At 46.8% G+C, this 71,752-nt stretch overlaps 3 protein-coding genes and 1 long non-coding RNA gene across 7 annotated transcripts in view; 3 read left to right on the top strand and 1 right to left on the bottom strand.

Annotated features, from left to right (window-relative positions):
• LOC106750757 (glutamate receptor ionotropic, delta-2-like) overlaps window positions 1-213 on the top strand; it is a 7,402-nt gene extending 7,189 nt beyond the window's left edge. Inside the window, exons 13-14 of the mRNA XM_014631293.1 lie at window positions 1-31; window positions 119-213. The exon at window positions 1-31 is cut by the window's left edge and continues 127 nt beyond it. Coding sequence (XP_014486779.1) covers window positions 1-31; window positions 119-213 — 126 coding nt within the window. The remainder of the gene's footprint in view (window positions 32-118) is intronic.
• A 2,989-nt stretch (window positions 214-3,202) lies between these two features.
• On the top strand, window positions 3,203-10,699 carry LOC106750815 (serine/threonine-rich protein adg2). The gene is made up of 7 exons (XM_014631414.1): window positions 3,203-3,266; window positions 3,436-3,722; window positions 4,176-5,604; window positions 6,334-6,542; window positions 6,784-6,969; window positions 7,629-7,770; window positions 10,518-10,699. The coding sequence occupies exons 1-7, from the start codon at window positions 3,230-3,232 to the stop codon at window positions 10,655-10,657; spliced, it is 2,430 nt and encodes an 809-aa protein (XP_014486900.1). The 5' UTR covers window positions 3,203-3,229; the 3' UTR covers window positions 10,658-10,699.
• A 1,136-nt stretch (window positions 10,700-11,835) lies between these two features.
• On the bottom strand, window positions 11,836-50,533 carry LOC106750814 (serine proteinase stubble-like). Of its 4 annotated transcripts, none has more exons than XM_014631411.1 (9): window positions 50,450-50,533; window positions 20,881-20,970; window positions 16,522-17,456; window positions 14,910-15,175; window positions 14,216-14,588; window positions 13,230-13,753; window positions 12,518-12,815; window positions 12,309-12,434; window positions 11,836-12,013 (listed from the first exon to the last, which is right to left on the bottom strand). In XM_014631411.1, the coding sequence occupies exons 2-9, from the start codon at window positions 20,960-20,962 to the stop codon at window positions 11,855-11,857; spliced, it is 2,763 nt and encodes a 920-aa protein (XP_014486897.1). In that variant the 5' UTR covers window positions 20,963-20,970; window positions 50,450-50,533; the 3' UTR covers window positions 11,836-11,854. The 4 variants fall into 4 exon arrangements, with proteins under 4 accessions (XP_014486897.1, XP_014486896.1, XP_014486899.1 ...); XM_014631410.1 differs by lacking the exon at window positions 50,450-50,533 and adding an exon at window positions 30,357-30,578; XM_014631413.1 differs by lacking the exon at window positions 50,450-50,533 and adding an exon at window positions 26,677-26,748.
• A 20,047-nt stretch (window positions 50,534-70,580) lies between these two features.
• On the top strand, window positions 70,581-71,741 carry LOC106750750. The gene is made up of 3 exons (XR_001374979.1): window positions 70,581-70,851; window positions 70,937-71,244; window positions 71,439-71,741. It is a non-coding gene; the product is annotated as an uncharacterized LOC106750750 (long non-coding RNA).
• Window positions 71,742-71,752: the final 11 nt, after the last annotated feature.

Below are 71,752 nucleotides of genomic sequence, written 5' to 3'. Positions count from 1 at the left end.
ATGCAGGGCATATTTTTCGTGCTTTTCATGGGTAACGTTTTTGCGAGGAGTGGAAATCGCTCGGGAAATAATGATACCTCGCGAGTAAGGCGATTCCCCTCACTTTGCTCCCTTTCAGGCGTGGCTGGATCCATATTTCTCCTATGCTGCGAGTTCCTCTGGCACGGACAACAAGTGAAGAAGCGACGCAAGCTTCAGCCTTTCCTCTCTTGAGATTCCGATTCAGGAAGACAGGAGATCGGACCTTCCCGTTTCGACGGACGACCAACGTGTCGTTAGTAAAAGTTCCGCGTATGCAATTAGATTTTATTATATCACTTATATTCCCTGCTGATTGAAGGGGACTGCTCTCTATTATAAGCGCAACGTTCCTCCGGCTTAACGACGGTTTAATTAAAGGACGTACCTGTGCTATGTATTTTCTCCTTCTTCTCACTACCGCCTATTCTTTCGCAATGGATCACTCGCTCATTCGGCTCCACCGCCGACAACAATTGACCTGAAAATCTCGGACTGCTCTCTTATTTCCTGATAAAAGTATACACGCGAGTTTAAGTCCCCCCTCCCGAGGGGTCAGAAAGACCGGCTAATTCGCTACGTAATTACGCAACGTGGAATCAACGGTGAAAATTACACACATTTCCGGCGATAATTTTTTCCCCCGAGATATGTTACAAATAAAATTCTACTCTCTCATTTACATCGAGAGTGCGATCCCATCGGAGCACGAAGTCGATTAATCCCCAAGCACCGGCCGCCAGCACCGTCGGCTCTAATACCGCGCGGCGCAAATTGCACGCTCACCGGTCCTGATTTTGCCACGCGAAGCTAAAAGCTTCCAAAAAATGGGCAGCTGGCTCATTATATCATAACAACGTCCAATTGATAGGTTCAACTTCGTATCGCTCGCGAACGGATGCCGATAGTTCCGAGCTCGTTCGAGCAAATCGGACATCAATCATCATCAACCTGTCACGAAATCGTTCCGCGCGCGTTTCAGACGCTCGGTGAACGACACGGTGTGTGTGTGTGTGTGTGTGTATCGAGAGGCTGAGGATGGTACGCGCGGTATATACGTGCCGATTGAACGGCTGCTCGGTATCGATAATAATCGGTCTTCCACGGGGAAGAAGAGAGCGCAATGGCACGGAACAGGACAAGACGAGGAGGCACGCACGGAGAGCCCCGCTGGCGTGCGCGTAATAATGAGATCCGCGTTGCTTATTGTTGCAGCGATCGCTTGATCCTGAGCTCTGCATTTAGCGATCGTCCGTGACGACGACGTCGTTAGAGGCGGAGGTGGCGACGGCGCACAGTTAGGTCGAAATTTCGTGTTTCATAAAAAGGTTACATTCGACGAAATTCGAACCGATTTCGGTGCTTTTTTTTTCTTTTCTAATGAAAGCCGATCAAATTTAGAACGACTTTGTCGAAACAGAATTTTTGTTTTTCGCTTCGCTTCTTTATTAAATCAGACATGTAAAGAAGCTGGATTTAGAGAGATTTCGATTAAACGGTAGATAACTCGTTCGATATCTTATCTAGTTTAACGTCAAGTAGATATTAATACTGATTTTTTCTCATTCGATTTCGTACCCGATTTTCGGAGTGTCAGATTAAGATACTCACCAAGCTGATTACAAATATATATGTAATATATATGTAAATACACGTGTCTTAAGGTGTAGTGATTTACCGTTTCAAAGGAAATGAGACCCATAGATTTCAATCCTGAACAGATGGCGATTATTTCATCAGTCGGGATTGAAACTTTTGGAGTCCATTTAAGATAAAAGTACCAATACCTGGGACACATACCCAACTGTGGACATTCTTGTTGTCTTGGTCTTTAAATACGAATGTTTAATCTTTAAACATGAAATATTCGTATATATTCAATATATGTACATACGCTATCTATGTTGAAAGTTTCAATATTCTTCTTATTTATCTTATTAGACCAAAACAACAAGAATGCTCCAAATTAGGCATTGTACTTTTACTTTAAAACATGTATATTTGTAATCAGATTGTGCTGAGTGATTTTAATCCGCTACTGGGCGCAAAATCGAGTGGGGGAAAAATGGGGAAGCAGCATCTCGGCAAAATTCTTTCGTGAGCTGCCATTAAAAAAAAAAAAAAACATCATCGAAAATCGGTTCAAATTTCGAGACTGTAGCCTTCTTTGAAACACGAAATCTCGCTCGACCCCGTCGTGCGGCGGTGGTGGCGGTGGCGGTAAAAGTCGACGCGGAATTACGCAACGTCTTATTCGCGGGGATCCTCCCACTCGGATCAGTCGAAAGCAAGATCTCCTCGCTCGGTGCGGCTCCGTTTGCCGACCGCTACTACCGTTATCGAGCGCGATATCCGCATATCTTCGGATAACATTTGTGTTTCTGTGAGGATAAACGCGCGCGCGCGCATCGATCGCGCATCGATCGGCGGAGGAATGCCGTCTCGCGTCGAGAAAAGGTACGCGCTCCGCATTTGCAGATCGTAAATTGGACGCATCCGAGGACCGTGTCCCTTTGCACCTTCGCGATCGCACGAAGTCACGATATTACAATATTCTTCCTTTCAAAACTCCGAGGGGGTTGCACGATGCCACGCTAATTATATAATTACCGCACAGTCATAAATCAAAGATCGATCACTACGTCCGCTGGAATTCATCCTTCCACTCAGTACCCGCCGTTCTCTTTCATCACCTTTAACGTTAAGTGGTACAAGGTGCAAGGTGTAACGGCGTTTGGAAATCGGAGCCTCGCGGGAATGCCGAAAACGTAATTACGAGCGAGACACGACGAGATAACGTCGCTCGCTCGCTCGCTCGGCGCGGGAATTAAATTATGTAAAAATCCCGAGAGGAAGAGAGGAATCGAGTGGCGGCCGGCGGCAGCGGCAGGGAGGGAAGCTATGTGCGCGATTTAACGGGGATTACGACCTTAGCACTTAAGAAGTTGCGGTAGTAATCGGCGGGCTTCGAGCGGGCCTCGTGCGGGCCTCCAGCGCTCCTCGGACGGGCCTCGAGCGGGTCTTAATCAAACCTCGGCGGCGGAGCTGGCCGGCCTGGCCGTATCTGACCCGCGCGCGTTCCGACGCGAGCCAGTTTCGACGTAGAACGCGAACGACTAAGGCCAATCCTAATAGAACCGGCTAGATCGCGTCCCGGACTCCGGCTCGGCGCAACGATCACGGAGCAGCGAGGAAGCAGCGACCGGAAACGATGGACAAGCCGTTGCACTGGATCGTGATATTGCAGCGTACGTAAGGCCGTTTCGATTACTTTGCGACACAGCCGTGGTTTAGCCGTAGTAGATCGGTCCAATCAGGATGGCCGGCCGGCCGGCACATTTTACGCGCATCCGTGTCTGTGAAGAGAAAAATAAGCCGAAGCGATCTTGAATTTTTATCGATGCTATGTTGCAGCAGTGTCGTCCGCGTTCGCTTATACGCAGGATCCTTGGTATCGCGGGGATACGAAGCGTCCGGTGGACGTGATCACCGACGTCGTCAACGATCTCGGGGTGAAGATCCTTCAGCAGTATTCGAATCATGGGAACGTGGCGTTCTCGCCCACGGGGGTTGCCTTCGTGTTGGCTGCGCTCTACGAAGGATCCGCTGGTAGAGGAAGCCAGCAGATCCTCGACGCCATGGGGTTACCAGCCAACCGGGACGTCACCAGGATCGGCTTCAGGGATATTCATCGACGATTGAGAGTAAGATCCGAGAATAATAACGAGAATGTTCAGGGCATGTCAGAGACATCCGGAGGATATCCCTGGTCCTCAGACATCTCCGCATTGAAAAATGAGTTTGATTGGATCTGCAAATTTGGTCCACGAGACCAAAACTTTCATTTCCTTCAATCGAAACGTATTTGATTGTCCATTGTTAGGTAGATTCAACCAAACTATTTTTCTAAACTCATTTTTTAGCGTACGACGGTCTTTAGCCGCCTTTTTTTCCAACCAGAACGCGTTCGGTTGTCCATTACCAGGTAGATCCAACCAAACCCATTTTCCAGTGCGACCAATTTTGTTCTCCAGCTGCGCGATCCAACGACCTGGCATCTGTCTAGAATATGTAACTGTAGATTTCGATCAGGGTGTAGAGAGTACGTTAGAAGTAATTAGTATTCGCATTCACATCTCGACGTTCGCTATTTGAAGAGCTACCTGAACGCCGATGGGTTCTTGGGCGGGCTGACGCTGAGCCGAGAGAACACCAGGCTCCGGCCCGAGTACGAGGACGTTCTCAGGTTTTACGGCTTCGACCTGTCGAGCATCGAGCAGGAGGCGAATGTTACCGTTAGCGTGGAGGACGCGTCGACCGAGCCGTCGACTTCCACGGTCGACTTAACTTCGCTCCCGGTCGAGACGACAACCGGGAGGAGTGCGACGGACACGACGACGGCCACGACGACGATGTTAACCACGGATGCCGCCGCGACGCCCGCCCTTGCCTCGGCTGCCGCGGAAACGACGACCGTCCCGTCGACCGCAACAGCGGCCGCCACTCAGCAAACTGTCACGATACCCTTGACTGCCGACGTGCCAACAACACCGGCCCCAATTCCCGGAGCAGTTTCTCAAAACACTCCGACGCAGCCCGCGAATTCGCTGACCACCGTTACTTCCGACGAAAGTGCCCAGCCGCCGCCCACCGGCGCGGAAAACGTCACGCCGAATACGACGCCGACGAACACCGGACAGGCCTCGACGCCCTCGACGGACAGCCAGGCTAGTTCGAGCACGGTGATTATGATTGTACTCGCCGGCAATCAGAGTACCCAAATGCCTACGGTCGCCGGTGATACTGCGACGAACGAGTCTGCCGGCTCGACAGAGTCGGACATAGGAAGTATGAATTCGAACGTGCCGACGACGACGATTCAGACGCCGAGCGGCGAATTCGGCACGACGATGCCGACGACGAGCCGCGACACCGAGGTTCCCTCCACAGAGATGCCGGTCGCGACGACGAGCACCGAGCAACCGATGGCCAGCACGACGAACGCGACCGTTACGACCGGCGAGATCTCGAATACCGCTACCTTGAATTCTCCGGCTCCCATGACACCGATTACTCCCGATACCGCGAACGTGACCATCCCGAATCCCGGCGCGATGACGGATAACAGCATCGTCCCGAGCACCGAGCCGTCCACGACGACGAGCACTCCGGCCGGAGATGATGCCTCAGGAACGACTGCCGCGATCGATCTTATGACGATGACCAGTGCCGATGGCGGTACCACACCACCGGTTAGTCCCGAGGGACCAGAAGCGACAACAATGGTATCACCACCTGTGCCGGTGAACGGGACCTCGGGAGACCCCGCCGTAAACTCGAACAGTTCCACCGTAGCGAGCACCGCCGCGTCGATTGATAATCAGACGGTCGCGTCTCCTCTCGTCGACGAGAATACCGTCGCGATCAGCCGGAAGAAGAAATCGATCGGGAGCGGAGTTACCGGATCGAAGATGAGGGACGCAACGGACGACAATACCGTTAAAGGCGAGTCGACGGACGATAAGCCGGCGGACCGACGCGTACGTAGAACGAGGAACCCGCGCGGATACTTTTCCAGTTATCCAGGTACGGTCAGTTGTCGTTATCACCTTTCTCCGACACGCGCGTCACAGATGCTGCGAGTCGAACTGCGACACGTGCGGATGAATATTGGCTTCCTTCCGCTCGTCCCGCGGAAAAATAGTGCCTCCCGACAGATTCGGTATTGTATCTCGCACGAACGAAATATTTGACACGATCGAAGTGATCCCTTCGACGTTAGGAAATTGGAGAGAATAATCAGGGTAAAGCGGGGTAATGGCGGTCAACTAAGGGGGAACTCTGACAGAACTGGTGAGAAATGTCGCGTTCAGGATCCGCTCAATGCAATGGATATCACCGTGGATTGCGCAAATAAATTAACCACGCTGCAAGGATCCATCAGTTCAGAAAACCAATATTCCTATCGTATATTAGAAGGTTTGGGGGACATTGCGGAAAATAATGCAATAATTTAGCATGAGTAAATGCACCGACTTGCCACGCTTCTTTAGCATCGATCTTTACATCAGAAAACGATGGAACGAACTTTTCGCAATAGCTTAACCGTGAACGATATTAAGATAGCGGTATTTTGTCTGATACTTCTTTCGGCCCTCCGCAGAGGACGGAAACTTGCAGAATTCAATTCGTATCGAGCACAGTCGAGATACAGAGATGACCGGTATTACCCCATTATCCCTTATTGTGCCTTAGAAAGAGAACTTTCTCATAAAACTACAGGATCGATGAGGCTTGGGCCGTGTTGTCTTTCAGACGAAGGCATCTGGATGCAAGATTTAGACATTTGGAAATCGTACAGCACGCTGAGCCCGAGAGAATCTGCCGAAGATTCTACGTCGGAAATAGCGTTTCTGGTGAACGGTTGCGACGTTTATTCAGTGTCAGGCTCCAGATACATCGCCGTGCTGCCTTTCGCGTACTTCCCGTCGTTGCACGCTGTCGCGCTCGAGTTTCCTCTGGACGTAAGTCTAAACGAATGATCCCCGATGCGCCGCGAAGCAATTTGTCTCAAATTAAACATCCAAATCTTTTCTATTAACTTTCGCAAATTGGAAGAAGAGATATTTAAGGAGGCTCTAACACCGAAGGCCGTATTTTCAGTGACGCATCAATGGCACCTTTCATACATTTATTATTTATGAATTATCAAGAAAGACGATTAAGCGACACGCGAAAATCATTGTTGTTCTCTTAATATTCGAGGATCCGCGATACAATATCATACTCCTGATGCCAACGGATAGAACGGACACGCATCGCCTGGCGAGGGATCTCAGCGGGAAGTCGTTGAGATCGTTGAGGAAGCGATTACAACCTACTTGGGTCAGGGCCACCATACCTTCGTTCATGTTGCGCGGTTTTGTCACACTGACGTCATTTTTACAGAGGGTAAGTGTGAGCCAACGTACTCTGTCAATGTCGCGTTACAGACACTCCGCGACCCGCACTACAGGCTAAGCGCGCCTGTAGTAGTCTGTAGCTTTTGTCATTTCTCATCTCCTTCTGATTCTACTCCAAAAATCTCAAAGCGAGTAACTTGCTGTTTCAGAAAAATTCGAGCGAATTTTGCTTATATTTTTATTTAAACCTCATCTAAACAAAATCCTAAGAAAGTGATAAAAAAAACAGAATGATCAAAAAGACTAGTCACATACTTTAATTTGTCGATTACTTTTAAAATATTTCCCCAAGAGAGATATTTACACGTAAAAAGACGTTTCTTAATGTCTCGTAAGTTAAGAAACTCAAAATTTTCGTTTATTTATTTAATTATTTCATCATTCTGGAGAAAAATAAATTCGAAATATGAAGAGATCCACCTTGGAAAGTAAATCCTCTTGGTACCTATGCTGAGTATTGATATAAGGGAAATTTACGCCCAAGAATTACGCGGCGAAAAGAGGCAAAATGTAAAGAGAAATGCAATACGAAGAATTGCGAGAAAAATATCAAGACAGATACGCGAGAGTTGTTTTCATATTTGCGTCAATATTTGTTAGGATTTAACCGCAACCGTCTCGCTTCTTTTTCACTCGTTTCTTCCGCAGTTGGGAATCTCGGACGTATTCGAGCCGAGGGTGGCCGATTTATCACCCATGACAGCCGATCTCGGCGTATACGCCAGGGACGTGCAACAGAGTATAGGGGTCAATATAAGGAATTATATGAAACCCGACCGAACCCATTCTCGTGAGTCGTCTAATGTCGCATCATTTCCCTCGATCGTTCCACCTCGAAGGGACTATTATCGATATCGATCTGCAGGTTCTTTTACTCTACTACGCTTTTAATGCACTATCGCACTCCACTTCTTTTCAATTACCCGTAACGGTAATCGTTTCCACTCATGCATTCATCGCTCCTTAATGTGTACATCCTCAACTTAAAAGCGCAATTAGTATAATTCCACGGCGCGCTACATATATAATTCTTCAGGTTCGCGTTTCACTCCTCCCGATCTAAATTATACATTTTTCTCGCTTTTTGACGCTTGTAAATTGTTTCCTTTCTCTCTCTCTCTCTCTCTCTCTCTCTCTATCTCTATTTCTCTCTCTAGCTTGTAAATAAAATAATAAATACGTCATTACTATCATTAGACGTGAACCGCGTGTGTCCAAGCACCCGTCTATCAATTGAGCTGACGAGTTTAGGTTAGCGTCTGAAATTACCCTCGACGATGGGGTACCCTGGATATGTTCCGGGTGTTCGAATAAACGACGGCGCTAACGATTAACTAAACACGCATGCGAGGCCGAGAATGCCAGGCGTTTCGCGGTAGGGGAAACAAGCGGAGCGACGTTTCGTCTGTCGAGTCGCGAGATAATGTCCGAAGAAATAATCACGTTGACGCAATATCCGGCATTGAACGAGTGAAATTGCGACGTCACGCGCGCGCGCGCGCGCGGCTCGAGTGCTCTCCAGAAATGTGCGCATTATTTGTAAACCATTTTCCTCCACGCGTGGTGAACACGCGTTCGACGCGGTGGGCTCCGACCATTATTACTCCGGCATCATACCTGGCTCGTTCCTGTTTACCTTTTCTCTCTTTTCCGCTATCGCCTGGTCCATCCACCGTTGCTCCTCCCCTTACGTTCCGCTAAATTGTTATTACTTAACGTCGCCGTAGTTAACGACGGCGCATGCAAGCGCTCGTTTCCGCGCTTTGAAGCGCGCCGTCGAAGCCGTCGTCTCCGCAATTACACGAAAACGTTTCCGATTCTTATTTGCAATTGAGAAACCGCCGAAGGCACGCGGCCGTTAAGCCGGCTACTCGTCTGTCACGATGCTCGCGCCGAGTGTCGAGTGCTGTCCCCTGAAAGAATCACTGAATTGGGGCTTCTCAGCACGTGTCTCCAAAAAAAATTGACAATTCAGTTAAGCGTCTTTTTGATTAAAAATTTTTATGAGAAAGATATAAATTTCATTTCGCAAAATTATCAATGGGTCCGAAATAAGGAGAGCGAAAAAGATATTTACTTGGTTTATGAGAGTTAAATCCGTCGTTGTTTAAGCGAAATTAATATCTTATTACAATAGTATATATATATATATATACAAAGAAATTTTGACCTTCCTTGTTTTGACATAAATTTCAATTTATAGAATAAGTCGTATTAGAGATTTCGATTACGCTCGATTACGCGTCGCGATATGCAAATTCTCCGCCCAACGCGTGCGAGTTCGTAGCCGGGCAAAATCTATTTTCTTGCCACTGAGCAAGACTATCGATTACCGTCGAGAATATTCTCAGTATTGTTGTTCAGTTCACTGAATTTAATTGCTGATATCCTGCTTGAGCCCGCAAAGGAAGTCAATAAAAAGACCTTGCGCCATCTCTTTTTACATTCACCGGAGGATTCCTGAATCGTTGTGGCGTTGCAAGCGTTTCTAAGAAATCCTTCTTTCGACCACTTCTTCGCTCCTGCATGCCCCTTCTCTCAAACAAAGAGGAATGACTCGATAAAATATTAAAAGAAAAAACTGCTACTTTAATTTATACGTATAGTTATTCATCTCTGTTGAATCATTGTAGCGTATCGGTAAATTAAAAAGTAAAGACAACATTGACAAACCTTAAAAAAAGAGTTAAGAAAATAGTGACGTTATATGTAAAATATCACTCAATTATATTTTCAAGTGACGATAAAATTATCCGTTCTGTATGTAACTAGAAAAGGCAATAGATTTCGTCAAGTCACTACTCAACGAGAAATGACTCACCAAATCGACGTCGATTTGATGTTGATTCAATGTGAAGTTCTCGCTGGGTAACGATAACCGTAACTTTCGAAAAATCGAATATCCTTTTTACCTTACCGGGTACTGTCGCTCCTTTCCTCTCGAGGACCCACCGTCTTCGTGGTATCGAATTTCATAGCATTTATCCTCGGACAAGAACTTTTGTCAACTCGGTGAAAGGAAGAGTGTGCTGATTAGTCTAAGAGTTAATGGACCGAAGGTCCAAGAGTCTAAAACTAAAGTGTAAACACTAACAAACACAGATCATACCGATCGATCGTTTCGAAATTTTCAATCTTCTTTCGCTAATTAAAATAACTGCATTAACTATAACTAGATAATGCTTTAATCTACTTCAAACATCTTCTCTCTCCCGATTCCTCCGCACTGTGTAGAACAGCACGGGAAATAGTTCTTGCGTTATGCACGGTCGAAAGGCTGCATCGGCAAACGTGCGGACAAAATAAAAGTTAAATTGTAATGAAACATTTTTCCTGCATTTAAAAGGAAATTCTCCGCAGAGAGGTTTCTTTATAGAAGCCAGGCTCCATTGAGCGCGTGCCGATGCGGCTCTAACGCATGTCCAATCAGTTATTGGAGAATAAGCAATATATCTTACTGAAAACGCAAATTCAGTAATAAAATCGTGACGAAGATAGCCCGGGCAATTTTCTAAGACCGGCCGTGAATCTTTTCAGGTAACGGTCTGTTCGAGAGAGCCGGTCCGGTGCCTTTCACGGTGATGCATCCCTTCCTCTACTTCATCGTCGATACCGAGACTTCGGTGAGTCTAATCGCCGGTCGAGTGGACGACCCGCTTAATTCGAGAATATTGTAGGAACGTATCTACGGTGCTTGAGATTTAAATAAACACTCGTTTATTCGGCGATACTTATAAATAGTTTTATACTTTATAATGTAGACTCCCCTCTCTCTCTCTCTCTCTCTCACTCTCTCTCTCTCTCTCTCTCTCTCCTCCTAGTTCGCACGCAATTATTATCGAACATTACGCAATTAACGTTGTGCTCTGTACAAAATTCCTATATTTGTAAATAAAGAAGTATAAAGATAAGAAAGAGAGGCAGTGTGTGTGTGTGTGTGTGTGTGTGTAACCTGAAGTGTGCAGGATTGAGCATTTGGAAGAACGTCGAACCGAGTTACGTCTCGCCGTAGAGAGCGAAGGGCGAGAACATTTTCACGCCATCTAGCTGATCGATGTGAATGAAGGCAGGTGCGTTCGTCGTGCGAAAATAACGAAAATCGTAAAATTACGGTAATTATAAAGGTCCCAATATATCATATCCTTGTGATTCCTCGGCTTCCCCGGCGATTCTTACCGGCATTCGTTAATATGACTCGAGTCGAAACTCCTCGAGCCCGACATCGTCTGACTCGAGGATCGGTTTTCCCCAGCCGAGAAAACCACCTGTTTTTACGGTTATTGCGATATATGGATTTAATAATCGGTGCCGCTCGAAAATGTCGCGCGCGTTTCGTCGAACGCTCGTGCGTTTCGGAGCAAAGTGACAGCAATGGTAACGACGTACCCTTTTAGTCTATCGGCCTACCTCCTCCGATCTCTTTTATTACAATTCAGACTTCCCTCGGTCACCTAACTAACCTTAACACCTAGCACAAATATATTATTTCCTTACTCAGAGATTTATATATAAATACAGTTCGGCGTGCTGTTACAATGCACGGGGGATTTCGCATAGGTCGCATAGAACATAATTGATAATTCGACGACGATGAACGACGAGGTTTCTCATCTCCTCCTCCGGAGTGCGGGATATATCTCTCTGTAAATCACCACTGTGTGGTTATTTCGCGAGCGGCAGTGTAAATGCAAATAAATAGATGCAAATGATACGGTAAGACGCGCTCGTTCGCGATCGAGGCGGTAGGATCGAGGCGCCTTCTGATGTGTCGCGCGGCTCGCGACGACGCATTGCGAGCCGCGCGCTTACTTGCACGTGAATGAACTTCGGGATCCCCTGCTGTTCCACGGTCCGCCGCTCCCTCGTTGAGCAGATCAGGTGACATTCTTCAAGATCCACGGCACGAACTTGGAGATCCGCGTGCAGACGCCCGGTAGGTTCGCCTCCGCGCACCCGATGCCCCAGGATATGATGCCAGCGAGGAAGTATCTGCCGTCCTTCCCGCGAACCTGAAGGGGACCTCCGGAGTCGCCCTGAAAAATATCAGGATACTCGAGACTGCCTTCCCTTCGCTTCACGAGGGTGTCACATACACGCCGAGGCGAAAAAAGAAGCGGTTGGATCGATAAAATCACCTTCGCCCTGATGGAAATATCCTGCTGAAATGCTCTCTCAATTGACCCCGTTTCGCTGACACATACGCGCAGTTTTCAGTTGAATTCGGTAAATTTCATGATATTCAATATTTCAAAAAAATTTGTCCCACTACTTATTTTTCTCAAGGCACGAAGTAACGAGCGCGATTAGTCATTCGCGCGTTGTTTCTACCTGGCACGAGTCTTGTCCACCGGTCTCGTAGCCGGCGCAAAGGAAGATGTCCGGTATGAACTCGTGTCTGCCGGCTCTCAAGAACATCGACTTGCACCTGTCGTTGCTCACTATCGGCACGGAGACCTGAAAAGTCCGGACAATGGTCGGTGTACAAGTGTCGAGCGTGGGCGGTCTCAGCAACGAGACCGGGTCCGGGCTGTAATTACCTCCTGCAACACCGAGGGCAGCGTGCCGCCCTCGCTCAACCTTCCCCAGCCGGTAACCGTCGCGTTCTCCCCGATCAGGAGATCGTCCGTCGCCGGCAGGCAGATAGGCGAGATGTGCGCGGCGAAGGTCAAGGAACTCTCGAGTCGCACCAGCGCCAAGTCGTACTCGTACGTGAAGAAGTTGTACTTCGGGTGCACGACCTTCTTGGCGATGCCGCGCTCCACGTAGGGCAGCCGCTCCTGCACCGACGAGAAGTCGTACTCGCCGACTCGTATCCGGATTTGCGACGTCAGCAAGCTGCACGAGAACGAGAGAGCGAAGCTGTGTTTGTATTTTCAATAAGTCATTGTAGCAATTATGAGATGATAACATTGATTTACTCGCGCATGAGTAGAGCAATGCTTTATATTATGCGAGCGTATGTGCGAAAAGGAGTGTAACAGGAGTTCCCTACTGTACAACATCTACAACGAATACGTCATGAAACTATTATCGGAGGTCTGAGAGAGGGAGGTGACTGTCGGAGGAAGAGATTTTCGAATTCTCGGTTTGCCGATGATAAGGTTCTCATTGCTGGCAACGTACAGGACTTCAAGGAGTCAACGGAAACGCCCGAGAAGAAAACGTCGGAGAAGACTAAAAATGAATGACGGCAAATTTTAAAGATAACGACGATGGAGGGAGAAGGACGTCGGAAATACAGTGACTCACTCGTCGACGCAATGACCCGCCGTGGCGATCCAATTCTCGTTGAGCACCGCGCCGCCGCATCGGTGGGTGCTGGAGAAGCCGAAGAAGGAGGTACGGCGCACCGACACCTGCCAAGGCCACCGACCGAACGGCGCGTCCTTACCGCCGACGATCCTCGTTTCCGGCCGAGGAAATAACGGCGGCACGCCGCATTGCATGCCCTTGCTCTCGTCGGCGGCAGCGACCGTCATCACCGAACCTGTTTTCTCGCTCGCCGCTACTTCGGCGCCGGTGGTCGACGGTGCCTGCGTCGTGACGGTGACGCTCGCGGTGCTCGCGCTGGTCGTGCTGCTCGTGGTCGTCATTGTCGCCATCGCGGTCACCGGGCTGGCTGTGCTGCTGCTGCTGGTGGCCGAGGACGTCACTGTGGACGACGTTGTGCTGAGAGTTGTGGTTTTCTTCGTTGGTCGCGGCCTAGTTGAAGTCTCCAAGTGGGACGTCGTTATGTAGTGCGCCGAGCCCAGAGGTTTCTGGTACTCGGTGCTCTGAAACGGGAGGGGAAACGTGTCAACGCGCGAGAAACCGGCTCGTCGGCATCGAGTGACGTTACTTTCACGTTAACAATATATAATTATTTATACATATCAATGTAAATATATAAATTATTCCAGAATTATTCTCATGAGTTGAAAGCAAAAAATATTCGACGGAAAGAACAATATCTTCAAACGAAGAATTGTATCAGTTTGAAGATGTTCTCTGATATTTTTTCCTGTCAATTCATAAAAGTTATTCTTGAATTACGAGAATATTTGTTGGGCCGAGCAAGATTTATCTTCATAGAAGATTACATATTCTTGCTTGTATGTGAGAATATGAGCCTCGAATTGATACTCATTTTTTAATCCGTGCAGAATCTAATTTCTCTGAGTCAAAGATACTTTTAGAAGACTTGTATATTACGAATGCTTATATTGTACATGTAAAGAGAAAGAGAATAAACATACTTGTAACGACTCGGTCGGCTTGAAGCTCGGTCGTGGCGGGAAGTTTTCGGGGCCATTCTGGAGAAGACCAGGATTATCCGTCCAATGCGGCTTCAAGGACGGTCTAGGTGGTGTCCAGCTGTTCGACCAGAAATGAGAGCTCGTACCTAAAGGTGGTACTCTCACGGTCTCTGATGCAGTAACCGTGGTAATCGGTTTGGACGACGATGACGAGGATGGCGAGGATGAGGACGAAGACGAAGAAAACGACGTCGAAGACGAAGACGGCAGTGTGAACGACGACGACGACAACGATGAAGGTTTCTGCTTCGTGACGAACGCCGGCTCTGTGGTCACTTGCCAATGAGAGGTTTGTGGTATGGATCCGGCTGCGCTAGAATGAAAGACAAATTTTAAGCTGAATCCGATGCGTAACGATACACGTCCGCCCGTTTGATCTGAGCGAAACGACGCTACAATCTCTTTCCCCGTGATGATATTAGGCGTGTAAATTAATTCGTTAATTTTTTTATCAAAAATTAAAATTTATTTATCAATGCAAAGGGCAAAAATACAATTTTAATTGTCGAGAGTAATTTACATTATTACCGATTAAATAACGTTTGCGTGGATTGTAAAATGAATTTTAAATATGCACACCCGGGCATATTTAAACGTGAGAGAACGAGAGACGATTCGAAAGCAAATCGCATACCTGGTGGAAGGGTGCCTCACATACGTCGGTCTAGCAGTCGTGGTCGACGTTTTTGTGGACAGTGACCAAGTATTCGGTTTCGAGATGAAATTCGGCCGGTGATCTGCTTGGCTGCTTATCGAGATTGGCCGGTAAGTGGTCGTTTTGATGGAGAAGTACGGCTTGGAGAAATCCGTTGTCGGTTTCGACTGCGCCGGTTTGGTCGCCCAGTGAGGTCGCTCGGTGTGTATGAAATTTAAACTCGGATGGGGCTCTTTCGCCGTGTCCTGGTGGAAAATCGATATTCCATTAAACTTACCGCTCGCAACGTGCGGAAAATAACGGCCGTGGTTATCCGCTATGCTTTACCGTACACGACACGGTCGTCGAAATAATCTCTCGTGGAATTTTGTTCTCAGCGTTTCTCGTGCTAACACGTTAGAATCGACGAATTGAAAAAATGTTCCCCCACGCGTTCTCTATTGTCACATGCACGTTATGTACGAATTTAGATATCGTTGTCATGGAAAAACCTTTCATGCGCAATTTTTTGTGAACTCAAGACACTCACATCATCGTATTCGGAATTCAATTCCGCATACGCGGTGATATAAATATCTTAAATTTACAAAAAAATGCATATAGAAGGTTCGTCCACGGCAACGCCGGTATGTAAATTAATGCGCGTAAAAATTTATCACACACTTGTAACGATGTTAATGCAATATATAAATGTCAAAGCAATGTTATTATATAGTATATGTTAGGTTAGGTACACTTAAAACAATGTTAATCTAACACGGGGCTCCCCAAACCTGTGTGAACCGCAACTCACTTTTTAAAACGGCAAATATCAGCAACCAACCTAGTTTTAGTAGATATGAAGAAACAGGAGACAGAAGATAAATTCATTATTTATTATACCGAGCAGACCTGTTGCGAATCTGCGTAATCAACTTTTGATACGCAACGTTTTTATACTCGGCTTAAATTTGTAAAACTAAGCGAAATAATAAAATATAAGCAGGAAAAAAATAGTCTTAAATTAAGGTAGATATATTTTCACATATGAGCAAGAATATTATAATATTCTTAGAAAAGTTTTATAAATAAATAAATAAATAAATAAATAAAAAAAATATATAATATTGTTATGCATTTAAAACTGCTTATCTCAAAACCTATGAGACGTAATAAAAATATTTTGGTCTCATTTCAAAGACAATTTAACTCTCTACAGCTTTGGTTTCGATACTTTTTGTAAAGAAAAGACATACTTTCCTAGATATTTGTAAAAATATATTGAAAAGAGATGATTTTAGAGGTTTCCGAATGCTAACTTCTCAAGGGAGTATTTTTCGACCCATATTTATCGGAAATTTTTTATTCAAAATTAAATTTCCTGCAAGATCTCAAAGTCTGGCTGGAACGTTCGGGGCCATCCTATATATGAGAATATTCCTGATTTACGGCTGATTTTCTTCTGTGCAATTTAACATTCTAAAATTTATCGCGAGCCATACTTTGTGAATTCCTGATCTAACATATAAATTGACATTATTAGGACCTGGGGAAAAGATGTCAAACCTCTCATCGCACGTGGCGATATAAAAAGATCAATCTTCATCCTTACACTTTCCATGACTGAGTTAACGTTCGGTCGATGTATCGTCTCTTGCACGGAGAGATCGGCATCCTCGGTCTTGCCGTCGTCCGGTCTCGATTCGAAGGGCCTCTGGTTGCTCGGTTTGCTCGGTTTGTTCGGCTTGGTCGGCTTGCTCGGCTTATTGCTGGAGGTCGATCCGCTGACTTTGTCCTCCGCCGACGCGTGCTCTTTCCCCGGCAGACGTATCGCTAAAGTATTGTGAGCGGTGTCTGGTTTATCCTTGAAGCCCGGTTGACTCGACGACCCGGACGAGGGCTTCTCGCCCGGCGTTCCCGCATCCGGCCTGGTCTTCTGATGCGGATGACTCCCGTGGTGACCGGGTCTCTTCGTAACCTGCGGTCTTCCGTCGGCCCACGACGACGGGGACGCGGAGGGTATCGCGGGAGTTTGCGACCTGTCGACGTCGTGCTCGGACGTTGGCTTGGCGTGCGGCCTCTTCTGCAAGGGTCGCGCGAGCCCGCTCGAGAATGGTTTCATCGGCCTGGTCGAGCCTCCGACGAAACTGTGATGAGATTCTGAGAAGTGATGGAAACTCGGTCTGGCCGTACTCGAGGCCATCCACGAGGTAGAGCTCGAGAAGGAAGTCGACGTCAGTCTGGTCGACTCGTTGCTGACTGGTTCCGCCGAGAGCAGGGTCGGCCTAAGCGTACTCGACAAACTGTCATGCGGTTGCTGCTGATGATGATGATGAGGGTGAGTATGGTGATGATGAGGATACTGCTGCGACGAGCTTATTGTGTTTACCGTCGTGTTGTGGACGCAGCAACTGCCGAACATGAAAGTGTCCACGCACACGCCCACGTGCGTGCCCTCGGACTTGATGCACTCCCACACGAACATGCACGTGCCTTCCTTAACCTCGGAACCGGGCACCTTGCAGGGCTTCGGACTGATTTTGTAACCTGCGTCAAACGCACAGCGGATCAATTATCCCGAGCTGTTTTTACGTTACGACGGCCGGCCGAAGAGGAATGTACAGTCTGTCTAATAAGAGTGTGACCAACTTTCAAACTATTTATTAGGAAAAATGGAAAAAATTACATACGTACTACACAATCAATACTATTACGCTTTTGTATTAATAAGCCGTCCAATCACCACCGTTGTCAATTATTGCCTGACATCTTCCAGGCATACTTCCCACTAACTTTACAGCATACTCTCGAGATAAAGATCGACGTAGTTTTGATTAGTTTCAGATTAAAGTAACTCACACACAGAAGCTGGTTAGAAATATATGTGTCTTAAGGCGCAGCGATTTACCGTTCTAGAGGAAATGGGCTCCATAGATTTCGATCGCCTGACAGATGGCGATTATTTCGTCGATCGAAACTTTCGGAGCCCATTTTCTCGGGAACGATAAATGGCTACATTTTAAGACATGTATATTTGTAATCGGGTTGTGGCAAGTACTTTAATCTAATATCAAATTTAAGTATAAAATAGAGTGGAGAAAAATGTAAGACATCTTAGCAAAACTCTTTGCCTTCATCAATGCCCAGATATTTTCTTATAATAGGACTTGCGTCTAATAATTGTGATGGCCAGGCTTAGTGTTTTGACGTTATTTTCTTCCTTCTGTTCCGAGAGCAAAGAAAACTCCAATATTTTTCGGTTGTTATATTGGATCGTTGACCTCTTGAAGAATCCAATCCTGACTTTTATTTTGAAACCACTTTTTTCGGCAGATAATATTAAGGCTCTCTGGTAAATTTCGACCATATTGGCATTCAAATTCCCCGTATGGCAGACCGAAACGAATTGGATTATATACAGTAAGAAATATAGTAAAAAATCTTGCTCATCATTAAATATGCCTTCTTCAGCAAAAGTCAGACAATAACTGGGACCCTTCGTGTGATGCGTCATAGGGAGGAAGCCCTTCCACCTTCTCATTGAAAAGATTCCGATGTAACGGGTTCCAAACAGAAGCTTGCCTGGTCACGCTCTTATTAGACAGACTGTAAGTGCGCGTGCAATTCGCGTATTCGCGATCCGACGCCTTCGACTAGTTCGACGTTCGGGATCGAGAGCCCGCGAATGATGAAACGCTCGGCCCACATATGCGTTTACTGTTAAACGTAATCGTCCGATTCTAATTTCGTTCGGGCACGCTCCGCGCGTCAGAATTCCGAAACCGGCGGAAACGTGAAGCGCGCGATGAAAGCGAGCGATCGTGATCGCACCGCCGTCATATTCAACGACTTCCAATGCCTCGGAAACTGACGTTCCTCCGCGCGCATGTTTTCCCCCTTCCTCTTCGCCGAAAGACCGTCGAGGCAACGCCGGCTCCGGCCAGCTAGATTATACACATTAGGTCTGATGGATGTGCTAAAGGATAACGTTGCGTGACGTCGTGTCGCGCGGCAACAGAACGATAGGTCACGCCGTGATCGACAATTACACTGTCATAGACGTTACGCCGCGAGTCCAATCTCGCCGTCAAGTTCGGTGAAAGTGTACCACTTGTCGAGGTGCGCGTGAGAGATCGTGTTAAAAAAAAAAAAATGAAACTTAATTACTGGAAGAGGAGTACGTAGACCTGGGCCGAGTCATTAACCGAGTCATGGTAAGGCTCGGGCTAACGTGAATTACGACCGCGGCGATGGTAGCTTCGAAGTCGCTTTCTCTGCTAGAAACACGATCGTGTCAGTTTGCACCGCGAGGATGCGTTACGTTACAAAGGGAAGCGCGTTGAGAGAGAGAGAGAGAGAAAGAAAAAAAGCCGAAATTTGTCCTATGTTAAAACCTTTAATTCTGCAAGATAGTAGAAGCTAACTCTAATAGCACGATTCATTGCCGATACATTGGTCCAATATTGCTTATATTGGCACTTATTGGGGGTACATTGAACGAATGTTGTCGAATATAAAGCCATCTAGACAGTCAAACCTGCAGAAGCAGATTTTGCATAGCATCTGCTATAAATTTTGTCGATAACTTGCTAGCAGAAATATAATAGGACTTGCTAGCAGATGATAGATCAATCTGTTATCATACTCTGCTAGCAGAGCCTGTTATATTTCTGTTGGCAAACTGTTGAACAATTTATGGTAGATACTACGTAAAATTCGATCTGCAGATTAAAAGTTCAAGAGAGAAAATAAAAAGTGTGCCGTCAAAGTAGGCTTTTATTAGCCTATAGGCGGTCTAAGTAGGTGTAAACTATCCTTAAGAGCGTCAAAGTAGCATCAAAATTTCGACTTGGAAGGAGAAAAAGAACACAAGAGGGGATCGTCCCGAGTGGAATTTTCAGTTCTACATTAAGTCTATATAGTTCTACATTAAGTCTCCGAAAGTCTTGTACTCCCTTTGATGTTACAAATGGGAAGACACGTCCGTTTTATCTGCTTGAAGACTTAAAATGCAGAATTTAAAATTTCTCCCCGGGAAGTCTAGATTCCCTTCGTAGCACCAAAGGAGCACTATTAGCGCTTCTCTGACGTTACAAATGGGAAGTTATTTCCATTTTCCCCGCTTGAAAACTTGATGCGGAACCAAGCAGACTTAATGTAAGACCGAAATTTCGACTCGGGTTGTGTGCAGCGCTCCGGATCGATCCAGGAAGAGCTGGAATCGCCTCCGCTCCCGATATTTACCATATATAGCGCCGATATGCGCGGATCTCTCGTCGCGAGAAGCACCGCGGATCGTGAAAGCCGCGTTAACGTTGCGCCGATGTATTTCAATTTGTTGACGATTATCATGATTACGGAGTCATCGCGAGCATGTATGACCTGATTTGCAACGCGCTCGTATTCTCCGGCCGCCCGAGCGGCCGCGCGCACCGCGTCTAAGTCCGCGTCTTCATCGGCGGAGATCATACCCGGTCGCCAATTACCCGGGAGCGGTTAAAAGCATATAGATAAAGCCTGCTCCCTCCCATCCCCCCCTTCATCTCCTTCTCTTTCTCTCGCTCCCTTCGTCGGATTCGCCGAAACAAAAAGAAAGTAGCGTCTTCTTTCGCTTTTCTTTTCTCACGCTCGTGCACGACCGACTGCACCTTGACCGAGTTCTCCTTCCAATTAAGCGTTACACATTCAAGGGGAACCTTCGGCCGGAGGAGAAAGACGAAGCCGCGCAAAGGGAGGACGCAGAAGAGCGAGAGAAGCCGGCGGGGAGGTCGAGGAGGAGGAGGAGGAGGAAGAAGGAGAGGACGAGCACACACGCGGCAGCAGCTGCGGCGGTCACTCGAAAGTACACGCGGAAGAAGACGGCGCGCAAGGTAGACCGGCGCATGTCCGAAAGAGACAGACGCAGAGAGCACAGAGAGATGCCGCGGATACCGAAAGGTGCGTTTAAATCACCAAAAGGAATATTACTGACTGTGACCTCGATTCAGCGTGCTGAGAGACCTGGCGATGCCCGACCACCAGAGAATCGTGGCCACGTAACCGATCCACCGCATCCTGATCCCTGAAAACAAGAAAGTCGTTATTTCGTGAGAACCGTCGAGCGGGGAGAGGTTATCGATTAGCAGGCCCCTCCTTATTATGTCTACTCTCTTGATCTTCGTGAGGGAAGATAAGGATCATTCATGACCCCAAAGAGAGAAGTGACGTTTATTTGTTCTTATCGTTATATAATATTTTTCAAAAATATATTCCCGCTTACTGTCTCATGATTTTTATACTATTTCCTCGTTTCAATTAAATAAAATGCGTATTCATATATTTCGGTCGACTCCACCTTTCCGTTCGGCTGCTTCACCTTTTTTTTCGTGCCGAATTAGCACAGAAAATGTCACCGTTGAATCAGTAAACCAACATTGTACCGATAATTAGTGAGTGTTTGCTCATTTTTTAGTGAAAGTACTTCCACTCAGCTCGTTTGTCTTATACTTCACTTAGCCGGTGAAAGATTGTTGAATAACAAAAAAGTATATAAACATGTATGTGTATGCATTCAAACGTATGCCTATTTGGCGTAGCAGCTGGAGAGGCCTCGGATTCGAGTTTAAAGTGAGCGTGTTTTTCACACGTTTATGTGAAAGAAATGATGAGAGAAGGCCTTTCGTTTCTAATAATGTTGTTAATATGTAACATTAAATATTTATAATTATAACGGCATATTGCGATGTGTCGCGCGGAAACACGTTAAACGCAAATTTGTCTTCACAATCATTGCAGAATGTAACTACTTTTACGATGGGATCTCCCGCTGATATATTTCCAGGATAATTTTTACAGCAGGCTTTATAGACGTGTTCTTTTCGGGGTGACAGATCGTTCGCCGGCTCGTTCTTACATCTCGGAGCAACGTTCTTCATTCAACAAGAAGGCGGGGATCTCGCAGAGTCACGCGAGTCAGTTGCGGAGGAGTCGGCCGCTGCGCTCTACTACGTGGGATGCCGGGCGTTGCTGCTCTCCGCGGTACTAGACAGTAATGGACTGCTAAATTTTACAATTCTATCGAGAGCCATCGCACGGCAACATGCGAGTAGTACCTACGCTTGCTCTTTCGACGCGTCTATTGTCTATTGTCTGCTGCGCTGACGCGCGCGCGTGCGCGCGTGTGCCCCTTTCTAGTTCACTTTCCCGTTGCTGACGCACGCCTTTCTTATTAATCTTTCCAAAGACAAACGAGAGACGCACACACATACACGCGCACACTTCCTCCGTGACGTGACGTTTTCTTTTTCTTTTCGTATTCAGTGAAACTACGGATAAGCGGATACGAACGTTACGTGCGCGGATCTCGCGGAGATCTCGCGATAGCAAACAACAAGTGTCATAATTCCTGGAAGTACCTTCTGGAGCGAGTTCGATTTACATAACGTTGTTATCCACGAGGAACACGTGGAATATGAAATACGTCCGCACGATTATACGGTGTGTTATAAATTCCCACGGAGCGCCGATTTGCTTCGAATGCCGTCTCTCCGCCGGCGGGAGCGGGCAAAACGGCGAAAGACAAAAGTGAGAGGATCAAAGAGCGATTTGCGTACATTCGAATGGAATTTCCATTCAGCATTGATGCGATTACGTTCGTTCGCTGACGATCGTCTCACGCGTCTTATTTGCACGTTCGAGAGCGAGAGAGAGAAACGTTTATTACAGCATGTCTTACAGCATGCTTTTTCAAGACAAATCGGTATTTACATAAGTTGGAAAGCAGCATAGTGTACAGTAGTAAGTAATAAAAAAATCATGAAAAAGGAAGGAAGGCGCACGGATTTTCCAAATAGCGACAACGAAAGCTTGCATTTGCCGTTCGCGCGCTCGTTCGTACGTTCAGTGTATACGCGGCTTAAGAAGAGCCGTCGATTTCTCCGCTCTATCGTTGCGCGCCGGCAGCGATATCCGAGATCGACGACGGCATCTCGGCAACGCGACAGGTGCGTCGGACGCGCTCGGAGATGTATCACGAGGAACAAAAAAGTCACCCCGGCCGGACTTGTCAACCGAATTCTGGTCCCGCATTCCAGGTCATCGATGCAGCGCCGCTCGCTTTCGAGCGTTCGCTCGAGGACACGATCATCCTGGACGGGATCGCCCGGTCTTCATTATATTCAGACTATCTCCCCTATCTATCGGTTGCACGCTCTGAATATTCCTCGCGCGTCCTTACACAATAGGCGCACCGCGCCACGTCGTTCGAAAGGGATACACCCGAGATGCGAGCTTTTCCCAGATTTATTCCCGAGATTATTTTTACGCTTGCATCTTACTCGGGTCGCATCCTATTTCAAACTATTGTTCGAGCTCGCGATATGAAAGCACGTTGCAGCTTCTCTCCTCGAAAGTGGCTGGCGTCGAAACGTATTGAAGTTCTGGCACACGACTTTATTGAGATGCGCGTCGCGCGTCTTGCGTAACTATTGCCGGCATAGAAATGGCATCCCACGTGGACGGATACGCGTCTTTGATAACTTTCTCGAATAGCGAGCGATATCCGTGGAGAGGAACTAGATGCACCGGGCCGATATTGAACGTCGCGGGCGGATGTTTCCTTTCCCGTCGAATACACGCGCATTATGTCCGTGTGCATTCTGCATTTTCGCATGCCGCACAGAGAGAAATGCCGTTCTACTGCTAAGAAAAGCGATTACTCAGTTTATTATTCTCCTTCTGTTAAGTATCTCCGTATCGGTTATCTTCAATAAAGAATATTTTCTTTCTCGATGATAGTTTTAAAATATACTCATGACAAATTTTGAAAAAAAGAAAAAAAAGCGCATTACCGCTTATTCCGAGAAAGAATTTATTGTCTTTTTCAAGAATATTACAAACTTTATCGAGAAGAAATTAAATTCGGCTAATTTGAACCAGCACAAACCGAAGTTTCTTTTAATTTAATGTTTTCGGTTGAAATAACCAAACTCATTAGGATTCAGAATATATTCTGAACAAATCTGATGCTCATGATCGAACTTATGGTATATTTGCGGATTCAATATGCAGCTTTCGCAAACGCGACGAACGAAACTCGAGAACAATACGGTAAGCGGAAAGAGACGAGATTCGAGAAGAATTGCTATCCAGACTCCATCCGCTTTCCTCTCTCGTATTCCTTCGTATTCCCAAACGGCTCCTCTTATCATCCACGTGCGACCATTTCCAAGTGTACCGTGTTTAAATAACAGTTCAACGACACTGGAAGTCTATCGGAAGTCTATTCCGCGTGCTGGAGGCGAGCGGGTGCCGCTCTGGGACAAGGTCAAGAAGCAGAATATAGAACTGTCGCTGGTCGGCCGCGGCTTCTCTCACTGCACCGGTAGCAGCCTGCGGTCGCTGCCACTCGAGGCAGAACGTGTACCAAGGACGAGCAAGAAGAGATGCCGGATGACCTAGTGATCGCGGATTTCAAATGGCATTTATCGATCTTCTTCAACGTGACCGCTAGAGCGGCCTGGCGCAGAAAAAGAGCCGCGCACCGTCAGCGACGGATTATCCGCGAGGCTACGATAGACGGTGCGCGTCCGAGCAGATCCGTAAGGAGGCTCCTTCTTGCGAAGACGGTGCGATCGTAACGCTCGTAAGAATGACACGTGCCCTCCTATAACGAGATGAAGTGATAAAACGCTTCGGAGTCATCCCCGTCGCTCGAATTCGCTCGATTTCTTCCGTATCCGTCGTATCTGTTTATCTCACGTCGGGGCTGATAGGATAAATTTTTCAGCGATGTTATTCAGCGAGTATATCAAATAATATCGTAATGAAATATGCATGCGTACGAAGCTCGTGAAATTATGCTGTTAGCCTAGAGGCCTTTAAAACGTTCCGCGAGCTACCGTTGTGTACCGTACTGCTCATTTATTCATGAGAGAAATGAATAAATTTCAATACATGTATATTTATATTTGTAGAAAATTTTAATGGAGTTTACGCGTGTCCGCGGCGCCCGCTCTCCGCTCGCGATTTTCCCCGCTCGAACGGAACTCCGAAATGCGAAATGCCGGGCTTGATGAAGCCGATCGAGTTTTACGGAGCCTCGCCCGCGGAGCAGCCCCGGTATAACGAGTATATTTACTAGCGCCGGATTGAAAGGCGAATTCAGCCGAGTGTGGATCCATTAGCATTCACGGTCGTGACAAGATTTCGTAATGCCCGCAGGATCTCCCGACGACGCCGACGACGACGTTCCCCCGTTCCCCAGGCACGTGCCACGTGACGAGCGTGAGATGTGTACACGACTATATGAAAGAGACACTGTTTGCGCTATAAGACAAATGTGGCTCTTCATGCCTTTTATGCCGGCGTATGCGCATGGACACGCCGGTAAGCCCGCAAAATAGACGATTCCGGTCCCCGGGCGCGTCGTGTGTTTTTCACGTCGCGCGAACGCAAGAAACGCACCTCGATTATGCATCCATCGCGCTCGGGCCGACGTCACCAAGAGGCTTAATCACGATGATCAGCGTAACGTGGTGATATTGTACGTACGATCGACGTAGTGGTCGGCGAGCACGAGGTGAGAAGCCTTTGTCCCGTAGAGCCCCTTATATGGGACACCTGTTTCTTCGCAGTTCTTCCACGTTTCTTTAAGTTTTTGCGTATAACCGACAACATATTTGGCGTCGTTATGTTCCTGATGCTTGTCTGCGTACGCAGAGAAAAATTCGCCCTTAGGACACGTTAATCTGTCGCCCGAACACAATAATGTTTCCCCACTTCCACGTTTACTAATTTGTTCTCATAGCAAAACAACTTGCAGGCTCAGCAAAATAGGTTCGGCAAATGGCAATTAGCACTCTTGACGAGTCGTTTTGCCGCGTATATAGTAACTGATTTCGCTGCGACGGCATAAAATTTGCTGTGCAAAAATGATTTTTCTCCATGTACGACTGACGGCAAAATATGTTGAAAAGGAAGATCGGTGCAACAAGGGGTTAACCGATCGCGAGGAAATAAGTCGTAATATCGAGGCGATAATTAATGTGGGAGTATATCGATAAATCGTTTGGTATTAATACGGTACCCATACGGTAAATGGTGTCGCGTACGGTAAAAACGGCGCGGGTCTCGTTTCAAGGGCAAAGGCAGCAACGTGTCGATTGTTTAGAGTATTTCGCTTCCGCGAGTTCCTCGAGAAAGCGTTTCTCGTACGGGAAACGTTGCGTGCGTTTCACACGTACGTCACCTTCTGAAGAAATATTCCGTAACGACTAGCGGTTATCATAGTTCTCTCGTTCCCTCTCATTTCTGCTTAATCGTTCTCATCCGACAGTAAATGGATCTCGAGATTCTCTCGTTCGTAACGAGTTCGCACGATTTTCCATCCGCGTTCCCCGTGGCTGGTCTCACACGTGCCAAAAGCAAGTTTTCTCCGCATACCTTCGCGTTCACATCTCTCTCCGAGGAAGAAGAATGAATTTTGAGTCTCTTCAAGCCGCACGATTTTACGAATGCTCGCGGTCTTCCCTCGCAGTAGTATCGTCGCTATTTCATGTTTCAGTCGTTCGTCTTACTCCATACAGAATGTCCTCTTTTAATGGAAGCAGTGGAATATCTTTTCCACATAATGATACGAGAGACGTCGATTATTGATATTAAAGGAAAAAACCGTATCAGGACAAACAGTATAATATCTCGAAGACTATTCACTGTTCGACGATCTCCGATACTTTCACACGCAGAATAAACAGAAACAGATTTATGTTAAAGGAACTGTATGACTTACTGTGAACAAATAAAGTTGGTCTCAAAGTGACCTTGAATTATCGACTGTGCAACGAAGTTAAGGTCACCAAGGTGCGTCCCCCTACCAAAGCCCACAACTTTTGTCCGAACCATTTCCTCTCGATTGCTTCGTTTCCAAGATACCCCTCTGTTTCCGCCAAAACAGCACACCTTGTATACTCGATGCGGATCGGCGACTCGCTAAAATCCAGCGCTGATTTCGAGAAAACTTCCGCCGATCGCTCACGACTGTGTGTACCAGCTCGAAACTCCTCAAACAATCGGCCTTCCGCGCGAATGAAGTTCCGCGCACGGCGCTTTAATCCTCGAGTAATTTAATTTACGTCTTTCCTGCATGCGTTCGAGCGGCGATGTGGTGAGTCTAATGAGCGGGCGTAACAGTTCTCGCAGGAAATGGACGATGATTAGGGGGAGTAATACGTGGAGCGCGGAGCGTTCGCTTTGCGGCTCCGCGAGGAATATTTGGTTCTCGTTCCGGCCGGCGTTGCCATGGGAAAGTTTCACAAGTTTCGCGAGAGAGAGAGAGAGAGAGACGAACAAGCGTGCTTTTCGCCGCGACGACGGAACACTTCTCGCGCGCATTACGATCGATCGCGACGCACCGTGACGTCAATCAATATATATCGCGAACGGCCGCGGTGATGGCGCGCGAATTGGAGCAAGTCGAAACGACGAGAAACGTTCGCCTCCGTACGGCCTGCATGGCTTTTCGCTTTGCGTGCCGGCGAGGCTTAAGCATATGGTGGATAAACCGGATTAAACGATCATCCCCGGGTTTACCCAAACGCGACGTATGGCGCGACGTCGAATTAGCGCGACATTGCGGTAAATATTAATAAGCGCGGCTAGCGGGCGTGCGATGCTGCGTTTCACGGGGCGAGCGCGGAGAGCGCGATTCGCTCGCGACGGTGTACGCGTCGACGACGTACACACGTCGTCGCCGTCGGGACGTGGGTGGGACGCGCCGATGCAGGATGCGCTTCCATAATCCGAGGTCTAAGCATCCCGTTGCACGGGAAGCCGAGCGAGGAATGAGAAACGAAGAGAGAGAGAGAGAGAGAGAGAGACGCCAGTCTGATAAAGCGCGCGAGGAGGAGACGAACGGCCGCGCCGCTCCGGTCCGGTACCGGTCCAAGAGCCGACGATGTCGGTGATTCGATCCTACTACGATCCGACTGCGACTTTGCGCGAAAAAGCGGAGTCTCGCTTACGGCCGATCAGCAGGATATCGTTCGGAGAAGCTCGGCCACATTAATATTATAATGAGAGGAGGCCGTGTCGAGAACGGATAGCTCTGTTGAAGAGCTCGACAGCTTGAACCAAATGTAACAGTAAACGGCTCTGAAATATGGATTTGCTAAAGACTTCGAGGTAGACGCTAAGCAAGATATATCCCTCAGTACTCGGAATGCGTTCGCTCCGCAGTCGATGTGGACGGCTACTCTCTTAAGCGGGATCGGCGATAATGTCGCTCAATTCAATTAGTAAAGCAGTAATTGAACGATGATCAGCGAGTATTCACTGATATGGAAACGCTTACACTTAACTTTCTCGTTCTCTTATACTTCACTGACTTCAACCGGTGGAAGATTCACTGCAAATTGCTGTTCGATAGCAAAATTATGCATACATGTATACAAATTAACCACGTTATTAAGAACGTATCGTATCTGATGCAATTCCTAAGGTGGCAGGCTCAAAAACCAGATGTTTCAGAGTACCATTTAGGATAAACGTGTTTTTCAAATACGATGTATATATATATGAAATAAATTAAATGGTTCATAATTGGAAATATTTCAAATAAAATCATTGAGACAACGCTTTAAGAATAATTAAGATAATAAAAATAAATAGTATTTTTTCACTCTTCCTGCAGTCGGATTTTTTACTGACGGAAGCAGTCGCTGCTATTAACTGAATCTACTAGCGAGTTTTTACTGATTTGCAGTGTCCTATTTATAACTGTGACCGTCAGTGAGTATTGACCGCTTCTCAGTGATAATAATATATTGATTGCACCTTACGGAGTAGACCAGATCCGAGGAAGCGGTCTGCCGGTCGTTTCGCGTGCTGCAGAATTCTGCACACGGGACGTATCGAGCCGGGCTCAATCAAGTTCATAATTTGCGAGGTCCGATTAATATTCAAAGATATGCGCATATTTAAAGATATGTGAACCTTACAAATTACGGGCTCGATGATCCATTTTAACCGCGAATGTTTCGCGTGCATCGAGAGCGTCGGGCGGCCACTCGCGGGTTGGCGTTAAAAAATCATGAAATGCGGCGCCGGCGAGAGAAATGCAACGATACTCCGTCGGAGTAACGATCGTTCATTAGAGTTTTCAACGCGACGGGTAGGAGAACCGTCCGGTGAGTAGCGTGGAAAGGATCTGCAAACAGGCGGACCGCGTCGAAGAGAAACTTCTCCCGCGGTCTCGCCGTCATCGTCGCGACGCCCGTATCTAAAGCGACGGCTGATGAACACGCCGGCGGAGGACGTTGAGCAAGTGTTCCGGAAGTATGACAACGGTAATGGATAACTGGAAATCGCCATCGACACCGTGCTTGAACGTACACAAGCGGCCGGAGGGAGGGCGATGGTCGCGAATATCGCGGCTCCGGTCCGGCCGAAGTCACGTTCGACATGATCGTGACGGTATTTGAACGACCACCGGAGATCATCGCGCTAACTGTGCACAGAGATCTCGCTGCAGCTGTGGCGATTTAACGCCCGCCGGTGGACGTGACCCGGTACGAGCACGATTTTTGGCAGCCCGACTTGCCCACTTTAAGGGCTTCCGCATACGAATCGCTGTAACCGTAAAATTTAGTCTGGAGAATCAATCAGGATATTGCTTCGGATTTATGTATACTCTAGAAGAAAATAGAACTCTCTCTCTCTCTCTCTTTCTGACGGGATAAATTTGATCGTAAGTAGAAGTAACTGTACTGAGCAAAAAATACTTAAAAATGTATTTCTGCGCGGCCGCTGAGAATTTCGATCCGCTTTGCGAAAGCCCGGAAGATCGCACTGCATGCCCGATTTATTTGCGTGCGTCACGGCAAGTAAGTGTCACGTTTGACAAATCAGGCGGCCTCGTTCGGTCGGATCTTTATCTGCTGATGCTGCTTGTAACTTTCCAAATGCAACCGCGATTGTCACTTATACGCGCGTCAGCGAGAGACCCGCGAGTACCACAACACCGTCTACCAGTGATCGTGACGCGTACACGAAGAAAAATATCATTACACTGCGAAGAAAAATATCATTACATTGCGAAGAAAAGCGATCGTTCAGTTTACTTTCTTTCTCCTAAGTAATAGTTATCTTCAGTGAAGAATATTTCCTTCATAATAATCTTGAAATATAATCATCGCGCAATTTACGATAAGCTCGTCGTCGTGTACTCAAAACAAGAATTTATCCTTTCTTCCGAGGATATTGCACACTTTATCGAAGAGAAGTTAAATTCGTTTAATTTTAACAAACACAGGCCGGAGTTCGTTTTAATTCAATATTCTTGATTGAAGTATACCAAACTTACTTGGATTCGGAATATATTTCGAGCAAAGTGGCCCGTTTCTATTCGCGAGCGGCCAATTAATCGCGATTCGAGTTAATGAAAGAAACGTGCGCCTCGGTGGGAAGCGGTACCTTCGGTCGCGCGCGGACCGAGATGGTCCGCGCTCTGGAAATCCAGCGAGTCCTCGTAATCACTTCATCCGCGCTCACTCCGAATCGACGTATCCACGTGACTCATCTCGCGCCCCGCGCACAGATCCGACGAAGCACGGATTTCCGATGACGAAGGACGCATGCTCGCGCGGGGAAACCACCATCGTGATTCACCCAGGGCGATTCATCGGCCGACGTGGACCCGACGAATTCCTTCTTCGACTCCGCCTCGGCCACCGAGAGCCTCCCCCCTCCCCTCCGAAAGTCAGTTCTTCATCTTCTTGACGGGACCAGGGCGGTCGGGGATTGTTAACGCCGAGGTCCACGATAATCCGGCCCGGCACGCGAAATCGCGCGAGAGCGATCCGAGTGGGCTCCCGCCTCTGAGGATGAGTTTCGGCTGTGTCAACGCCGGACGGCCGGTTAAATGGACGTCGATGGGGCGGTCGATCATCGAACCGTCATCGATCCGAAGGGAGGACGCACGATTCGCGTCGCAGGGGGCCTCGGCGAGGTGGCACTGACACTCCCACAACGTGCCACCCAATGTACGTCTGTCTGTGTGCGCTTCTCAAACAGCTGCCGCCGCTCTCAGAAGAGTACTCCTCCCCGAGCGAGTATCCCGCGCGTGTACATCATCCGTATCACAGCTGATGGCCCTCCGCGCGACCCGGCGCCGATCTTGACGAATGATGGTCCCGGTCGACCGTCCGATCGGAGGATCATTCGGCAAGGATCGCGCGCGTGAGACGAGCGAGCGATCGAGCGCGCGCGCGCGCGCGTGTGCGAATAACAGGGACAGGAAATTCGATCGCAATGCGCGCGACGCTAGAGTGGAATAGCGGGTCGAAACCGAACGGTTGAGGTTTACCCGTGACGGACGCCGGGCTGGTACTGAACGGCTTAACCGGTATATACAACCACTGACCGTCATCATCGCCAGCCATCACCGGTCTCTCCCTCTCGTTCTTTCTCTCTACTCCTGTTTTTCTCTTCCTCCTCCACCGTTCTCCTCCGCCGTGTGTCTCCTTCTTCCTCCCCTCGCCTCGTCCTCGCGCGCCATCCTCGTCCTCTCTTAGCGTCCACCGCTAACTATTATCGCCACCGTCACACTCGACCTTCTTCCAACATACGCTCGTCGCGTCGTCTTGCGGCCTACAGCGCGCCTCCTCGTCGCGTTCCTCGCGGGTATTTTCAAGGTTACCGGACGGAAAGACCTCGGAGCGGAGTCGAAATACGGGCGGGCGCGCTCTCTCTCTCTCTCTCTCTCTCTCTCGCTCGCGAAAATACGGGGGATCCGGCGGCGGATCGATAACGGTGGAGGACTAACGGAGGAGCGCGCGAGATAGCGGGACACCGATATCGCGCGAGATATGCGCACACACGCGCCCGCCTTCGGTAGGAAGGGTGGCTGGAGTCTCTCTTGCGTTACTTTCAGCTTCCGCTTTGCTACCGTTATGCCACCGCGCTCTGCTCAAGGGAAAGGAATTGTTTTCGCCATTATGATAGTTATGGGCTCCCGATACCCGTGTACACACGGGAGAGCCGCCGCAGGAGAACGGCGTCTTGTGCGACTATCTCGGCTCGGTCTTTTCGTGCGGTTATTCGCCGGGCATTATAATGTGACGCTGTCACGCTGCATTGTTGCATCGCGCACTGAGAAATCCGGTCGAACAGAACGCTTCTTCGGATGCGGGCAAACGAGTATTCCGGTTAACAATCGAAATTTCGCCCCCTGAGACGAAGACAAAGATTTCCTTCCGGCTGCCCGGGGTTCGCCACCGACCGTCGTTTTCGTTTTAAGCTAGACTTTTAAATATACACCGAGAGAAAAATATTGTTACTTTCGGGAACAGCAGTATCCTTTTTTTTTTCATTCTAACTACAAAAATGTGCTCAAAAAACTATTGTCTATCTTGTGATTCGACGGAATATATATTATTGCGAAATGCACCGAAGTTTTCTCATTAGTTGATTTATTTGCAAGGAATAAAATCTTATTTCGCTGTGGATTTTAGATAAACGTATTTATTTCTGCGAAATCAATCTTATACTTCGCAAATAAATTTTTCGCTCTCTTCTCTCATTTCACCGTGTGTTTCCGTTTCGCCGTTCTGGACGGCCATTTTTGACGGCTGGTTATATTTTCACTCGTAACGGGACGTGCCGATGAATTTCGAGCGACACGCGAGGAATAACGCGCGTGCGTAAAAATGTCCTGACGTTGCGGAAGGTTGCAACGCGACGGGATTGCGCGAGAGGTCGATTTTGGAAACGCGGACGCGGAGGCACCGTTTTCTCCATCTCACCCGAAGAGCGTAGAAATCTTAGTCGCGGCGTGGCAAGAAACGAGAATGCGGTACGGCGCGACGGACGGACGGTCGGCCGGCCGGCGACCAACGCGGAGAAAACGGTTTAGAGTGAGACGGAAGGTAAAATGACGAGGATGAAACTGAGGAACTAAGTAAGCGCAATTACACAAAATCGTTCAGCGAGGATCGCAGGATAATTCGTCGTTAATTTGTCGTTTCGGTTCGGGGCACCTGGTCACGTAGGCCGGTAGCGTTATTATTCAGGGAGAAAGAAAGAGAGAGAGAGAGAAAGAGACACAGGCAGAATGTAAATTGAAAATTGCAACGCGTTTTTACCGATTGCAAAATTGCACTGCGTCTCGCGGAGTGATCTTAACGAAACGGTTTGTCGTTTACGCGCAATTTTGCACGGGAGGGAAAATGAGATTATTCGGATCGTGATATAAACGCGAAGACGAGGATAATTCTGGATCACACGGAAAAGTATATATTGCATTTAAGTTATTCGTTTCACGTATTTCGTAAGCTTATATATTCGCAAATGTGTCACCAATTCGTCATGAGTATCAAATTTATTCGAAATTTGTCCTGAATTCGAGTAAATTTAGTATTTCGTATAAGGAGTAATTATCTATGAATTATTTTCTAGAATCTAGCACTTTCTTTCTGCGTAGAATAAGATTTTTCTTTAGGTATATATTAAGAAACCTATGAATCACTGGTTTACAGGCTGCAAGAGACGTAAATCCTAAAATATAAGATATGAGGGGAGATCGTTAATACAAGATTTCACATTACTCCGAGCCGGGAAATTTCACGCACGCGTCGGAAACGCGACTCCGGAATCTATCAACTCGCATCGGCCTGCGCGATATCGTCGAAAACGAAAAACCCATGGACGGGGGAGGGGGAGGGGGCCGAGGAGCCCGACGAAAAGGGGGAAATCGTGAAAATTTTCAGTAGCTGTTAATCCTCGGGCAACGTTCGGTATCCTCGATTACCGCGTCGATTACCGCGTCGTGGCGTAGATGGCATACCAACGGAAATTCCTTTAACTAGTGCGGGATACGAACTGTCATCCTATCGGAACAATATCGCGGCGTCGCATCGACGTTCCTCGACGTTCCTCAACGCGGCGGCAATTTAACCATCATCATCGTGCCGAGGGAAATATTTCGACGAACGTTCGTTGAGCAACCGCCAAAATTGCATCGCAAGCGGCCCTCCTCTCATTACCCCTTTGTCGTGCGGAATATCATCCTTGATCCTGGTCAGGATCTCGGGCCATCGTGCCCTGAGTGCAACGGTATCACTCGAGTTTCGCCGTCGAGAAATGTTTGCCTTCGGGCGATCCATTTCCGATAAAACTACTTAATTATACACCGCCGGGGCGGATCCTCGCGTTGCGCCTGTTTTGTGTATTATTAATCGCGGCCACGGCGCCACGGCTGCAATTAAGGCTCTCTCTCTCTCTCTCCCGCTGGGTGTAAGCGTGGTCACGATTCATAAGTATTTTAACAAGCCGCTGGCGGTCGCGCCGGCAACACCGGTGCCCGGTCTAAGCGCACCGTCGGGAAGTTCGGGTCACCACGGGTGACCACGTCGCGGCGAACGTGTGTCAAACAAGTTCAACTCCTTCGTTCCGACGAGCTCCTCGGGACGCATTTCGTAACGTCGCCACAAAAGCGACTCCGCGTAATGCACGTCCCGAATTAAAAGCACGTGACGGCCTCGGGAAGCTCGCGTTCGAATCTCCTCGCAGTTAACAATGCGACATCAGGAGTCGCGGAGAGCGACGGGGAAGATTCGACGGGGGAGGAGACGCTGCGCGTCCCTGTTGCAGGCTTTCGGGAATTGTTTGAGTCTTCGGACAGCCGATACCCGTTTGTAGGCTGATCCGCTCGTGTAAGCACAGAGGCAACACCAGTCGGGCGTAAGTACAGATTAGCGGTAACTCTCTCGGACGCGCGGCGCGCCGTGGCGCGGAGCAATAGCCGTGTCCCATTCAAGTAAAGGCCAGTTTACACGCGGCTTCTCTTCGGCCGACGTATCCCCTATCTGCATTAAGCGCACACGAGAGCCGGAATGAGGAAAGAAGGAGAATGGAACGAGCGGCCGGCGTCCTCGGCGTTTCCCTCGGAGGAGGCCGAAAACTCGAATGCCGCTCCGAACTCGCGCCGAAACGTCGTTCTTCGCCGCATTGCGGAGGCCGCACGCTCGATGCAGCCGAAAAGCGACGGAAAATTATACATACACGGGTGAAAGAGCTTCTTTAGTCTTATTTCTATTTGTTCGACTAAAATCTGCTTCATAGGAATAACATATATTTATGTACGAAATATTATTCGTTTGGGTAAAAGTTTTATTGTCTCGTTCGAGGAAACTCGATTACAACGGGAATTGAATCAAATGAAGTATTATTAGTCGGAGAAGTGATCTTAGGAAGTGATTTTACATCGATGGACTACGTGAGAGTGCGTGAAATGATTGGTTTCCGGGCCCCGATCTCGGCACGCAACGTGTAACCCGAGAAAAACATCTTGTATGAACACAAGAGATTGGTTAATGATGGCATTATTGACCGGGCGGTAATTTCTATGATGAATCGATTGCAGTCCGGTGCGATTAGACGGGACTATATGACTTGTAGCGAACTGCCGCTATGCCCTGCAGAAACGTTTCGGTCTCGATGGCGGTGTCAAAGCATGCGCCGTTGCGACAGAGAGAGAATCCGGAGGACGACTCCGTGGAACATTGTAAGCAGGAGATGGAACCATCGGATGATTGATCCCTCCGATTGTCGACTGACACGAACCCAACACTCTCTAATGACACGGCTAATACGGCTTTAGTCCATTCTCCCATCCTCTCTCTCTCTCTCTCTCTCTCGCGCGCAGACTCGAAGTACCGTACAACTCGCGATTACCGGGCGTCCGATCGCAAACCCTTTTTTATTTGAATTTATTTAATCATACATATTACATATAATTACCGTAATTGTAGAAATGACCACGGAAGGAAACATCATATTCGCTCTATGACACGGAGAACATTGCTTATTCTAACTTTATAATCTTAATATGCGCACAGGGGAAGAGAGAGAGAGAGAGAGAGAGAGAGAGAGAGAGAGAGAGCTGGATCTTCCTCGTGAATAAAACCGTTGAGAAAATTTCGCGTTCCGCAAGAGTGGTCTTTAACAAATACCACTTTGATGTAATGTACCCCTGACTTCGTACACAGAGAGAGAAAGATTTCTTTAGATTTAATATTTCTACGTATTTGACTAAAATTTGTATCATGGAAACAACATATATTTACACGAAATATTATTTGAGTAAAAATTTTATTGTCTCATTCAAGAAGACTCTATTATTCGACAGATAGAATGCTATTACTTTAAAATAATATCTCTTAACCAAATAAAATATTATTTGGTCACAATAAATATGTGAAATTGGACAAATAATTTCTTTACGAGAAAATCATCTTTCGTTTCAAACCAATTTTTTACTTAAGATAAAGATACATATTCGTTGGAAAGTTTAAGAATCGTACCTATTAATCGAAACATTAGTTTCTTTGGAGCATGCCAATGATGGAATTCGCTTGGATGCGATAAAATTTACTAACTTTGAAGAAATCTTTTTCTCAGTGTAAAAGCGCAAAGAAGCGGACAGTCTTCTCGACGTGCGTTAGAAAATATATACGATCGCGCGATCGATGGCAGTTTTGCAATACCGTGTCTCGTTCTCGACGCGAAATACTGGTATCAGTGCTCTATTATACATCGCTCGAGAATCGACGATTAATACCGCATCGTAATAGCACACCGGTGCCGGCTCTCGTAAATACGGTAGGCAATTCGAGGCGGGTATTATATATTTATTGTCGCTATGCACGAGACATTACGTACATAATACCGTATCGTGCACAATTCCTTCGCAACGACGCGATAAATATTCGTCGTCCTTTGCGGCTCGCTTGTATCGTCATTGTCGCGAATCTTCTTACTTCTGTTGCTATATTAGCAAAGAATTCGCCGTTCCAGCGAAACTCGTTTTCTTCGTGCATTGCGAGCTCGAGGTTCGTCCTTTCGACTTTTCCGGAAATTCTCGATACGTGTAGCAGCACGTTTCTCTGCGGTGGCGACTAGCGGAGCGAGCCGCGATGCGCCGTGATCGATCGAAATTTCAATGAGCGGGTAAGAGGGGACGGCCTCGTCAGAGAGTAAACCTGTCATTAATGCGGACTATGTAATAGGGGCCGGTCCATGCATCAATATGTCCGAGTGTGATTACGGTCTTTGGTAGCGAAAGCCGGGTGCCTATCGTGAATGAAATCTTATTCTTATTATATGGACAGCGCACGATAGGCCTCGTTTCGCTCCGGCCGTTTATGCGGCACGAATTTTTCAGGGCGTGCCGTCTAATCGATTCAAAGTGATATATAAAGTGAACCGGTCCAAATATGATATGTTTTTCTTCTCTTTTCACCGGTCCTCCCCCCATTCTACGTCGCTCGCCGACGGTGACTAATGAAATCCGCGCTGTCGCTCCCTTCGAGGAATGCTCCGTTGGTGTTCCTCCTTTCTTCGGCGCGTTCAGACATGGTTGAAAAAGAACCGGTTTTTTTAATCGCTGGAAAATACAAGGAAAAACAGTTCTTTGCGAAAATTGTTTTTTTTTGCTAGTTAAGTGATAAGTAATTTTTAATGTCCTACGTATCATGTTAACGTGATCCAGAAAATTAAATATATTTTTGTTAATTTTTCTTTTTCTTTTCATCTTTAATTGTGAACAATATTGGACAAAGATTTCTCATAAAAACGGCGCGCGAAGTGATTTGGAGGTTGAATCCGTTCCTGCTCGTTGCGCGCCGCACGCAAAGCACTCGCATAATAGAAGCTTACCATGTAACGTATTAATTTCATTTAACTTCAGTCATGTGCACGCAATTATCTTTTCTGCGGAACGGAGTAAACGTGGCGGGTTTCAACCGAATATAAAATTTGAATTTCGCGAGTTCGTAAACATGCGAATTGTTCTAAACGAATTTCTCCACTCTCGGGATGAAAGACGAGAAAATCCGTGAAAAGAAAGAAACAAAAATGGAAATATTTTTTCCGAGCTTTCACGAAACTACACGTTCGGGTGTGCGTTCGCTCGACGAGAAATTACTCGTGTACTACGATACTGTCAGTGAAACTGACATATCGAATGGAACGTGTAAATTCTTGAACGCAACCCAATTAACGTCTGGAGAATGAAGGGTTAATATACTGCGGCGGTACCGACGCGTTGCGACGCGACGCGACGTGGCGCCTTATCGACGTCTCTATTTAATTGCATTCGACGAGAAACTTTAATTACGGAATGAGCCGACACCATTAGCACGCGTTTACGCCAAGGTGAAACGTAAAATAATATATTAAAATCGGTCCCGCGACCCCGAGTAGCGTTTCCTGCGGTTAATCAATCGGCCGTTTTAACGCCGCTGATAAATTCCCGGACGAACGCTCTCATGTCGATCGACACGATCATTATTGGACTATCATATATGTATCCAATAACAGAAGCGAGCTCTCGAAAGTCGGTGAAGTCGGCGAAAACGCATTAAGTTCAGTACGCTCGACGAAGTCGGGTAGAATTACATTGCACTTGCAAGAAGAAATATGCTCGTGGCCACGGGCCTGGCAGTAATATGTTAGGCCTGTGAGGCCTACACGCCAGTTTTTCTTCGCTTATCCCTTCTCTCATGTTTCATACGCAGAGAAAGGGATTTCTCTGGATTTAATGATATTTCTTTAATTGGGAAAAATTTGTTTTTCGAAATAGTACAAACAAACGAATATTTGATTCAACAAACAGGACGGTTCCTCAAGTTAGTAGCAAATTTTATAAATGCAAGTAATTGAAGAAAAAAAAAATGCAAAGAAACCACGAATTTCACAATTTCTCTCGCGATGACTTGTCACTTCAAGGTATCGTGAGTACTGCTCTTCGAGTTTAAGATCCTCCGACTGCGGCGGTAATTTACGGCCGGTCTCCCCCGAGTTGCGTCACTCGATCGCTTCGTGCGCACCTCCTTCCGTGTTTCGATTTTAATTAATCACGGCGCGCTTAATCGGAATAATTAATCGGACGCTTTCCGTTTTTCTCGCTCGCTCGCGCGGGCCGAAAGTAGTGGACGTTTAGCGGCGCGGTAAGCCGATCCACGGTAAGCCCTCCCGGACAGGCAGAGCCGGCTCTGAAACTGTGCCTGCTATGCGCTAGGAACACGAGCGGCGCGCGCAGGTAAGTCGTTTACCGTTACCGTTAATCGATGTCTCCGAGCATTACGTTTTACTCTTACTAATCCTCAACGAAAGTCCGCGCGCGAAGAGTGCGCGCGCGCGGCGGTATAAACGCTCGACCGTGTCGGCAATTACGGGGCCCCGCGTCTTTTACCGAGTCCCGAGTCAGTATCTCGCGTTTTTAAGAAACGCACCGGTTCGCGCTCGCAGAAAGATGCGGTTAAGTGCGCGCACACTGAACTTCAGAGTCCGTGTCGCGTCTCTCGCGGCCCCGGAGAGGCCGGCGGAGAGAGAGAGAGAGAGATTCAAGGCTCCGCGCGCGAAACGCGCTCGGACAGCTGTAAATTATCGGCGGCTCCGAAATGCGTAACGGAAATTTTTATCTCTCGCCCGCTTGTTTCGCTCTCTTCTTTCCTTTTCTTCTTTCTTCTTTTTTTTCGCAAAGCGGCGTGAACGATATACCGTAATATCGGTGCGCGCTGCCCCGCGACACGATCCGCATCGCGCTCTCGAGGACTCTTAGATGTTCCCACCCTAAGAGCACAATTCACTGGCGATACATTAGTCCAGTATTGGTCCCATTGGGCAACATTTATTCAATATATCCCCAATGTAACAGCCAATTGAATTGAATTGTGCCTGCCGGGGTACGGACGCTTTTAAGCGGACCCTTGGCGCGCGCACACGGGCTGCTTTCTTAGGAGACACACGCGCGTTTCGCGCGCGCGCGTCCCAACTTTCCGTTTCTTTCGTATCCTACAATAGTTTTGAAAGTAAAAGGAAAATCGCGCGAGCGAAGGAGCAACCCTATCTAATGCGAGCGTAGCGCGTGACGTTTTACCGCTAATTTGGAGAAAGTACAGGCATAATAGTCGTCATTATCGACGCTGAATGGACATTCCGCCAACGTATGTATGTACATACACGACACGCGCCTTTCGTTACCTTATGTTCACCGGCGGATAAGCCCCGGGATAACACTTCGCTGTTCGCACGCTTATTAGGAGCGAGCGAGATCATCAGTCCCCTTTAGGCTATCCTATCTTGAATTCAATCTTGATGAAGAAGGTGTGATTAAAGTCGTAGAAAATCCGGCTAATACGGCTGACCGTAGAACACACGCACGCACACATATCCGATGAGTATACTTGAAATTGATCAAATAACTTAGCTTCCTCTCTGAAGGGGAACAAGGAAGAATCGGGGGAAATTTGCCAGAAATAACATTTTATTTCGCCGTGTTCGGCGTTTCGGGAAACATTTATTTCGCAAAATTGCAATCTCTCTTTCTCAGTGTACTCAAAATCAAATCAGACCAGTTTGGCGCGCGTGCGCATATGCTCGAGCAAGACGAGCGTTTACGAGATTGCACGATTTATCTCGCTCGGCGGAAGGATGCGGCCACGACGGATATGGGACAATAGAAAGGATACGGCGGTGTATCGATGCGCGCCTGTCCGCCGGCACTTGTTCTGCTTAGACGTAACTTTAATATGGAACTTCCTTCGGCCTTATACATGCTCGATGATTATGGAGGCAGTGAAAGTACACACAGACAGGGGGAGGGGAGGGGGAGACGAGGATGCCCTGGACGATTCGTCAGTGCGTTAATAACTGGCGCGGAGGATGCGCGGGTAATTGGAATTCATTAATAAAATGTTAATTTCCCCAGTGAAAACGCGCGATCGCGCGGAGGATGCGCTCGCCGCATTAATATTCCCTCATACCTCTGCCTCCCCGACATACTTTCGATCGCGTGCCCGCGACGACGCGGAGGGGGAAGGGGGGCAATAAAATTTTACCGCATTGAATAGCACCTCGCGCACGCGCGCGTATTTGGAAATTTCGTCCCGAGTCGTCGGATAATTTTTTTCATCCGAGAGAAAGCTCTCTCTCCGCGTACTTGGTGAAACCTTTCGGCCGCGCTCGCGGAACCGACAGCTTGCGACGACGTTCGTCGCGATTCATCCTTATTTTCGCGTTTTGTGTCATATCACTGTCCGTTTCGCGATACCCAATGACATTCCAGTCCACTAATCTCACCGTCTCTCTCTCTCTCTCTCTCTCTCTCCGTGTCTGTCACACGGTTTTTGCCGGCTACTTGCCGAGCATAATCGTCGGCACCGGCGCAACCCAGATATCGTTCGTCCCGGGTGAAAAAGCGAGAGTCGCTCGACCCGACCGAGTTTCGATCACACTGAGCGCGCTTTTTGATGTGTCGCGTTCCTAAATAAATTTCAATAACCGGTTCCGGATGTCGCAGCCGCGAATCCATCACCGGCCAGATGTGTATCTGCGTGTACGCGGCCTCTCGAACGAGAGACGCTCGCTCGTGGAAGAACTCGGGTGCGGAGAGTAACACGAATATTAATCCTAGTTCGGCATTGGTTGGTCAAGCTGACCCGAGTAAAAAATTCCCTAGTGGTCGAACCTTAAATTATTGCGCGTATAAACGTCGGATTCTCTTTGTGAAGTAATGCAAAATCTTTTACGTCTCTTTCTGCGAACAATCGATACGTCGCACTCTTTTGTACTTTAAATTATCTTTATTTTAGAAATAACGATTCAGATAAATTTGCTAAATTTGATATTAAGTGTAGGGAGAAGATATTGTGGTAAAAAGGATCACAAAATTTTCTAACGCCATACCGGAGTTATCGCGTAAGTTGTAAGCTTTAATCATGCGTATACATACGATACACCGATATCAATAAAATCTAATTGGCACAATCAGTAATTAATATCCTCAACCATCTTCTGCTGTCCAAACAAATCATTTAGCTCTCACTGCAGTGACAAACAATTCGCTGTGCCAACAAAAAACTTTTCCCCAAACTTGTATCCAAAACTGCAATATCTCCATATTGGATAAACATGCATTTGTAAACATTTAAACAAAAGCACACAAAACAAAATTCACCGAGTCTCACAGAGCCGGTGTGCCGAAACTTTTGCCGGGCGGCAAAAAGTAAGTGTGCCAACGAAGGGTTAATTAAACGGCGATGCTTCGTGCCGGCGGAGATGACGTTCAACCCGGAGACACCTCCGGTTTTTCGCGATCGTAAGACTCTCTCGAGGGCACACCTGCTCGCTTCGGTCAAAAACATCGTAAGCCGGCGGGGCTTCGTTCGAAGGGGGACGAAAAGCGCGCGCGGGGCGCTATCTGCGATCTGCGATCTATCTCGTGTCATCTACCCAGACCTCACATATTTTCTTGCGCGTTGACGTTGAGCCGCTCTTCCCGCATTTAGATACACGTCGTCGAGTGTGTATCGAGATCGAGGCCGATGGAAAAGTCGACGGATCTCTCTTAAGAAGGTCGATGGGTGAACGCCATGGACTGGAGTAAAGAAAGAAGGAACGGACGAACGAACGGAGGAATTAATCGCACGCGCGGTGAGTAACACGTACGAACGGTACGGCGCTCTCGCGCGCGCCCGTGTACCTGTATTTTTCGTGTACACAACGCGCCTGCCTCGATCGTGTCTATATGCGCACCTGTGCGCACATCCCGGAGAGATATCTCGTCGTGAGGATGATCGACAAGCTCTGTCGGGATCCCGGGCGACCCGTCCGTTTTGTCGCCGATAGAAATCTCGCGTCGCCATTTACAGACGACGACGGCCGCCTGGCCGTACCTGTAAAACTGATGGCGGTCAACTCAGCGACGGCTACTGGAAAGGGTGGTGCGCGCGGTGTGTTTTCCGCGACGAGCCGCGCATTCTAAATAGCGGATGAAAGCACGCTGAGCAACGCGCGCGCGCGCGCGTTACGCCACGGCCTCTCGCCGGGGCCGGTCGTATTTTCCCGAGCGCGCCAAACATCCCGGGTCGCCGCGAGAGAGACTCTCCGTCACTCCGCTTGAATCTCGCTTTACGAGCGGGCTACTTGCCCAGACAAGCGTAATTTCATTATTCGCGCTGCTCATTAGTCGCGGAAATAGTCGGGCGAGCGATTACATCGGCTCTCTAGATTCGTTCGAATGCGGCCACACGACACGCTTCCCCGTGGCCGCCGCGGTCGTCGGCGGCCGGAGAGGGAACCGGACACTCGAAATCGATTAGGCGGAAGGTGACAATACAACCAAGCGCGTACTCGAAAACTGAACATTCTCATTATTTCCCTCCCGAAGTATGGATATTTTCAGCTGTCAATGTGGGATATGTGAGTATATATTAAGTGTATGTACGTATATTCATGACCGAAAGTTCAGATACTTGTGATTGAAAACCAAAACAATCGGAATATTCAGGTTTTAGGCGCATGTCCGGGTATATTGGTATTTTCACTTTACTTCTCATGATGAATTCATTTTTCGGCTGTTCAAGTAATTCAACTTTTCGAAGCCAACACCCCATTACACTATTTTTTTCCGAAATATATACCTTCATATACTACAGCTGAAATATACCATAGCCTAAAAGGATTTTGTTCTTTTGCTCGTATAAAAATCATGAATTTTCAACTAAAATTCCGTTCTCTCGATATTTCGGCGCCGAATTCAATCCGTAAAAAAAACGCAATCCGACTATCACGACCGTAAAGCCTCGTGTTATCAAAGCTTTCTTAAACGTACGCGAGAATTGTTTCAGATTCCTCATACAATCGGAAATCCCGATGGAAAATATGCGTTTCCCTCAACGACCCGGATCGCCCACGGAAGGCGCTGAATTCAGGCGCGTTCATTGCCTACGGAGGGTTAAGATTCGAGGCTTTTCCTCCGGCGAGAGGCCGAAACAATGGCGAGAGGTAACAATGGCCGCGGATTTGCACAAGTATTAACGCGTCCGTTCGCTCGCCATGGCCCGATGGTCGCGGCAGATCCCAATCTCCGATCGTGATCGCTTGCTACAGGGGATAAAAGTGACCCACTTCAACACCTCATGTATGTATCGCCTCGCGAGCGGCGACGCCGACGGATATGATTTCTCGTGGCGATGGGGTGTCCCTCGAAGAGATCTCTATCCGCCTCGGCGCGGCGCGCCGAGTTGCGCGAAATTCTCGTCTATTCGCGCGATTTCTTCTTTCCGCGCGCGCGCGAGCTTAACGGTAGTCGCTCGCTATCGCGCGACTCGCGACACCCGAGCCGGCGGTTACGTTAATTGATCGGCAGCGATTACGTGAAAAATAACGTTATAATAATCGTAACTATAACGACGCGTGGGCCCATCTTAAACCGGGTCGGTTCGTTTCGATTATCCCGCGGCTCGACTCCGTCCGTCCGAATATTCGAGCCGAAACGCGTCGACGGGACGCGCGTTTTTGCAGGTAGGAAATATATCTTTCGGACGGCGAGGCGGATGCGAGAGAAATGCAGATTTGAGCGAGTCGGCGAGCACAGCACGGTAGAACGTTACATCAAAGCCGTTGCAAATGGATTTTCGCGGAGAAGGCGCGGCTAAGATCGGGCCACCTAGAAATCGACTTTCGATCGGCACACATTTCTTCTCTGCCGTCTGTGCGTTTCGGCTTTAATCGACGCGCGATGCGCGCTAATCACTTTCAAACGACGTCCGCGCGCGCGTCTGGACGTGCAATTAACGAAAAATTCTTACCACGGCACGAACTCGCTCGCTCGGCGGGAGGGGAGGGGGGGGGAGAGGAGAGGTATTCCCGTTATAAATATTCCACGAATTCAGCGTGATTATTTGCGCACACGACGCGAATCTCGAGAAATCTCAGAGATCAATTAGTACCTCGCAAATATAATCGTTGTAATAACATAAACGTTCCGATCCTTTAATCAGCAGTGTCGCGTCGGTCGAGAAACCGTCTATTAAAATTAATGAAATGTAATGCTATTTCTCTCCGGTCGAATCTTCTCACCGGCCCGGCGGTAAACCGTTTCCGGCCTCGAGATTTTACCGCGCCGATTTTCGTCGGGACAGAGTGGACCACCTCGAAACCGCGTTAACGAGTCGAGTCTCGCGATTGACACACATTTTGTATCTTCGTGCACGGACGTTTTGCTCGGCAATTAAACGGTTCGTTCGTTATCCACCGAAAAATTAATTGGCTAAAGTGTATAATTGGTTTGCGTGTAGACACAGCCGGTGTACGTATGTGTAAGCTTGTGCAGAGCGTCATTAAAACCGTAGAGGTACGCTGCGAATCAAGATCAAGGATATTTGATTCCGCTCTTAATGTTAATCGAGACACTTTGTTCCCGGGCTCGAATCGCTTTCCGCACGGAGAGAGAAATAATTGGTTCGCGGGGACACGATTAAATGTTGAACGTCTTTTCCGCGAGAAAGCAAGTATCGTTAGAACAGCAAAAAGTTCGTCGATATAGTGACGGCGAGAAAAAGATTTGTCCATACAGGAAAAAATTTGTTTGGAGAGTAAAAAGATTCGTTGAGAGTATTAATTCCTATTTGCTGGATATGTGGAGGATTAATACTCTTAACGAATCTTTCCGCTGTCCAAAACAAATCTCTCGATGTCTGAACGAGTTTTTTTTTCTGCCGTCACTATATTGACAAGCATTCGTTGTTCTAGCTAAATTGGTTTTTTCCCCGTGTCCTCCGAAGAGAAGCGGAGAAAGATCGTGTCGAGGCGCGTTTTGTCGCGGGACCGTGGAAATTGCATGCACGATGCTGTTGGGTCTTCAGTGAAGCTTGAAATAATTACGGGAGGAAGAGGAGGAGAAGGGAGGAGGAGGAGGGGATTAATGGATCGGAGTGTTTAGCTCCTTTTGTGGAATTAGCACAGTGTAAAGCGCATCATCCTCTATGCATCGTTATCCATAGCTAATGAAGAGCTTTCACGGAAGTTCCTGCGCGGTGTAACGCGGTGTTAATCCCAATTTATTTATAATTGCGATCGCGAAAAATTACAGCCGCCGTAAAGGAAAGCCCCGTCGTTACGTGTATTATGCACGCGCGACGACGCGACTACAGTTAATGGCAACGCGATAAATACTTCTCGGCCACGCTTCTCCTCTCGTTTTCTGCTAACCGAGCCGCCTCGTGTTAGCGGGGTCCGAATTTCCGAGTGTTTACCTGTAACAGTATATAGCAGAGAGAAACGGTACGCTACAATGAAGGCGGAGCGAGGAGGAAACCCGAAGACCCACTACCGGAATCGCGGAAACGTCCATTGACGCGTGACGATGACAGTAAGCGCTCATGCATCACGTTCGTCACGTTCACGACCTTGCGGTCAAGCACCGGCCGGAGACGACGTGGAGGATCACAGGACAGACAAGTATCTCGATATCTCAATTTTCTTCCGAGTGAACTACTTCGGCTTGCCGGATCGCGCTCGATTGCGTCGCGCGAGCGACCCGAGTAGAGAGATGTAATCCGGTCGGCTTCAGTCAAAAGCTGTACGGTGAGGAATTTGGTATTAAGAACGGCCCACTAAAATTTCGTGTTACTTTAACGAATGATGTGTTAAAAGTACATAAATGTGTGTTAAAAAAATGCACAAATATAATGTTACATTAACACATTCACCTCGCCAACATGCGTCCCCGATGTTGAAGTAACGAAATTTCAGCGGACCGTTTTTAACACGAAATTTTTTGCCGTGTAGGAAAAAATGTATTTGTCGAGTTTGAGAAATCAAGTAATCCTGTTTGTTGAGTCAAACATTCGTTTGTTTGCTCTACTTCAAGAGACAAGTTTGTTTTGATTAAAAACATTTCATCAAGTCCGGAGAAATCGTTTTCATTGTGTACAGTTAGTACAGGCTAAATTAAATTGTCCGGTTAGTTACTAGTTCGTTACTGGCTGATTATTTACTAAAATGTAGAGTCGGTTTTATGATCCAGCCGTTGTCTAGCCATTACATCAGATATGATAGAGTAGACAGCGCTGTCCATTCTGAGATACGTAATCTAACTGCCATGCATACCCGCCACTAGCATTAAAAAATGAGATAGCAATTCAAAATAGAGGATACGTTATTCCGCAAAGATCTGAAAAAAAGCAGTAGTGAGCTGCTTACATTCCCAGCCGGCAACCAGTTATGTGATTTTTCACCTCGTAACTGTAATTCCTTTTGTTTAACCATTAGCTAACTCACCTACTTAGCCATTATCTAGCCGTCAGAAGTGAAGGTTACATTACTGGCTGGCAGTAACGTTAGACACAAATTTACCACCTCATAGCCGGGCGATTCACAAGGCTCAATTTCCACTGGGAGGGGGATGAGGAGGACGACGGCAGTTCCGAAACAGGCCGTTGGATGATACGAAACAGGGCGGAGAAGGCGATTTCGTCGGCTCATGATTACGTGCGTAGCCGTCATTAGCCGTCACTGCGCGAAAACGACAGCGATAACCGGCCGGTCGTTAGCGGACAACAAAAGGCAGAAAACGGATTTCTCGCGCAGCGCATTCCCACGTGCGCGCGATCAGAGCGCGTTAACAGTTTGTTAATCGATGTAGCTTTCGCGCTCGCGTATCGAGAAAGCGCATAGAAATGGACGCTAATGTCCCCCGATGCGTTTTTTTCCCCGAGCGATGCCGCAAGAGAGAAAGAGAGAGAGAAATGAATCCTCTCTGAGATTTTCGGGTCGCACGATATAGAGGACAAATCTTTTATGGCCCAGGGACCGTGACGGCGAAACGGTCTAACGGACTCGCCCGCGAGGAGGAGAGACCCAAATCCATTCGCGAACAAAAGCGGTTCTAATTTGTTCCGAACCGGCACACTTGTAGCTCGAAACTGGAGCGAAGTGGGTGATATATAAGCGAGTGCCGGCGCGGCCGTCGCGCGAAACAATCAATCGTTGCTGCCTCGGTTGTAACGAGACACTCCGATGCGACTCCGGGGCGAAAGTGAAATCGCGAAAGTCCCGCTTTTAGACGTTAAAATCGGGACCGTCTGAATTCAGTCCTTATTAACATAGGCCGGCGCGTACATTTCGTGGCGGTTACGTAAGGTACTCCTACGGTATCAACCTTCGGGTGCTTTAAGTGGATTCCGGCGAAAACTTCCGGCGTGACTCGTGACCGAGGCGAACTCGACACGAAATCATCGGTTCGATTTCGTGAGGAAATTAATTGCCTCGATTGAACTAGATAATATTCTATCTGATACCGCGCGAAGAGAAAGCACTAATTATTCTACGTCGCGAGCGATACGTCGCGTGTTGCATTTTATTGAAATTTCCCTCTTCTTTCGATGTGTACCGTGAAGTTAATTTAATGATTAACGGCGCCGTACAAATATCGCGAAGCGACGGTACAAGTTCTGTTACTTTACACAAGAATAATTCATCGAATACTTGCGTCGGTGCATAAACATTTTTCAGATTATATACATTACATGCGAAGATGACTTCAAGATTAAATGTTAGAAAATTAGAATGAGTAAGTAAGATCTAAGTATGGTTATTAAGTGCGAATATATTTATCTCCCCGAATTAAAAAATATTCGCACTCAACAGTCGTGCTTGGCTCGGACATTTGATCTTAAAATTATCTTCGCAAATAATATGTGTACAGTCTGAAACATTTCTAAATACCGTATTCGACTAATTATTTCTGCGTAAAATAATATTTCGTACATTTTTAAAAATATATCGTTACATTTTATTTACTTGTCTATTCTAATTTTCTAATATTTGATTGTATCAGAGTCCAATGTGCGACGCGGTCGGATAATTTTAAGATTTTATAAAATAAGCTAAACGAGTGACACACTCTCCGAAATTCGTCACGAAGTAGCCGCGTAGCCTGCGAGTGGATTTCCAGTTTTATGCGTCGGAAGAGGCCGCGACACCCGAGATGTATGGAGAGGCTGCGTCGACACGAGGTGGAGCGCGTGTTTAGGAGGCGCGCGACTAATCAGTGAAAGTGGCGCGTTCGATCACGGCAAGTGGTTACGGTTATTTTAAGAAGGAATCGGCTCGACCCAGTTCACACGGGGGATTCCGCCACGGACAGGCTAATCGCCCATGAGCGATCGCCGCGGGAGTGAAATGCGAAAACCGCCCGTGCATCCTCTCACATTCGTTATCCATTACCGGCCTCCTCTAAGTGGATTACGCCTCTTTCGCCTTCCTCCTTAGTGGCATACTTCTGTCGCCGGCTGATAACAATTCTATCGGGAATCGTCGACCGTCGGGGAAGAGCTCGGCCAGTCCGCACGCTTTCCCGCTCTATCCCGGATTGATGGAATATTCGAAGGACGCCATAAAATGTGTCTCGAAGACATCTCGATTCCTCGGATATCGATTAAATTCTTGTGTTACATTACTTTACAACCTATCCATTTTATCGGAAACTGATGAAGTTCCCCTTTTCTTCTTCTTATTATTAAATGTATTTCATGTATTTCAGACTTTTATGGCAACGGAACTTGACAATCGTTTCAACGGGAGCTTCCATTTGCTTCCTTTCGCCGGTGGATATGAGGAGATACGATCCCGAGGAAAGAAGTCTCGCTCGCAGACGTGGAATAAGAAAAAGAAGAAGAAGAAGAAGAGGAGGAGGAAGAGGAAGAAATCGATCGGAATGAGTTATTTGCACTCGGCGGATCCAGGGATCGCCTATATTCAAAACTGCCTCGCAACAACTCGATCGCACGATATCGAGACTTTCTAATAACATTAACTCCTCCGGCTATTGATTATATTGTTTTCGATCTAGCGCGCTCGCCTACTTCTGGAAGCGGCGATAATTCTTGTATTAGCAGTCGGTATGGCTCGTTACGAGCGATCATCTATTCCAGAGACTAATTTCATCCGCGAGGATGCAAGTGTATTAACGCTTTAAAATTGCTTTCGCGCCAGGCGCGGTGAGACTTTCTATCGATACCGCGAGATTAAAACTTTCCAATCTTTTGCACGTTTCATCGGATCATCGCATGATTCACCGTACATGACAGCGAGCTGTTTCATGAAACCCGAATACATGACAAATCGTGATTGTCAGTTGGCACAACTTTCCCGAATATCAGTTTCAGGGAACAAGAGAGTATATAATTTCTAATCGTCAAATCACCGTGATTTTACGAATTCTATTCCAACACTTTCTAAACAATCTAATAAATTCCCGTCGCTCAGCCCGAAATTCAATGCTTCTCTTTTCGAGGTGGATGTTCTTCGAAAATAAATTAGAATTTTATTCTCAAAATGCTCTCTCTTTCTCTCTCTCTCTCTCTCTCAAGTCACGTCGCGACACAATCCCAAAATCACCAGCCGACACTGTCGTACGAATCATCCGCTACAATCCGCATCCTAATTGTACGCTCGGCGCTAAATATAGTCGTCGGAGCTTCTCAAGCCCCGAAGTAACGAGTGTTATCGCGATATGCGATTAGCACGCGAGACGAACGAAGCCTGGGATCAAACGGCTGTGCTAAAGCTCGAGCACGACCTCCTGCAGTGCAACCTGCAACCCGTCAGCTCCGAGTTCTCTCAATGAAGCTCACGAGAACGACGGACTCGCAGGCGCAACCGGATTTCGGGTAGCCGTCGATGCGACGGGGAGGGAGGGAGGGGAAAATACGACTCACCGATTTGGAGAAGCTGATCTCGTTCCTCACGGTTTCCACACCGTCCGAAGTGTCACACCGATCCTCACTCGATCGTCATTCCCGGGCCACTTTTGCCGTCGATCTCTCCCGCAAACTCCAGGCTGCGCTCGCACATTCGGAGCAGTCGATCCGGCAAAGCGAAGGTACGCGCGATGCGCATCGCACGATCTCGAGATCCCAATAGTGGTCTCGGCAGTGGTATCGGACTGCTACCGTTAAACACACGAATCGCGAAACGAAGGTCCGCTCTCAGCAGGAAGGAAGCGCAGCCACCTCGCCGATGATATCCGCCCGATGTTCTCCGGAAGTGTGTACCAGTAACGCGACCGATCGCGACGCCACGATGTCCTCGGCGACATCCAGTCGTCGCTTCCTCACGTTTTCCCGATCGGCACTCGGTCCCGCCTCATGGTTGGTGTACTTGTTCCCGAAGCACGAGGTCGCGAGTTACGAGGGAAGGAAGTGCGGAGGAGAAAAGGAATCCCGTCGTGGTACGCGCGAAGAGGTCCCCGCGCACTCGGTCTTCCTCGTACTCGGCGTGCACGCGGTTCGACTACCGGTCGCGCTTTGAGGGTCGCCTCATTGCGTCCAGCGTGGACGAGGAAGCCGAGAAAGAGGTAGTAGGGAGCCTCGTGCCGACCGCCACTGCAACAACCACGTGTCGTCTCCCGCCAGGATTCCACGAGATGGATCCCCGGCATGGCCGCGCCGGATGCGATTGGATACGACCGACTCGCCGTGTCGTGTGTATGTGTGTTTGTGAGAGAGAGAGAGAGAGAGAAACTATGGGTTTTTCAAGCGCTCCTCGGTGGTAAAAACAAATTTTGCTAACGTGTGTAGCGCGTCTCTCGTTACAACGCCAATAAAAATTCTCGCGGAGTCTCGTCGTGGTCGCGTTAAATATTCATTCCGGTGTCGCGGAAACTGGCCCGATCGATCGAATTCGGTCGGTCGGAGAGACACGGAGACGTATCATTTTGCCGTTGTACAACAACAATTTTTTCCTGCTATCGATCTGAGCGCGACCATGCGCCGTGAATGTGTAACGTGCAATTTCCAGGATTTTATCTAGTCAAGGAAAAATGTTCACCGATAATTTTGCCATCGTAGTGAAACTATCGTTATCGTTACTGCATATTCGTTTCGAGCAGCAATAACATTCAGTTGACATAGCCAAATTAGCGAATTATTCGTAATTAGAGCAGGAATAATTTTGTCGCGTCGGCAAATTTCTTTTGCTTTTTCTCCGTGTAAACGCAGACGAAAAAACCGAACAATTTATTCTCGGATCCGCCCCCTTATTCTGCAACTTGCGACGGCGATTTCTTTATCGTTAACGTATCGTCGCTCAGCTATTCCGTGACACATTTTGTCCGCGTGAAGACTCGTAAACTCGCGCGTTACCGCTTTAACGCACAAACGTTAAAGTTTTTACCGAATAAGGGCGCCGATTTCTCGAGACAACCGCGTTCCGACTACGTTTTACGTAACGACGAAGTGAAAATGAGTTCTCTCGTCAATTGCGACGCCGTCCGGCATTAATTCCCTCGCCGCTCGATCTTCTCGTCTTGCATGGGAAAAATTGTGGTCGCGTGGTAAATTTTACGCGCGGAAACTCAATTCCTCGTCGGAAACAAGCGACGGCTGCTGCTGCTGACCGAAAGACCACGACCTAGACTCCGAACTTCATTCATCGGGCTCCTGCACGGGCGACTCGTCGGACGAGTCGTCCAGCGAGGAAAATCGTCGAAGCCGTCAGCGGAACGCAAGAACGCGCGAGGTAACGAAACGGCGGAAACCTTTTTTTCGACTATAAATCACCAGCGCAAATAATAAAACAAAAAAGGGAAGGCAAAAAATCAACATCAGATTCCTTTCGCTCACGTGTGCACGAACGCGTGCTCGTTCTGCGATCGGCGATCACCTGACTGTGTATGAGAGAGAGAGAGAGAGAGAGAGAGAGATAGAAGGGAGATAGGGGAGGGGCACGAGAGAGGAGAGTCAATGTACCGGCGACGCCGTAAGGAGAGATAATGAACGTATTTACGTATATACACGGCGTAGAGAGGTGTACGTGCGTAATTGCCAAGCAGTACCGTCCCTCTCGCTTTTGGACGAAGTGGGTCGTTCTCTTGAGGAACAGTCGGCGCGCGGGGCCGACGGCCTTCTCTCTCTCTTAGTATCTGCCGGCCGCCACTCTACTTCCGCGTCAATCGTTTTCCGCGAGTCTCTCGGCGATCCTCTTAATTTAACGGGGAAAACATCGGCACGAAACCGCAAATTGTTTCATTCGATCGAGTCGCGAGATAAATTCCCGCACCGGATCATCGTATGCTCGAATATCTCATGCAGAAAATTGTATGTACAGGTTCGGAGCACGTGCGTCTCGCGTGTGCGCGCGCGAGTGTAATATAAATATTTCGCGCGCCTACGCTGAGAAAAAAGAATAGCTTTTTTTTGGAATCTTCTGTGTTCAATATAGAAATATTATTATTATTGTTATTATTAATTTGTTCGGTAGACGCAATAATTTTTTTAAACGAGGATGACCGCCGATTCGGTCGATTCAATCCTTTCTTTCCGCTGTACACTGTTTATTGTTATTACGGATACGATAGACGCAGGAAAAGTATCGAGTAAAACTCATGTGTGTGTGTGTGTGTGTGTGTAATATGTTAAATGAAGAACGTCGACAGTCTGTTCACGGGGTAGGGGGGAAGAGCACGAGTTAACTGTCCTCTCGCGTTTATTGCCGAGACGAGATAACGAGAAAGAGAGAATACTGTTTCTATTTCACCGTAATAATAAACGTCGCGCCATTAATTGTGCTGACTCATGACAAGGTAAAAAATCTCTAACGCGATAATGCGGCAATTACATTTCTTTCGCGAGGCTGACCGTCTTAATTAAAGGATATTTGACCTCGGTCCCAATTTTTGGCCTGTCAGGTGATCGCGCCTGGAGAAATACATCAGCTGTCCTGTCAGGCGCGCATCACGCTTATAATATACCCGCGATTCGTCGTCGATTAATTCTTACGATCGCGTAAATGTGCGATCGCGCCGCTCACAATGGGGTAACCAGGATTAACGAAGCCCGGCGAATCCGTCGGAACACGTAACGTCCTGCGGAAAAGCCGAGAGCGTTGCTGCTCACGAATTCCCTTTCGTCGAGTACCTCAACTTCACCTCACTTCTCACGATGAGGCGAAACAAGGCCATTGGAAAGCAGTATTCTGGATCAGCGATTTGAGCGATCTCGAGAGGTCCCGAGAGAAAAGCGAAGGAGGAAGGTGCAGGGAAAAGCGCAGATTTTGATGACGGTGGCTGCCGGGCGACGCGAAGGGTGCATTAAATGAACAATGGAGACCGAATCGCAAGAACCCGGGTCTTTTTATGTACCTATCAATCACGAGCGGAAAACTCGGAGAGAACGCGAGGAACAATATTTCTATGTCACTGCGATCGAAAATATTTAAACAGTAGGAAGTGACGGAATCTTATACGGGAATTCTTCTGCTTTTACAGAATCGAATTTTCATTTGGTCTCTAGATAAGTTTTTCTTTCCGTGCACTTTTCCAGAAATCTGTCTGGATCTCGGGCAACGCTAAGCTGCAATAAGACGTTCTGTAACTTCAGATTTGTTCACATTTATATCGCACTTGCATTTACGTAAAATCGATGTGTACAAGAAATATAGAAACAGTAGCGTGATCGTGTCAGTATTTATGACATAACATTTTGAGAATCGCCTCTACGTTATCGAGACTTATTAAGTTCGTCATCGACTTTGGCATCCACTTGAGGCTGAATTTACAACGTCGCTTTAAGAAATAAGAAGGAAGAAAATTGTTCAATCACGGTCGATTATTCCTTCTTACGGTCCATGAATAAACGACTGTGATTCGTCAATTTGCCTAGTTTACATCTTAAAACGAGGTTGTAGACCCAGCCTAATACGATAACTCTGCTAACTCTTTCCTCGACTCTTCCTTATACTCGCTCAAAGTGATTCTCGCGTGTTTCGTTTCTTTGGCTAAGTTCGTCTTGTACTCTTTCATGCTGAAAGCGTCTTTCAATCTTTATTTCTCTTTATATGCTAAAAGAAGATAGAACGATGCTTTCAGCACGAAAGCGTGTGAACTCAGCTATTGATGATATTATTTTGTCTTCGACTGCTATCAATTTCTTTCGTTCTGTTTTTTTCGATAACGTCTTTGTTTCTTAAAATATATCTGGAGATCGGCGTAAATTCAATGTCGTACATTAATGCTAAAGAAATCCCGATTTTTTCAACTTTTCTGCGATTCATTTCGGTTTCTTTTCGCGAAAACATGAAAAGCAATGATTTCCTACCGTTTTCTCCACGGATTATTTCGGTTTCTTTTCACAAAAAAATTAAAAAAATCATTTTTTAAATTCTTTCCTATTCTTTAGTTACATCAAACATTTCGAATTAGGCGCATCATTTATTCTATAAAATTTCTTAATTTCTTTAAATTTCGTCACGAAAATTTCCTTCAAATTCCTAAATTCTTTAAACTTCTTCAAAATCCCGAATTGGGCGTCATCATTTCTTCTTTCGAATATTCTCACATTATGACCGCTGCTTTGGAGCATCCTCGCCGGAATGATCACAGAATAATCGGTAGTGATGATGCACGAATATTCAAAAATGATGCGCCTAATTCGAAATGTCCGATATCACTATGCCCAGGAAATAGAATAGCATTAATGCATGGAACTGTACAGGTAAATCCGAGGGTAAGGCAGGGGTGAGAAGTCAAACGTCTGGAAAAAGAGGTCCGCGGTCGCGCGTCGCGCTGTCTCATCGCGTGGCTTCGCGAATAATCGCCCGGGGGAAAAATTCGCCGGCGGAGATGCACAGACGATGCGCGAGACGGTGATTAACGGGAGACTCGCGGGTCGGTCAATCGTGAGTGAAATTTCTGCGGATTCGAGCGCTGGAGGCGCTCGCGCCGTTAATTAGCCGACAATTGTAACCGAAGTAGCTTACGAACCCGCGTGGTGGACTTTCTTCTTCTACGCCCCGCCGACAATAGTCTCCCTCTCTCTCTTTCTGGTGCCGTGAAAACGCCTGTGTTAATTAGCGCTCGCGCACGCCTTTGTATTAAATACGCCGACTAATTGCGCACGAGCTGAGCTGAGACGTATTGTTGAGCTAGATCGCGGCAAATAGCGGGAAAGGCTCTCGCGTATATATATAAAACTTGCCTTGCGATTCAGACTGGAAATGCATACAGACGTCTGATGAAACTGAGATTTTTCCCGAATGTAAACGGGTTATCGGGGCTGTTGCTCCATTATTATTTACGCGGTGACACAATTAATTACGAACGCTCGACAACGCACGGACCGTCCGGTAAATTATCATCTTAGGAGGTGGCCGCGCGCAGCTGGAAGACGGATCGGACAGCTCTCCGGTGCGATAGCGGAGGAGCACGGAGGAAAGAAATTTCGCTAGAACAGCAAATCGTTTGTCAGTGTAGTAACAGCGGAAAAAATTTCTTCGGACAGCGGACAAATTTCGCTCGATCGTCGCCGACGTTCATTGAAGCTCAACCCGGAAATCGTCGGTCGCGACGAGCGAGTCCGATCGTGCGCGACGCTCCGGGATACATGACGTAACGGAAAATCCGGATTGTCAATAGACAGTCGGATCGAATTTGAACTCGGAGCCTGTGTGACCGCGGCAGTGACGTTAACGCCGATACCCGGAGCTCCGAGTCCCACCTTCCGCTGCGGGGCTCTCCCGCCTCATTTCGGATGCGTTCGTTGCCCCGGAGGGTGCACGCGCGTCTCTCGGATGATTAGCCCGCCAGCGCCGGGCTCACCACGACGACCGATGACTTAGAAAGGCATGCCCTGCCCGCCCGACTACGTACTGATAAATGCCCGAAATTACCGGTTAGCCTGGTATCGGGCTCGTTAATTGCCGCTCGTTACAAGGGCAACGCGCCCGTGGAAGGTAGCGAACGGGGGGGACTTTTAACTACGACGACGACGGGAATGGCAACACGACGCTGACGATAGTCGTGCTCTTATGACTCATTCTCTCTCTTTTTTTCTCGTAGTTGAAAAAAATCGTTGTTTTTAATTTTTCCGCAGAAAAAACCGGAAAAATTAGAATGGAGGAAATGGGAAAAATCGTTTTTTTTTCTTTTCACGGAAACAGGAAAAATTTTTGATATTAATATCGTTAAATTTGGCAAAATGTTCATGTAACTTATTATGGTAATGTTTTGCTTAACTGACGCTATATTCTGCTTATTTCTTCTTTTTTTGTAAAAATATATAATTGTAAATTTGCTTGTGTCTTTATGTAAACAACTTTTCAACAAATGGCCAGTAACAGCACTTTGGGGAACTATGTCACCGAGGAAGCTTAATAAATAATGTTCTTTCTCTCTCTCTCTCTCTCTTTCTTCAGCCCACCGGGCCACTTTCGGGCGCACGAGTAATAGCGCTCGTCGGTCGTGCATAATAACATCGTGTGTACACACGTGAGACAATATCGCGACCGTCCTGTTTATTTTCTCGTAAAGCCCGTAAAAAGCGAAGCCTCGTCGGCCGAGCCACGACCGGACTATCGAAACGAGCATGCGTACGACGTCGTCGGTTCCAACACGGCGAACGTTTGACTCGCGTTATACTTGCGGCCCTAATTAACCGGTACCGGTATCGGCGGTACGCATCGGAGCAAACGTACACTTACTGGCGGCTTTATAGGCGATCTCGGGCAAGAGGAGTCTTGGGGCGGGGGAGGAGGGAGGAGGTTTCGGCTGGCCGAAACCGAGACTCGGTCAGCGCGAGACAATACTCGCGTTTCTGGGTTTATGGACGAGACGTTTTTAAAGCGCTCGCCGCGCTCGTTTAACGACGTCTCTGTGTGTAGCCTTCCACGTTCGCCACGCTCGTTTCTTCCCCGGGTCTTTCTTGCCGGCGATATACAGTGCCGGGTTGGTTATTCCAGGCTGGATCATCGGGGACAACGAGGCGTCCCGGCGACGCGACGCAAACAGCCGGTCTCGAAGAGAGCGTGACGCGTACCGGGCGAAAACACCGTTTTTCAGCCTTTTAGCAAACAAATATACAGAATCGGCGTATATCGTGTGTTAAGCCTCCCGCTTCCTCGCTGTTGTCGTCCTGTTCGATGAAAACACACGCCCCGGAATTCTTTCGGTGTACGTTCAGATAAAAAGATGCATTCGCAAAGTCACACTCATGATTGATTCGCAGCAGCCTCGCAAACACCCCGAAAACTTTCCCCCTTTGCTCCAACGATCGATAAATAAGGGTGAAATTAACATGACGTGCGAACTCCCATTTTAACTTATCTTTCCTCATGATTATCCATATATCTAGAAAATATAGGGTATAGTATTGATACAATTTTCTGTACCATCGCGTAAGATCAAAACTTGAATTCTTACGCGTCTCTCTTCCCGCCTTCGTGGTGAATTCGATTCTTTCGCAGCTCGCGAAGCGACAGTCGAATCTCGTACGCGGGGAGAGCTGTTGCCCGGCGGAAATCGGGTAGCAACTCACATTGTTGCGTCGGACAGTCCACGTAAAACCAGTCGGATTGATTGTATCGGGATCTCCGCGCCATTTATCGTATCCCCGGCCCGAGAAGAAGCGGGTCAGTTCGCGCGGCATTCAGTTTGCAGGGACAACACAGCTCGCGTTCCAATAACGATTCGCGCATTATTTATAACAGAATAACTGTGTTGTACGCGTCTGACCGAACTTCGGGCACGCTTATGACCTTCATCTGCTCGAATGCGCTAGAAATCATGGAGCCCAGCTGATGCCGCTTTTCGTTGCTCCTGCAGGCTCGCGCGCGAGTTTAATTACGATCACGGCCGATCAACGGATAAGAGCACCGTGAGCCTAAATCGCGATTTCTAATAATTCCGCGTAAACGAAAGAGAGAAATATCGATTCGGCGATATCGTCGAATACGGGGAGATATGAATGCAGCAAAATGGCAGGCGAGGAGCTCAGAGTACGCGCATTTAATTCGCGCGTCTTCCCGCCGAAACGCGAGCACGGTCGCCGCCGGCGCTCGGTCGCGAATACGCGCTTTTTCCCAGCGACGATGCGCGACGATGCGCTCCGATGCCGGCTTCTCCTCGCGGCTACGGTACTTGTGCGCGGCCGCTTCTCTAAATCGTTGATACATCCTATCCCATCCCATCCTAAGCCGCAAGAAGACCGGCCGCATATCGCACCGCGCCACGCCAGGCCGCGCCGCGCCGTTTCGCTCTCAAGGCTCAATTAGAGACGTGCGGATTTATCATCGCGCGGCCAATTAAAATGTAGGAAACGAGATGCTGCCGTTCCGTTCTGTAAAGCCGCGGCATCGGCTGCGCAAGCAGTGTACGACATTCGGCTCTCCGCTCTTAATTCGCTCTCCCTGTCGATTTCTTTATTTTAAGAAAGCCATACTTACAGTTCTCCTCCTCCCCCTCCTCCCCCTCCTCCTCCTCCTCACCGGCAGGCTGTTTCTCTCCTGGCCGGCGCGCCGTTATTCCTTCGAATTCCTTGATCCACCGTTAATGCACCGGAANTCCCCCTCCCCCCCTCCGCGTCCCTCGCGCCCCGCTCGGCGGAATAATGTCCTCGATTATCTACGGCCTCGCGGAGAGACAAAGAGGAGAGAAGAGAAATCCCCCAAGGATCCCTCCGAAAAATTCGTCGCGCAATTGGACCGACTGACGATGCAAATTTCTCGTGTCCCATATTTCGGAGGACCGTGTTAATAGTTGTTACTTGAAACTTGTTTCGGATGTGATGCCCAGCAGTGCTGCCAATTTCGACTACCCGGATACCCCAGGTTTTCAGCAAGCCGAGCGTACCGCTAAGTGAGTTTTTCAGCTGAACAACGTTTACAGATTAACGTCAAATATATCGTACGATTCAGCCGAAGAACTCAGACTAACTTTGAATTAAAATCTGATTATCTCACGTGAGGCGAGATTTCAAGGCGACAATTATACTGAGAAAAAGAAATATTTGATATTTGCAACTATAGTCGTCATAGTAAGAGAATTATATTCAGAAAAACTAATTTTCTACAAATTATTACTAAGTACTAATGATAATCACTTTAAACACATGTTGTTACCATTATTTTCATGGTTGAAACTATAAAAAGATTGTAGTTGGCATCGAAAATAATTATAATTTCTTTCGGTGTATTGCCTAAGAGAACGAATAGCGATCCGGTTTCCGGAAGATCGCGGGGCCGTCCACGTGGAATTCCTGTATCAAAATAGAAAAGAAAAAAAAATGGAGCGCTATCCTGAAGCGAGATCACAATCGGGCAACCGAATAGCGCGTGTGCGCGCGCGGTCGAGCCGCGCAGTTTCCAGTATTTTATTTAAACAGGAAGATTGCCGGTTCGGCAAGTGCTGTTTCAGGTCATTCGAATGCTAGAAATTGTGGGTCAGGTACCTCCGGTGCGCCGGTCAGCCACAACGAAATCCGGAGCCCGATGATTACCGGTATCAACGATAAGCGCGCGCGCGAGGGTTCGCGCGAGGGACCGATCGTGCACTCGACATTTTTTCGGGACAGACATGCGTAATGAGGATGCTCGCGAAGGTAAACTAAGAAGAAGCGAAAGTCGCGCGGGTGCAGGCTCGAGTGTGTTACGCAAAATCTCCGACAATAAAATCGAGAGTCAACCGGCGGTGGATTTCGTCGGCATTTCGTAACGGCGTCGGAGGAAAGAGCTATTAACTTTAGCGCTTTCCTCGCACTTGTCGCACGTGAGGATAGCCCGCGCGACAAAACGGAAGCGACCGGTTCTATTGTTCGCCACACTTCACGCCTGCGGAACCCGCGATCGTCATGGACACGCGGGTGTGTTTACGTCCTCGAGCAAGTGGAGATACTTGCGAAACACGAGAGAAAGAGAGAGAAAAAGAGAGAGAGAGAAGAGGAAGGACTCGAATAAAACATTTTCCAGAATCTGATTGGAATATATTCCTACTAAAAGAGGAAATAAATGATGGATTCTGATTAGGAGGTTTATGAAGTTTCGGATTAGACGTGTGATGTTTCAAAAGTTTCCAGACAGATTTTATATTGAATATTTATGCTTTTTAAGTATTCATATATTTATGAAACGCGCGTTAATATTCAAATCTTTTCAGATATTTTGTTCAATATAAGTATAAAAAATAGAAATCTGAAGAAAGAATCTTTGCTGAGAATGTTGGGCAGGGATCTATCTGGCTTCCCATATAGAAAATTTTATGGCATCTAATTGGGATCTGTTCCGATTAACCGGCTAAATCAAGTTGCGATTCTAAATGGGAAACCCAGACAGATTTCACTCGTTCCGCTTAATGTTTTCCTAAAAGTTTTCTTCTAATTGCGATCAGAATAAGATCCCTAATTGGTATCGCAATATATTACACTTATTTGGAATAAGTTTGGATAATCTGTTCAGAATCTATGCTACACTTGATGATGTCTGGGAAATTTCTATGCGAAGATCTCTCCCGCCTCAAGTAGAACAGAAAGTGACATGAAAATGCTGAAAAAAAATCCTTGAAAAACGAGTCTTGTCTCGTCATTTCCTCGTCATTTGGATGTCACTTTGACGTCATCTTCATTCTCTGTTCAACTTGGGTCAACCTCGGAATCGGCTGTTCGGCGAGGACGCGGAGAAGGCGCGAACGTCGGGAGAAAACGCTATCGGATTGTCCACCATCACACGGTCTCTCTCTCGCGTGCAACGATGCAATTTCGGGGATTGTAGCGCTAAGTGCCGCTCGTCGGGTAAAAAATACCTGCCCCGGGGGTGAGCGGTTAACGATACTCTCACAAATCGTCCGCCATTTACGCGTGAGAAACGAACGAAGGATGAAAACGAGGCTGGGGGATACCAGGTAGACAGACGCGAGCGAGCGAGGGAGAAGCGACGATGTCCCTCGCGCGCAATGCGCCTCGTCTGCATTATTCTAATTTCGTTGAAATCTAGAACGTGGCTTTAGCCGCTCGTTAGGCGCGCGCGTCGCACTACAAAGTTTTCGCGAAAAAGTTCCATTTAATTACGCCGGCCGCGGCAGACGGCTCGGGTCGACCGGTCGAGCGACGCTTCTCTCCTCCTCGGGAACGGAGGCAATAATAATTGGCCGCTCTCGGAAATCGCGTAATTTACGAGACGACGGCGGACTTATCCTAATTAATATTACCCACTTTTTGCCCGGCGCGCCGTAGCGCATACGTCGCGGAATACAGACATTTGGGTTAACGCAGGCGTAATTTGATTTTCATGCGCGGCGTCGCGTGTTCCTCGAGGAAATCTCGAGGACGCCGCTGATGAAGGCGTCCGAGTGACTTGTTGAACGATTCCAGCGACGTTTCTATGTAACATTCGGGAGAAAAGGCAAATGAGTTGAGGAGGGAGTGAAGAGGAGAGTTCGAGTCCGAAATTTCGGCCCTACCAAAATTTAAGCTTCCGATTCTACCGCGCGGTAGGAGTTGATATAGCAAAACAGATTCGAATTTCAATTCGAATAATGTCATTATTTACCCCTAATCTGACCTCGATGATGATTTCAAACTTTCGTGCTCGCCGTTTCAACGTTGTCAGAACAGGTTGTCGAAAGTAGCGTTAAAATTCAATCTGTAGAGTTCAAGGTTCAAAAGGGAAGTTAAGGAGTGTCAGTATCAAAGTAGGTCTTTATTGATCCACAGGCCGTGCAAGTAGGCGCGAACTATCCTTAAGAGCATCGAAGTAGCATCAGAATTCCGACTCATCGTCAGGAGAACGCGCGGAAGCGCGCCCCTTGCGCGATAGATCTCGCGAATATTCAGCGCCGCCGTCGCGGGTGCTGATGTTAAATTAATTATGCCATATGCGCAGCGCGAGCCCGGACGAGTGAACTATCACCGGCGAAACGAAAGCCGCGTCTCTGTGCGCGGCTAAGTGCGCACGCGTTGCGTGTGAGTTAGCATATAATGACAGCGACAATGGTTAGTGGTGAAAGTTGCACGCACTTGAGACGACTGCGAGCGAGGCATTCGTTGCACGTCTTCTCGTGCCTACTGCGAGCGTATTGTGAGAACGGGCATATTTATTTTCCTCCTACGTCCCGGCGCTGGCAAACCGGTGCCTAAAGCCGCGCGTCGCTTTGCAAATTTTATATATCGTTTCGTACGGCTGTGAGGGAAAGAAGCGTCGACATGGCATCACCGACGACTCTGTGCGCACGGAAAGAAAATTAGCATCAATTCCAGACTCATGTTCTCATACATGAGCAGGAGTACATAAAAATAAGACTTGCTTACACGAGGAAATTCTATATAGGTTTACTAAAAATTTATTCCTGCTGTTCAAGAATATATTTTTTTAGCGGAGCTATCTAGAATTTCTTTATGTATATAAACAAATTTTATCTGATATAAAATTATATATTCATTCTTATATATATATATATATATATGAGAATGTGGGTTTTAAATTGATACTAATATTTTTTTCCGTGTATGAACAAACGCGCGTTGAGATATTCTTCTTCCGAAGATATAAACGAGCAATAGCATTACACTATTATGTAACTAATTTTTTCTTTCTAATAAAAGACAAAGCGAAACGCGCACACGATTATTCACAAATTGAAATCTCGAGGCGCGAGCTTCGCGATTAGAGAGATCTGAAGGAGAACGAAAAAATTAATATAATAAAAGAGGAGAAAGAAAGAAGAAGAAATGATCATTAGAAGCTGTCGCTCCGTATCTTCCGATCGAATCCGCGAACCGTGCAATTGTGACGGCCAATACGGTTATTTACTCTAGCATTATTATGGCTTAAAGGTGGGAAATGCAACGCCTCTTATTTGACTTTCTCGATTTAATAGGAAGCCAAGTAATCTTTTCGCAGCGATAACAGAGGTAATCCGGTGAGATTCAATCGACTGACACAAATCGTTCCTGACACGTGTCGACTTGTCCAACAAACCCAAATTCAGTTGCAAAGCAATTCCCACGTTCCGCGATACTTATTGAAAAAATCTGCAATTTATAGCGGACGAGGAATTTATAAACGCAGAGCCAGACGATAAGAGGTACATGAAAATTTCTCAAACATTCCCAGGTATAGCATAGATTCTGATAATCCAACCTTATCTTAAATAAATGCAGAATATTTCGATACTAATTATAAGAAAATTTTAGGAAAACGTTGGGCAGAACAAGTGGAATCTGTCTGGGTTTCGCACTTAGAATTGCACTTTTGAAACATTACACCTCTAATTCGAATCTTCATAGATTTCCTAATTTGAATCCATCATTTTTCGGAAAATCGGAATAGACTCCAGTCAGACCCCAAGAAATTTTCTATTCTCATAAACGTGATACTGATTTGGATTTCCCCTTTATGGATTTGTTTCCAATGTTTCGTGACCATTTCAGTTCACTTTCTCAAGGAGACGAACGACCCGAAACTGTCTTCCTGAAGACGTGAACTGAATGTTCGTTGGAAAACGTCAGAAACAAATTCACAAAGGACGCTAATTCGGATGACAAATTAAAAATTTCTCCGCACTGTGAAATCCTAAAATACCACACAGAAAAAAATTAATTTTAAATCAAGAATAGATATTTTCACATATAAATAAGAATATTATAATTTCCTTAGGAAATGTTTAGTCTTGATTTGATTGAACTTGATTGATCTGATTGAGTATTTGTGCAATGCAAATATTACTTTAACTTAATTTAAGACTAAAAATCTAAGAAGATTATAATATTCTTGTTTATATATGAGAATATCTATGCTTGATTTAAGATCATTTCTTTCCGTGCAGATTATATTTTTCCCGGTGAATTTAACCCGTCACTCGTTTCACCTCGTCACTTCAGCATCCACAGATGAAACGAATGGCGAAGGCTCGTTGAAGTATTCTTCGCTCGGGTCTCAATGAACGATGTAATACTCCGCAGGAGTAGGTAGGTTAATGCATCTTATTACGTGGGAGTTTATATTGCGTTGCTTGTCAGTTTCGTGGAGGCAGACACTTGTGTGCGCACGAATATCTAATATATTCGCGAATAATGGATAGGGCGGTGCTGTGGAAATTACATTTGAACGTAGCGTCTCTAATTTCGCGAGTGTCAACTCAACGAGGATGCGTCGCAAATATCCGCTTCCGATATACTTTCGTTCTAAGGTGTGCAGATAATTATACACATATGTAAAATATGTATTTTTAAGTATATAGGATATCCCAAAACCAACGTATATCCTTAATATGACAGATTCTTTGTGATATTCTAAGACGAAAGTTAGGAAGTGCCTGAACATCAATAGTTTCCAAAGTAAAAACTCAAAGTAAAAAATTAAAAAAACGATTAAAAAACGAAAAAATGCTTTTTGCAAACTAAACTTTGAGCGACCGAATGGATAACAAAATTATTCTCTTCGATCAATTTCAAGTGAACTTTAACGAAAGTTTACGTTTGGCTTTACAAAGATATGTCGTATTGAGAATTGAAAAGTCACTATCGAATCATCTTAGACATTTTCGTACTTGAACTTCCGTCTTAGAATGCCACAAAAAGTTTGTCATTGTGTCAAGAACATATGTTAATTATGAGATACTTTATATAAAAATATATTTGCTGATAACGAATAGAACGGAGGAGAGGGAGAAGAGTGTTGTGAAAAATACATTCGAATAAAGCGCCTCTAATTTTGCAATATATTTTCGTCCTCTTAAGCGTACAGGCGATTATATACATATATAAAATATACATTTTATACACATAAAAAAACGTATTAATAATCGATATAACGTTTCTGTAATCGATATAACGGTTCTGTGGAAATTACGCTCGAATAGAACGTTTCCTACTTCACAGCGTTAATTCGACGAGGAAACATCGCGAATATTTCACGATATATATTTTCGTCCTCTAGAGCGATACGATCGATTATACACACACACACGTACACACACGTAAAATGTATACTTTTACGTATATAAAAAATTCGCAGATCCCATACATCGAGGAGGAACGGTAATTCACGCTTCTCAATACCGCGTAGGTTTTTGCAGGTGAGTCGATAATTACGCGGAATATGCAAAATCACGCGTTACGTTAAGATATATTTTGCGGGACGACAGGCGTGTAATATGTCAGCGTGTACTTGAACACACGCGCACACACAGAGGTGTCTGTACATATAGACACTTGTGCAGGCACCTAACGTGAGTCCGTCAGAGAGAAGAATTGGAGACAGGCACTTCGCGACCTTAGCTTTATTCGCTCGATGCACTGTCGGCTTTGATAAAGATCATCAAATCTGCTCCATCTCCTCCTCCACCTCCTCTTCTTCTTCTTCTATTACTACTACTACTACTACTACTGCTACTACTACTACTAGTTCTTCTTCTTTTTCTCTCCCTTATCCGTGCAGCATGCTCGCCAGCGACCGTTGTCATTTTCATTCGAGACCGCCACGCTGTGAATAACTTCTTCACAATCATCGTGAGTGGCAATCGGAGGTTATTAGTAGCGGAAACGGGTTAACGAAATGGGACGGTGACCAAGCAGGTTCTCGGGGTCCGTGGAAGCGGCGGGCAAAGGGCATTAGACGGTTTTTCGAAGAGGAAGAAGAAGAAGAAGAAGATCGAAGAGCGGCTACGTAGGAATGCTAAGTAGGTAAGTAGGCGCGAGGAGATGTTACCGTTTTTCGTTAACGTCGCCGCGCGCGCACACACGTCGAGTCGTCCTCGAAGGCGGTGAGTACACGATTGACGTGTGTTCTCCCCGCACGAACAATGGCACATCGCGAACAATCGTGCACAATAATGTGTTAATAGCGCTTTCTCGTGAATTTAATCGCTCGGCATTCGTATTGACCATTTTTACCGTTGCCGGTATACGCGTTGCCGTAACGATGGGCGTTAAAGCCTTAATAGATACAGGTTTCACTCATTAAAGTGAGACTTTCTGTCCTATGCAGAAAACGTTAGGCGAAGCCCGATTTACGACGAGCCGTTACATACCTCGCGCGTCTGCCGGTTACGCGTCGCCGGAAAAACCCCGTGAGGAGTATCGATCAGATATTTTAATTGAAAAAAGAATATATAAGGAAAGGACAGGAAGAACGAGACTGAAGGTGTCCCCGAACTATTTTCTCCAATCGCTCGCGTGAAGATGAAACGAGTTAGACCGGACAGGAAAGTCCTCCATCATTTTGCAAATAATCACAATTTCGAGCTATTAATAAACGAAAGTAACTACGTGTAGAGGCTTCTTTAATTAACCCGGAAACAGTTATAGTATATATATATATATATATATAGTAAAAAATTTTTGTACTACTTCAATAAAGTGAATGTGTTAAAAAGTAATATCTTAACAAGATGAACGTTATTTTAATACACTTGCGATGCGTCTTAACATATTCCCCGCATAAAGATAACAAAAAATCAGGCGGGCCGTTTGCAACATAAAATTTTTTACCGTGCAGGCACACGTATATCGCGAGTGTTAACGACGAAGATCGAAAATTACGATGCAGCTCGCGTACACTTGGGGATGCAGGTGTAATTATTTCGCAGAACGGTTGTTTGGAGTTTATTTACGATTAGAGTGCGATTAGAGCGATTAGTGCGTAGCGAGCCGCGCCCAAATTAGCGGAACGCCAGGGCGGCCGACGAGGTACAGTCACCTCTCTCTTTCTCTCTCTCTCTCTCTCTCTCTCACGCGTAGATATTACGTGGACAAATAACGCGACACGATGCGACAACCGGGATAATCCCGCGGCGAATTTCGTGCGATCGAAACCGACTACTTAGAATCGCCAGTCGCGTCTGCACGCTCGAGGCACCGCTCGGACTTTCTCACAGAGCACGCGGCGCGCTCGTCGCGCGCGTAAAAGCGGCGCGGGCGCGTGCGTTTGTGAAATTGCAACGGGAGAAAGAACGAAAAAAGGAAAAAGAGAAAAAAAGAGATGCGCCAATTTGCCTCTGAATGAGAGAATCGCGGCAATTAGCAGAACACCAAGTGGCACAGCTTTCCTCGTCACCCAAGGGGTACCGTGCCCGGACGCGTTCCCGTTTTTTTACATGGCGGGGATCCCCAGGAGGCCTACACCATGCCACACGTACGCTCACGAGCGTGTGGAAAACCAAATGGAAATATAATTGCGGGAGAACGGAAGAGCGTATTGTATAGTGTCATCGGCACCGCGCCTCTATCTATGGAGCAGAGTCCTTTCATTCCGCCGACTCTGATCGCTCTCTCGTGGATGTGCGCAAAGCCTCGTAAGAACGTTCATATTTCCGACAACGGTTTGACGTTAAATACGCTCGCGTACGATATCGGCGGGACGCGTTATTTCCTTCGCGCGAACGATCGATCAATTAATCTTAATAACGGTCGCCCTGCCAGTCGATGAATTTATCATATATATATATATATATATATATATACACACATATACATACATATATACATATATACACGTACACATACACGCGCGCGCGTTCCTCTCAGCGAAACGTTGTCGCCCGAGCCGGGAGAAGCGTATGTTCGCGATAATTCGAACGGTTTTCCGCAGAACGTGGGGACGACCGTCCGAGTGAAGTCGGAACGCGAAGTCGGAAGCCTGCCGATCGATCGACGGCGGACGAGCATACCCGGCGAAGAGACGGATCGTTCGGGCACAGAGTCGACCGGATATTCACCGGTCTTCCTCGGCGGCGGAGGAAGTCGCGTGATGGAAAAGCCCGCGTGCACACGTGCGTGCCTTCGATGCGACACCGGCCACCCTCGTTCTCTCTCTCCCGTCACCGTGTCTCGAGGAACATCCCCCGGCAGAGGTGCGTGAACCCTCGCGAGGGTGAACACGCCGCGTGTGCACGCTCGATCCCCGCCGAGATCGTTCGCGAATCAGCGGGGGGCCTCACGTTACTACGAGCGGCGAATCCCCGCGACACACACACACACACATATATATATATACATACATATATATATGTGTATATATCCCGGTGGTGTGTCTCTCTTAAACACTAAACACTTATGTACCAAGTGGATAATACCTCTCCGATGTAATCTGACGTACGGAGCAATTCGAGGCGCAGTCGCCGGTAGCGCGGTCGAGGAGCTCGGCGGAGCTACGGTTGATGCGCGACAAACCGATCACGGGAACTCAAGAGGCGCACACGCTACCGGAACGGAGCCTTATATATCCTGGAAGTTATTGATCATCCCTTCGCCTCCTCGTGTCAGGTCAGGTCGGTCGCTCTCGGCGCACGTGCGCAGATTCTTTCCGCCCGACGCCGCCGGGCCGGCAAAAAGCGGCACCCTCCGACGAGCCGTCCTCGTAGTGTCCCTGCGCTTTTAGACGAGGTTATCACCCCTCTCTCTCCCGATTAACGCGACGCGAGCTGATTTCAGCCGGGAAAGAAGCGATCCCGCGTGATCCGTTTTTATTCCGGACGTATTAACGCGATGATTACGGCGGTAGCGTCTGGGAGAGGTTGAAAGAGAGAGAGAGAGAGAAAGAGGGAGTGAGAGGGTGGGAGGGAGAGAGGAAGGACATGGGGATGCGCCTCGCGGGAAATCCTCCTCGGGAGAAACGTGCAGTCTGAGAAATATCCCGGAGAGATTAAAGAACCGTGTCTGTAAGGATCGGGGCTCGTTCGTTGAACGTCCGTTAAACTTTCACATTGTTTGGGAAACGACGCTGAGTATAATTGCGGTCAGCTAAAATGAATACCCGGGTGTGCATTGTGATCGTCACGACGCGTCGTGCATCCCAGGCTTTATATTATAAGCGGGACCGTCATATTTCCCGTCAGAATTGTCACAATTCCTCCTTTCGACAATCAAGCCCGTCGAGACGCGTAGAATCGTGCGGTTACCAAACAGTACGAACCTCATTCCAACAAATGTTTTTCCAGGATTCTCTTCTCCGCTGTGCAATATTGATCATGATTTCAGCGCGTCGCATTTTTCCCTATTTCCAGTTTGTCGTTTGAAGGATTATTGTTTACGCTAATTAAATGCAAGATAACTATTTGAATCAGTCGATTATTTTGTATTTCAATCATATACGTTTACATACATTAATATAGCTATGCAATTAAAAAGGGAAGATTCCTTTTAATATTTCGGAATAAAACACGTGTCAATTTTCTTTTTCAAATATAAATTTGTATACATATTAGTGTAATAATTAAAAGATTGTTTTCCTCGATCGTGAAATATAGACAAAATTCTACAAACTGTAACTTTCGTAAAAATAACAATAAAGAGATGGAAGAAACGTTTCGTAGCTTAAAATTTTTGGTTAACAAATATTGCAGTGCGATTTTTTATAATGGAATTATTTAACGTTAAAACAAAAGACACCCTTTCGGATTTGATTATTAACAGAGCGTAAACGAGGCAGTTTGCGACATTTATTAATAAACGAACAGAAAGCTGAAGATACACTTCTTTAAATTGTATTCTTCAAATTATTGGTAAAAATAAATTTCGGTCGTAAAAAGCCAACTGAAAGATGAGGTTGAAAATTGAACGATTGCCACTTTTCACTCAACTCGATATATCTTGCCGAAAAGGAACAGCAAAGTTATGATATTAATATGTATAAAAACTAAAGATTTCAAATTTTAAAACGCTTCTTGAACCATCTGATTGTCTTCATTTTTGTCGAAATTATAGCCAGTTGAATTTTGTCTATGTTGTAAATGACGGAAAAACATGTTTGAGCAGCCGTTGAGTCATACTACTTGAAAGATAGAAGAGGCGTCCGATCTACATCCAGTTGTACTACGACCTCAATTCTTCAAGACAGTTGCGACTCATAACAGAGACTTTGGAACTAATGAAAATAACGGGTCTAACAATTGTAAGGGGTCAAAGTACCGTAAAAGGTTTTTGGCTGATAGGCTGTCTTGCGCCATCTATTGGTGTCGAAAAAAAGCTCGTTCACAAGGAGGGTTTGCATCTTGGTTAAGTGGTTGATTAAAAAAGATTTGAGTCTGGGCTGTATTTTCGAAAATTCTACTTAACGGGTAGAGTAACATTTAATAGACCAATCAGAACCAAAAAATCTAAGATTTCATCATCAAGATTGGTTAATTAAATGTTACTTTACCTATCAAGTAGTGTTTCCGAGCGCAATCTTGTGTGTTTCCGAACGCAATCCTGCACGTAAGAGAATTAGTCCCAAATTTCCGCTATGAGTCGCCACCATCCTTACCGAAGAATTCGGTCATAGTATAACTCGACACAAGCCAGATTCTATCGAATGTTTTATTTTTCAAATAGCGCGACTCCACGACTGCTGAAACGTACTTTTCCATTATATGAAACAGGTGAAATTCAACAAAATATATCAACAAAGTAGAAATTTCAAGCTGCAAAGTGTTTCTCGAAGTACCTCATTGTTACTATTTTTAGGGAAGTTACAGTTCGCTGAAGTTTAAAGGCAAATTGAATTTAGCGGTAAATTTATCTTCACCTGCTTCTACCAGGCGACGCTTATTTTAATGATCTCGCCGGCAACACGTTGGTTTGCCTTCTTTAGTCAGTCTCACAATGTTTGTAACAGATTACCAGGGGAGCGATGTAACAGTTTCCGGTGTTATATATTTCTGTAAACAAATATCATCTTTGCAATAATTTCACAAATATCTGAAATAATCAGAGAAAAGAGTGAAATTTTAATATGATATCAAGAGGAACCGTTCGACAAATTTTTTTCACCGGTATGTACGTGACAAATGTATAATTGTTTATTTCGTTCTATATATCTTTATAATATCTTTTCTATGCTGGTCTTTTAAAGTTTAATTGGAGACGCTTTTTCTCCTTTCAAGTTTTATAATATTGCGGCATATAATATTTCGATTTTATACAAATTAACGATTAATTAATGTTAAACGACATTTATTGTTTTCAGGACATCACGTGTCTCAGCGAAATAGCAAGAAAGAAATGTGAAACACGAGAACTGTGTTCGTGAACGTTAACGTTGTAATCGCCGAATAAGCGATATATAATCGTTTGATTCATCGTGATGTTCACTGTGCGTGTCAAGCGGCTTTCTAAAGAAAATAAAAATCTCCGATTAATGCAAACGTTTACGAGAAATTATCAAACATACATGAATTCGGAAATTTTGCTTCTTCTTGCAAATGTGCTAAAAATAAAGGCGGATCCAAAGATCGACGTAGATTTTACGAGAGGAATGTCGGCGTTGTCGATTTACGGCCA

The sequence above is a fragment of the Dinoponera quadriceps genome, unplaced genomic scaffold (genome assembly GCF_001313825.1).
Source record: "Dinoponera quadriceps isolate SergipeBrazil2010 unplaced genomic scaffold, ASM131382v1 scaffold5021, whole genome shotgun sequence".
Taxonomy (NCBI): domain Eukaryota; kingdom Metazoa; phylum Arthropoda; class Insecta; order Hymenoptera; family Formicidae; genus Dinoponera; species Dinoponera quadriceps.
The sequence above is the reverse complement of the archived record's forward strand: the minus strand, read 5'-3'. Positions and strand labels throughout refer to the sequence as shown.

Excerpts from the sequence above, each read along its gene's own strand:
- LOC106750815 (XM_014631414.1), top strand. The coding sequence starts at position 3,230 with ATGGACAAGCCGTTGCACTGGATCGTGATATTGCAGC. Across the intron at positions 3,267-3,435 it reads CTGGATCGTGATATTGCAGC|TGTCGTCCGCGTTCGCTTAT; the intron begins GTACGTAAGGCC and ends ATGTTGCAGCAG. Across the intron at positions 5,605-6,333 it reads ATACTTTTCCAGTTATCCAG|ACGAAGGCATCTGGATGCAA; the intron begins GTACGGTCAGTT and ends GTTGTCTTTCAG.
- LOC106750814 (XM_014631411.1), bottom strand. The coding sequence starts at position 20,962 with ATGCGGTGGATCGGTTACGTGGCCACGATTCTCTGGTGGTCGGGCATC. Across the intron at positions 12,816-13,229 it reads GCGGGTCATTGCGTCGACGA|CTTGCTGACGTCGCAAATCC; the intron begins GTGAGTCACTGT and ends GTTCTCGTGCAG. Across the intron at positions 12,435-12,517 it reads TGCCCTCGGTGTTGCAGGAG|GTCTCCGTGCCGATAGTGAG; the intron begins GTAATTACAGCC and ends CGGACTTTTCAG.